The following is a 72,089-nucleotide window of genomic DNA, read 5'->3' on the forward strand; positions in this document are numbered from 1 at the left end:
AGACACACATCATTAAAGTGCCAAAAGATGCGGAATTGAGCCAGGCATCGGCAGCTGTTGAAAAATTGCAAATTTCCCTGGTTTCCATGGAGTAAGAGCCGTTGCTGGACACGTGATTATGACAAAAATGATCATTCAATTGTCACTACAGCCAAAAGTATTGGTCGGAGAGCAACGCGGTTTGCACCATTCGATTTCTCGTCACAAAATACGTCGGATTAGCCTCTTACCAGCAGCACTGGAACAATTTTTCCAATTTTGCATTTTTGCCTGGTCTTTTTGTTAATTGAAATCGGCTACACTGTACTCTGTACAATCGCGACTGGTCATTACTATATTCAACTTTTGACTATAAGTTATGTGCCCTTCGGTAGCCCAGAAGACCTGAAATCTTTGGGCTAAGCCCATTTAACTCACCCAGCAATTGCCTTACTTCTAAGTGCAAGACAATCTCAATGTCTTTATCTACGTGTAGAAAAACCACACCATTTTTACGTGAAAAACACAAGGTACTTGATACAGTCTGCTGTAAAAAGTACAACTGACCACAGACACACATCATTAAGGTGCCAAAAGATGCGGAATTGAGCCAGGCATCGGCAGCTGTTGAAAAATTGCAAATTTTCCTGGTTTCCATGGACTAAGAGCCGTTGCTACGAACGTGATTATGACATAAATGATCATTCAATTGTCACTACAGCCAAAAGTATTGGTCGGAGAGCAACGCGGTTTGCACCATTCGATTTGTCGTCACAAAATACGTCGGATTAGCCTCTTACCAGCAGGAACTGGAACAGTTTTTCCACTTTTGCATTTTTACCTGGTCTTTATGTTAATTGAAATCGGCTACACTGTACTCTGTTCAATCGCGACTGGTCATTACTATATTCAACGTTTGACTATAAGTTATGTGCCCTTTGGTAGCCCAGAAGACCTGAAATCTTTGGGCTAAGCCCATTTAACTCACCCAGCAATTGCCTTACTTCTAAGTGCAAGACAATCTCAATGTCTTTATCTACGTGTAGAAAAACCACACCATTTGTACGTGAAAAACACAAGGTACTTGATACAGTCGGCTGTAAAAAGTACAACTGAACACTGACCCACTTCAGTAAGGTGCCAAAAGATGCGGAATTGAGCCAGGCATCGGCAGCTGTTGAAAAATTGCAAATTTCCCTGGTTTCCATGGAGTAAGAGCCGTTGCTGGGCACGTGATTATGACAAAAATGATCATTCAATTGTCACTACAGCCAAAAGTATTGGTCGGAGAGCAACGCGGTTTGCACCATTCGATTTGTCGTCACAAAATACGTCGGATTAGCCTCTTACTAGTAGCACTAGAACAGTTTTTCCACTTTTGCATTTTTGCCTGGTCTTTTTGTTAATTGAAATCGGCTACACTGTACTCTGTACAATCGCGACTGGTCATTACTATATTCAACTTTTGACTATAAGTTATGTGCCCTTCGGTAGCCCAGAAGACGTCAAATCTTTGGGCCAAGCCCATTTAACTCACCCAGCAATTGCCTTACTTCTAATTGCAAGACAATCTCAATGTCTTTATCTACGTGTAGAAAAACCACACCATTTGTACGTGAAAAACACAAGGTACTTGATACAGTCTGCTGTAAAAAGTACAACTAAACACTGACCCACATTTATAAGGTGCCAAAAGATGCGGAGTTCGGCCAGGCATCGGCAGCTGTTAAAAAATTGCAAATATCCCTGGTTTCCATGGAGTAAGAGCCGTTGCAGGGCACGTAATTATGACATAAATGATCATTTAATTGCCACTACAGCCAAAAGTATTGGTCGGAGAGCAACGCGGTTTGCACCATTCGATTTCTCGTCCCAAAATACGTCGGATTAGCCTCTTACCAGCAGCACTGGAATAGTTTTTTTAATTTTGCATTTTTGCCTGGTCTTTTTGTTAATTGAAATCGGCTACACTGTACTCTGTACAATCGCGACTGGTCATTACTATATTCAACTTTTGACTATAAGTTATGTGCCCTTCGGTAGCCCAGAAGACGTCAAATCTTTGTGCTAAGCCCATTTAACTCACCCAGCAATTGTCTTACTTCTAAGTCCAAGACAATCTCAATGTCTTTATCTACGTGTAGAAAAACCACACCATTTGTACATAAAAAACACAAGGTACTTGATACAGTCTGCAGTAAAAAGTACAACTGAACACTGACCCACTTCAGTAAGGTGCCAAAAGATGCGGAATTGGGCCAGGTATTGGCAGCTGTTGAAAAATTGCAAATTTCCCTGGATTCCATGGAGTAAGAGCCGTTGCTGGGCACGTGATTATGACATAAATGATCATTCAATTGTCACTACAGCCAAAAGTATTGGTCGGAAATCAACGCGGTTTGCACCATTCGATTTCTCGTCCCAAAATACGTCGGATTAGCCTCTTACCAGCAGCACTGGAACAATTTTTCCAATTTTGCATTTTTGCCTGGTCTTTTTGTTAATTGAAATCGGCTACACTGTACTCTGTACAATCGCGACTGGTCATTACTATATTCAACTTTTGACTATAAGTTATGTGCCCTTCGGTAGCCCAGAAGACCTGAAATCTTTGGGCTAAGCCCATTTAACTCACCCAGCAATTGCCTTACTTCTAAGTGCAAGACAATCTCAATGTCTTTATCTACGTGTAGAAAAACCACACCATTTTTACGTAAAAAACACAAGGTACTTGATACAGTCTGCTGTAAAAAGTACAACTGACCACAGACCCACATGAATAAGGTGCCAAAAGATGCGGAATTGAGCCAGGTATCGGCAGCTGTTGAAAAATTACAAATTTCCCTGGTTTCCATGGAGTAAGAGCCGTTGCTGGGCACGTGATTATGACATAAATGATCATTGAATTGTCGCTACAGCCAAAAGTATTGGTCGGAGAGCAACGCGGTTTGCACCATTCGATTTCTCGTCACAAAATACGTCGGATTAGCCTCTTACCAGCAGCACTGAAACAGTTTTTCCACTTTTGCATTTTTGCCTGGTCTTTTTGTTAATTGAAATCGGCTACACTGTACTCTGTTCAATCGCGACTGGTCATTACTATATTCAACATTTGACTATAAGTTATGTGCCCTTCGGTAGCCCAGAAGACCTGAAATCTTTGGGCTAAGCCCATTTAACTCACCCAGCAATTGCCTTACTTCTAAGTGCAAGACAATCTCAATGTCTTTATCTACGTGTAGAAAAACCACACCATTTGTACGTGAAAAACACAAGGTACTTGATACAGTCGGCTGTAAAAAGTACAACTGAACACTGACCCACTTCAGTAAGGTGCCAAAAGATGCGGAATTGAGCCAGGCATCGGCAGCTGTTGAAAAATTGCAAATTTCCCTGGTTTCCATGGAGTAAGAGCCGTTGCTGGGCACGTGATTATGATATAAATGATCATTCAATTGTCACTACAGCCAAAAGTATTGGTCGGAGAGCAACGCGGTTTGCACCATTCGATTTGTCGTCACAAAATACGTCGGATTAGCCTCTTACTAGTAGCACTAGAACAGTTTTTCCACTTTTGCATTTTTGCCTGGTCTTTTTGTTAATTGAAATCGGCTACACTGTACTCTGTACAATCGCGACTGGTCATTACTATATTCAACTTTTGACTATAAGTTATGTGCCCTTCGGTAGCCCAGAAGACGTCAAATCTTTGGGCCAAGCCCATTTAACTCACCCAGCAATTGCCTTACTTCTAATTGCAAGACAATCTCAATGTCTTTATCTACGTGTAGAAAAACCACACCATTTGTACGTGAAAAACACAAGGTACTTGATACAGTCTGCTGTAAAAAGTACAACTAAACACTGACCCACATTTATAAGGTGCCAAAAGATGCGGAGTTCGGCCAGGCATCGGCAGCTGTTAAAAAATTGCAAATATCCCTGGTTTCCATGGAGTAAGAGCCGTTGCAGGGCACGTAATTATGACATAAATGATCATTTAATTGCCACTACAGCCAAAAGTATTGGTCGGAGAGCAACGCGGTTTGCACCATTCGATTTCTCGTCCCAAAATACGTCGGATTAGCCTCTTACCAGCAGCACTGGAACAGTTTTTTTAATTTTGCATTTTTGCCTGGTCTTTTTGTTAATTGAAATCGGCTACACTGTACTCTGTACAATCGCGACTGGTCATTACTATATTCAACTTTTGACTATAAGTTATGTGCCCTTCGGTAGCCCAGAAGACGTCAAATCTTTGTGCTAAGCCCATTTAACTCACCCAGCAATTGTCTTACTTCTAAGTCCAAGACAATCTCAATGTCTTTATCTACGTGTAGAAAAACCACACCATTTGTACGTGAAAAACACAAGGTACTTGATACAGTCTGCTGTAAAAAGTACAACTGAACACTGACCCACTTCAGTAAGGTGCCAAAAGATGCGGAATTGGGCCAGGTATTGGCAGCTGTTGAAAAATTGCAAATTTCCCTGGATTCCATGGAGTAAGAGCCGTTGCTGGGCACGTGATTATGACATAAATGATCATTCAATTGTCACTACAGCCAAAAGTATTGGTCGGAAATCAACGCGGTTTGCACCATTCGATTTCTCGTCACAAAATACGTCGGATTAGTCTCTTACCAGCAGCAACTAGAACAGTTTTTCCACTTTTGCATTTTTACGTAGTCTTCTTGTTAATTGAAATCGGCTACACTGTAGTATGTACAATCGCGATTGGTCATTACTATATTCAACTTTTGACTATAAGTTATGTGCCCTTCGGTAGCCCAGAAGACGTCAAATCTTTGGGCTAAGCCCATTTAACTAACCCAGCAATTGTCTTATTTCTAAGTGGAAGACAATCTCAATGTCTTTATCTACGTGTAGAAAAACCAGACCATTTGTACATAAAAAACACAAGGTACTTGATACAGTCTGCAGTAAAAAGTACAACTAAACACTGACCCACATTTATAAGGTGCCAAAAGATGCGGAATTGGGCCAGGCATCGGCAGCTGTTAAAAATTGCAAATATCCCTGGTTTCCATGGAGTAAGAGCCGTTGCTGGGCACGTGATTATGACATCAATGATCATTCAATTGTCGCTACAGCCAAAAGTGTTGGTTGGAGAGCATCGCGGTTTGCACCATTCGATTTCTCGTCACAAAATACGTCGGATAAGCCTCTTACCAGCAGCACTGGAACATTTTTTCCACTTTTGCATTTTTGCCTGGTCTTTTTGTTAATTGAAATCGGCTACACTGTACTCTGTACAATCGCGACTGGTCATTACTATATTCAACTTTTGACTATAAGTTATGTGCCCTTCGGTAGCCCAGAAGACCTGAAATCTTTGGGCTCAGGCCATTTAACTCACCCAGCAATTGCCTTACTTCTAAGTGGAAGACAATCTCAATGTCTTTATCTACGTGTAGAAAAACCACACCATTTGTACGTGAAAAACACAAGGTACTTGATACAGTCTGCTGTAAAAAGTACAACTGAACACTGACCCACTTCAGTAAGGTGCCAAAAGATGCGGAATTGGGCCAGGTATTGGCAGCTGTTGAAAAATTGCAAATTTCCCTGGATTCCATGGAGTAAGAGCCGTTGCTGGGCACGTGATTATGACATAAATGATCATTCAATTGTCACTACAGCCAAAAGTATTGGTCGGAAATCAACGCGGTTTGCACCATTCGATTTCTCGTCACAAAATACGTCGGATTAGTCTCTTACCAGCAGCAACTAGAACAGTTTTTCCACTTTTGCATTTTTACCTAGTCTTCTTGTTAATTGAAATCGGCTACACTGTAGTATGTTCAATCGCGATTGGTCATTACTATATTCAACTTTTGACTATAAGTTATGTGCCCTTCGGTAGCCCAGAAGACGTCAAATCTTTGGGCTAAGCCCATTTAACTAACCCAGCAATTGTCTTATTTCTAAGTGGAAGACAATCTCAATGTCTTTATCTACGTGTAGAAAAACCAGACCATTTGTACATAAAAAACACAAGGTACTTGATACAGTCTGCTGTAAAAAGTACAACTGACCACAGACCCACATGAATAAGGTGCCAAAAAGATGCGGAATTGAGCCAGGTATCGGCAGCTGTTAAAAAATTGCAAATTTCCCTGGTTTCCATGGAGTAAGAGCGTTGCTGGGCACGTGATTATGGACATAAATGATCATTTAATTGTCGCTACAGCCAAAACTATTGGTCGGAGAGCAACGCGGTTTGCACCATTCGATTTGTCGTTACAAAATACGTCGGATTAGCTTCTTACCAGCAGCACTGGAACAATTTTTCCAATTTTGCATTTTTGCCTGCTCTTTTTGTAAATTGAAATCGGCTACACTGTACTCTGTACAATCGCGACTGGTCATTACTAATATTCAACTTTTGACTATAAGTTATGTGCCCTTCGGTAGCCCAGAAGACCTGAAATCTTTGGGCTAAGCCCATTTAACTCACCCAGCAATTGCCTTACTTCTAAGTGCAAGACAATCTCAATGCCTTTATCTACGTGTAGAAAAACCACACCATTTGTACATAAAAAACACAAGGTACTTTATACAGTCTGCTGTAAAAAGTACAACTGACCACAGACCCACATGAATAAGGTGCCAAAAGATGCGGAATTGAGCCAGGTATCGGCAGCTGTTGAAAAATTGGAAATTACCCTGGTTTTCCATGGAGTAAGAGCCGTTGCTGGGCACGTGATTATGACATAAATGATCATTTAATTGTCGCTACAGCCAAAAGTATTGGTCGGAAAGCAACGCGGTTTGCACCATTCGATTTTGTCGTCCAAAATACGTCGGATTAGCTTCTTACCAGCAGCACTGGAACAATTTTTCCACTTTTGCATTTTTGCCTGGTCTTTTTGTAAATTGAAATCGGCTACACTGTACTCTGTACAATCGCGACTGGTTATTACTATATTCAACTTTTGACTATAAGTTATGTGCCCCTTCGGTAGCCCAGAAGACCTGAAATCTTTGGGCTAAGCCAATTTAACTCACCCAGCAATTGCCCTTACTTCTAAGTGCAAGACAATCTCAATGTCTTTATCTACGTGTAGAAAAACCACACCATTTGTACATGAAAAACACAAGGTACTTGATACAGTCTGCTGTAAAAAGTACAACTGACACAGACACACATCATTAAGTGCCAAAAGATGCGGAATTGAGCCAGGCATCGGCAGCTGTTGAAAAATTGCAAATTTCCCTGGTTTCCATGGAGTAAGAGCCGTTGCTGGACACGTGATTATGACAAAAATGATCATTCAATTGTCACTACAGCCAAAAGTATTGGTCGGAGAGCAACGCGGTTTGCACCATTCGATTTCTCGTCACAAAATACGTCGGATTAGCCTCTTACCAGCAGCACTGGAACAATTTTTCCAATTTTGCATTTTTGCCTGGTCTTTTTGTTAATTGAAATCGGCTACACTGTACTCTGTACAATCGCGACTGGTCATTACTATATTCAACTTTTGACTATAAGTTATGTGCCCTTCGGTAGCCCAGAAGACCTGAAATCTTTGGGCTAAGCCCATTTAACTCACCCAGCAATTGCCTTACTTCTAAGTGCAAGACAATCTCAATGTCTTTATCTACGTGTAGAAAAACCACACCATTTTTACGTGAAAAACACAAGGTACTTGATACAGTCTGCTGTAAAAAGTACAACTGACCACAGACACACATCATTAAGGTGCCAAAAGATGCGGAATTGAGCCAGGCATCGGCAGCTGTTGAAAAATTGCAAATTTTCCTGGTTTCATGGACTAAGAGCCGTTGCTACGAACGTGATTATGACATAAATGATCATTCAATTGTCACTACAGCCAAAAGTATTGGTCGGAGAGCAACGCGGTTTGCACCATTCGATTTGTCGTCACAAAATACGTCGGATTAGTCTCTTACCAGCAGGAACTGGAACAGTTTTTCCACTTTTGCATTTTTACCTGGTCTTTATGTTAATTGAAATCGGCTACACTGTACTCTGTTCAATCGCGACTGGTCATTACTATATTCAACTTTTGACTATAAGTTATGTGCCCTTTGGTAGCCCAGAAGACCTGAAATCTTTGGGCTAAGCCCATTTAACTCACCAGCAATTGCCTTACTTCTAAGTGCAAGACAATCTCAATGTCTTTATCTACGTGTAGAAAAACCACACCATTTGTACGTGAAAAACACAAGGTACTTGATACAGTCGGCTGTAAAAAAGTACAACTGAACACTGACCCACTTCAGTAAGGTGCCAAAAGATGCGGAATTGAGCCAGGCATCGGCAGCTGTTGAAAAATTGCAAAATTTCCCTGGTTTCCATGGAGTAAGAGCCGTTGCTGGGCACGTGATTATGACAAAAATGATCATTCAATTGTCACTACAGCCAAAAGTATTGGTCGGAGAGCAACGCGGTTTGCACCATTCGATTTGTCGTCACAAAATACGTCGGATTAGCCTCTTACTAGTAGCACTAGAACAGTTTTTCCACTTTTGCATTTTTGCCTGGTCTTTTTGTTAATTGAAATCGGCTACACTGTACTCTGTACAATCGCGACTGGTCATTACTATATTCAACTTTTGACTATAAGTTATGTGCCCTTCGGTAGCCCAGAAGACGTCAAATCTTTGGGCCAAGCCCATTTAACTCACCCAGCAATTGCCTTACTTCTAATTGCAAGACAATCTCAATGTCTTTATCTACGTGTAGAAAAACCACACCATTTGTACGTGAAAAACACAAGGTACTTGATACAGTCTGCTGTAAAAAGTACAACTAAACACTGACCCACATTTATAAGGTGCCAAAAGATGCGGAGTTCGGCCAGGCATCGGCAGCTGTTAAAAAATTGCAAATATCCCTGGTTTCCATGGAGTAAGAGCCGTTGCAGGGCACGTAATTATGACATAAATGATCATTTAATTGCCACTACAGCCAAAAGTATTGGTCGGAGAGCAACGCGGTTTGCACCATTCGATTTCTCGTCCCAAAATACGTCGGATTAGCCTCTTACAAGCAGCACTGGAACAGTTTTTTTAATTTTGCATTTTTGCCTGGTCTTTTTGTTAATTGAAATCGGCTACACTGTACTCTGTACAATCGCGACTGGTCATTACTATATTCAACTTTTGACTATAAGTTATGTGCCCTTCGGTAGCCCAGAAGACGTCAAATCTTTGTGCTAAGCCCATTTAACTCACCCAGCAATTGTCTTACTTCTAAGTCCAAGACAATCTCAATGTCTTTATCTACGTGTAGAAAAACCACACCATTTGTACATAAAAAACACAAGGTACTTGATACAGTCTGCAGTAAAAAGTACAACTAAACACTGACCCACATTTATAAGGTGCCAAAAGATGCGGAATTGGGCCAGGCATCGGCAGCTGTTAAAAAATTGCAAATATCCCTGGTTTCCATGGAGTAAGAGCCGTTGCTGGGCACGTGATTATGACATCAATGATCATTCAATTGTCGCTACAGCCAAAAGTGTTGGTTGGAGAGCATCGCGGTTTGCACCATTCGATTTCTCGTCACAAAATACGTCGGATAAGCCTCTTACCAGCAGCACTGGAACATTTTTTCCACTTTTGCATTTTTGCCTGGTCTTTTTGTTAATTGAAATCGGCTACACTGTACTCTGTACAATCGCGACTGGTCATTACTATATTCAACTTTTGACTATAAGTTATGTGCCCTTCGGTAGCCCAGAAGACCTGAAATCTTTGGGCTAAGGCCATTTAACTCACCCAGCAATTGCCTTACTTCTAAGTGGAAGACAATCTCAATGTCTTTATCTACGTGTAGAAAAACCACACCAATTGTACGTGAAAAACACAAGGTACTTGATACAGTCTGCTGTAAAAAGTACAACTGAACACTGACCCACTTCAGTAAGGTGCCAAAAGATGCGGAATTGGGCCAGGTATTGGCAGCTGTTGAAAAATTGCAAATTTCCCTGGATTCCATGGAGTAAGAGCCGTTGCTGGGCACGTGATTATGACATAAATGATCATTCAATTGTCACTACAGCCAAAAGTATTGGTCGGAAATCAACGCGGTTTGCACCATTCGATTTGTCGTCACAAAATACGTCGGATTAGCCTCTTACCAGAAGCACTGGAACAGTTTTTCCACTTTTGCATTTTTGCCTGGTCTTTTTGTTAATTGAAATCGGCTACACTGTACTATGTACCATCGCGACTGGTCATTACTATATTCAACTTTTGACTATATGTTATGTGCCCTTCGGTAGCCCAGAAGACGTCAAATTTTTGGGCTAAGCCCATTTAACTCACCCAGCAATTGCCTTACTTCTAAGTCGAAGACAATCTCAATGTCTTTATCTACGTGTAGAAAAACCACACCATTCGTACATGAAAAAGACAAGGTACTTGATACAGTCTGCTGTAAAAAGTACAACTGAACACTGACCCACTTCAGTAAGGTGCCAAAAGATGCGGAATTGAGCCAGGGATCGGCAGCTGTTGAAAAATTGCAAATATCCCTGGTTTCCATGGAGTAAGAGCCGTTGCTGTGCACGTAATTATGACATAAATGATCATTCAATTGTCACTACAGCCAAAAGTATTGGTCGGAGAGCAACGCGTATTGCACCATTCGATTTGTCGTCACAAAATACGTCGGATTAGCCTCTTACCAGCAGCACTGGAACAATTTTTCCACTTTTGCATTTTTGCCTGGTCTTTTTGGTAATTTAAATCGGCTACACTGTACTATGTACCATCGCGACTGGTCAATACTATATTCAACTTTTGACTATATGTTATGTGCCCTTCGGTAGCCCAGAAGACGTCAAATCTTTGGGCTAAGCCCATTCAACTCACCCAGCAATTGCCTTACTTCTAAGTCGAAGACAATCTCAATGTCTTTATCTACGTGTAGAAAAACCAGACCATTTGTACATAAAAAACACAAGGTACTTGATACAGTCTGCTGTAAAAAGTACAACTGAACACTGACCCACTTCAGTAAGGTGCCAAAAGATGCGGAATTGAGCCAGGCATCGGCAGCCGATGAAAAATTGCAAATTTGCCTGGTTTCCATGGAGTAAGAGCCGTTGCTGGGCACGTGATTATGACATAAATGATCATTCAATTGTCGCTACAGCCAAAAGTATTGGTCGGAGAACAACGCAGATTGCACCATTCGATTTCTCCTCACAAAATACGTCGGATTAGCCTCTTACTAGTAGCACTGGAACAGTTTTTCCACTTTTGCATATTTGCCTGGTCTTTTTGTTAATTGAAACCGGCTACACTGTACTCTGTACAATCGCGACTGGTCATTACTATATTCAACTTTTGACTATAAGTTATGTGCCCTTCGGTAGCCCAGAAGACCTGAAATCTTTGGGCCAGGCCCATTTAACTCACCCAGCAATTGTCTTACTTCTAAGTCCAAGACAATCTCAATGTCTTTATCCACGTGTAGAAAAACCACACCATTTGTACATAAAAAACACAAGGTACTTGATACAGTCTGCTGTAAAAAGTACAACTAAACACTGACCCACATTTATAAGGTGCCAAAAGATGAGGAATTGGGCCAGGCATCGGCAGCTGTTAAAAAATTGCAAATATCAATGGTTTCCATGGAGTAAGAGCCGTTGCTGGGCACGTGATTATGATATCAATGATCATTGAATTGTCGCTACAGCCAAAAGTATTGGTCGGAGAGCAACGCGGTTTGCACCATTCGATTTGTCGTCACAAAATACGTCGGATTAGCCTCTTACCAGCAGCACTGGAACAGTTTTTCCACTTTTGCATTTTTGCCTGGTCTTTTTGTTAATTGAAATCGGCTACACTGTACTCTGTACAATCGCGACTGGTCATTACTATATTCAACTTTTGACTATAAGTTATGTGCCATTCGGTAGCCCAGAGGATCTGAAATCTTTGGACTCAGCCCATTTAACTCACCCAGCAACTGCCTTACTTCTAAGTGCAAGACAATCTCAATGTCTTTATCTACGTGTAGAAAAACCACACCATTTGTACGTGAAAAACACAAGGTACTTGATACAGTCTGCTGTAAAAAGTACAACTAAACACTGACCCACATTTATAAGGTGCCAAAAGATGCGGAATTGGGCCAGGCATCGGCAGCTGTTAAAAAATTGTAAATATCCCTGGTTTCCATGGAGTAAGAGCCGTTGCTGGGCACGTGATTATGACAAAAATAATCAATGAATTGTCGCTACAGCCAAAAGTATTGGTCGGAGAGCAACGCGGTTTGCACCATTCGATTTCTCCTAACAAAATACGTCGGATTAGCCTCTTACCAGCAGCACTGGAACAGTTTTTCCACTTTTGCATTTTTGCCTGGTCTTTTTGTTGATTGAAATCGGCTACACTGTACTCTGTACAATCGCGACTGGTCATTACTATATTCAACTTTTGACTATAAGTTATGTTGCCCTTCGGTAGCCCAGAAGACGTCAAATCTTTGGCCTTAGGCCATTTAACTCACCCAGCAATTGTCTTACTTCTAAGTCCAAGACAATCTCAATGTCTTTATCTACGTGTAGAAAAACCAGACCATTTGTACATAAAAAACACAAGGTACTTGATACAGTCTGCAGTAAAAAGTACAACTAAACACTGACCCACATTTATAAGGTGCCAAAAGATGTGGATTTGGGCCAGGCATCGGCAGCTGTTAAAAAATTGCAAATATCCCTGGTTTCCATGGAGTAAGAGCCGTTGCTGGGCACGTGATTATGACATCAATGATCATTCAATTGTCACTACAGCCAAAAGTATTGGTCGGAGAGCATCGCGGTTTGCACCATTCGATTTCTCGTCACAAAATACGTCGGATTAGCCTCTTACCAGCAGCACTGGAACATTTTTTCCACTTTTGCATTTTTGCCTGGTCTTTTTGTTAATTGAAATCGGCTACACTGTACTCTGTACAATCGCGACTGGTCATTACTATATTCAACTTTTGACTATAAGTTATGTGCCCTTCGGTAGCCCAGAAGACCTGAAATCTTTGGGCTAAGCCCATTTAACTCACCCAGCAATTGCCTTACTTCTAAGTCGAAGACAATCTCAATGTCTTTATCTACGTGTAGAAAAACCACACCATTTGTATGTGAAAAACACAAGGTACTTGATGCAGTCTGCTGTAAAAAGTACAACTGAACACTGACCCACTTCAGTAAGGTGCCAAAAGATGCGGAATTGAGCCAGGTATCGGCAGCTGTTGAAAAATTGCAAATATCCCTGGTTTCCATGGAGTAAGAGCCGTTGCTGGGCACGTGAATATGACAAAAATGATCATTCAATTGTCACTACAGCCAAAAGTATTGGTCGGAGAGCAACGCGGTTTGCACCATTCGATTTGTCGTCACAAAATACGTCGGATTAGCCTCTTACCAGCAGCACTGGAACAATTTTTCCACTTTTGCATTTTTGCCTGGTCTTTTTGTTAATTGAAATCGGCTACATTGTACTATGTACCATCGCGACTGGTCATTACTATATTCAACTTTTGAGTATAAGTTATGTGCCCTTCGGTAGCCCAGAAGACGTCAAATCTTTCGGCTAAGCCCATTTAACTCACCCAGCAATTGTCTTACTTCTAAGTGCAAAACAATCTCAATGTCTTTATCTACGTGTAGAAAAACCACACCAATTGTACGTGAAAAACACAAGGTACTTGATACAGTCTGCTGTAAAAAGTACAACTGAACACTGACCCACTTCAGTAAGGTGCCAAAAGATTCGGAATTGAGCCAGGCATCGGCAGCTGTTGACAAATTGCAAATTTCCCTGGTTTCCATGGAGTAAGAGCCGTTGCTATGCACGTAATTATGACATAAATGATCATTCAATTGTCACTACAGCCAAAAGTATTGGTCGGAGAGCAACGCGGATTGCACCATTCGATTTGTCGTCACAAAATACGTCGGATTAGCCTCTTACCAGCAGCACTGGAACAGTTTTTCCACTTTTGCATTTTTGCTTGGTCTTTTTGTTAATTGAAATCGGCTACACTGTACTCTGTACAATCGCGACTGGTCATTACTATATTCAACTTTTGACTATAAGTTATGTGCCCTTCGGTAGCCCAGAAGACGTCAAATCTTTGTGCTAAGCCCATTTAACTCACCCAGCAATTGTCTTACTTCTAAGTCCAAGACAATCTCAATGTCTTTATCTACGTGTAGAAAAACCACACCATTTGTACATAAAAAACACAAGGTACTTGATACAGTCTGCTGTAAAAAGTACAACTAAACACTGACCCACATTTATAAGGTGCCAAAAGACGCGGAATTGGGCCAGGCATCGGCAGCTGTTAAAAAATTGCAAATATCCCTGGTTTCCATGGAGTAAGAGCCGTTGCTGGGCACGTGATTATGACATAAATGATCATTCAATTGTCGCTACAGCCAAAAGTATTGGTTGGAGAGCATCGCGGTTTGCACCATTCGATTTCTCGTCACAAAATACGTCGGATAAGCCTCTTACCAGCAGCACTGGAACATTTTTTCCACTTTTGCATTTTTGCCTGGTCTTTTTGTTAATTGAAATCGGCTACACTGTACTCTGTACAATCGCGACTGGTCATTACTATATTCAACTTTTGACAATAAGTTATGTGCCCTTCGGTAGCCCAGAAGACCTGAAGTCTTTGGGCTAAGCCCATTTAACTCACTCAGCAATTGTCTTACTTCTAAGTCCAAGACAATCTCAATGTCTTTATCTACGTGTAGAAAAACCAGACCATTTGTACATAAAAAACACAAGGTACTTCATACAGTCTGCAGTAAAAAGTACAACTAAACACTTACCCACATTTATAAGGTGCCTAAAGATGCGGAATTGGGCCAGGCATCGGCAGCTGTTAAAAAATTGTAAATATCCCTGGTTTCCATGGAGTAAGAGCCGTTGCTGGGCACGTGATTATGACAAAAATAATCATTGAATTGTCGCTACAGCCAAAAGTATTGGTCGGAGAGCAACGCGGTTTGCACCATTCGATTTCTCCTAACAAAATACGTCGGATTAGCCTCTTACCAGCAGCACTGGAACAGTTTTTCCACTTTTGCATTTTTGCCTGGTCTTTTTGTTAATTGAAATCGGCTACACTGTACTCTGTACAATCGCGACTGGTCATTACTATATTCAACTTTTGACTATAAGTTATGTGCCCTTCGGTAGCCCAGAAGACCTGAAATCTTTGGGCTAAGGCCATTTAACTCACCCAGCAATTGCCTTACTTCTAAGTGGAAGACAATCTCAATGTCTTTATCTACGTGTAGAAAAACCACACCAATTGTACGTGAAAAACACAAGGTACTTGATACAGTCTGCTGTAAAAAGTACAACTGAACACTGACCCACTTCAGTAAGGTGCCAAAAGATGCGGAATTGGGCCAGGTATTGGCAGCTGTTGAAAAATTGCAAATTTCCCTGGATTCCATGGAGTAAGAGCCGTTGCTGGGCACGTGATTATGACATAAATGATCATTCAATTGTCACTACAGCCAAAAGTATTGGTCGGAAATCAACGCGGTTTGCACCATTCGATTTGTCGTCACAAAATACGTCGGATTAGCCTCTTACCAGAAGCACTGGAACAGTTTTTCCACTTTTGCATTTTTGCCTGGTCTTTTTGTTAATTGAAATCGGCTACACTGTACTATGTACCATCGCGACTGGTCATTACTATATTCAACTTTTGACTATATGTTATGTGCCCTTCGGTAGCCCAGAAGACGTCAAATTTTTGGGCTAAGCCCATTTAACTCACCCAGCAATTGCCTTACTTCTAAGTCGAAGACAATCTCAATGTCTTTATCTACGTGTAGAAAAACCACACCATTCGTACATGAAAAAGACAAGGTACTTGATACAGTCTGCTGTAAAAAGTACAACTGAACACTGACCCACTTCAGTAAGGTGCCAAAAGATGCGGAATTGAGCCAGGGATCGGCAGCTGTTGAAAAATTGCAAATATCCCTGGTTTCCATGGAGTAAGAGCCGTTGCTGTGCACGTAATTATGACATAAATGATCATTCAATTGTCACTACAGCCAAAAGTATTGGTCGGAGAGCAACGCGTATTGCACCATTCGATTTGTCGTCACAAAATACGTCGGATTAGCCTCTTACCAGCAGCACTGGAACAATTTTTCCACTTTTGCATTTTTGCCTGGTCTTTTTGGTAATTTAAATCGGCTACACTGTACTATGTACCATCGCGACTGGTCAATACTATATTCAACTTTTGACTATATGTTATGTGCCCTTCGGTAGCCCAGAAGACGTCAAATCTTTGGGCTAAGCCCATTCAACTCACCCAGCAATTGCCTTACTTCTAAGTCGAAGACAATCTCAATGTCTTTATCTACGTGTAGAAAAACCAGACCATTTGTACATAAAAAACACAAGGTACTTGATACAGTCTGCTGTAAAAAGTACAACTGAACACTGACCCACTTCAGTAAGGTGCCAAAAGATGCGGAATTGAGCCAGGCATCGGCAGCCGATGAAAAATTGCAAATTTGCCTGGTTTCCATGGAGTAAGAGCCGTTGCTGGGCACGTGATTATGACATAAATGATCATTCAATTGTCGCTACAGCCAAAAGTATTGGTCGGAGAACAACGCAGATTGCACCATTCGATTTCTCCTCACAAAATACGTCGGATTAGCCTCTTACTAGTAGCACTGGAACAGTTTTTCCACTTTTGCATATTTGCCTGGTCTTTTTGTTAATTGAAACCGGCTACACTGTACTCTGTACAATCGCGACTGGTCATTACTATATTCAACTTTTGACTATAAGTTATGTGCCCTTCGGTAGCCCAGAAGACCTGAAATCTTTGGGCCAGGCCCATTTAACTCACCCAGCAATTGTCTTACTTCTAAGTCCAAGACAATCTCAATGTCTTTATCCACGTGTAGAAAAACCACACCATTTGTACATAAAAAACACAAGGTACTTGATACAGTCTGCTGTAAAAAGTACAACTAAACACTGACCCACATTTATAAGGTGCCAAAAGATGAGGAATTGGGCCAGGCATCGGCAGCTGTTAAAAAATTGCAAATATCAATGGTTTCCATGGAGTAAGAGCCGTTGCTGGGCACGTGATTATGATATCAATGATCATTGAATTGTCGCTACAGCCAAAAGTATTGGTCGGAGAGCAACGCGGTTTGCACCATTCGATTTGTCGTCACAAAATACGTCGGATTAGCCTCTTACCAGCAGCACTGGAACAGTTTTTCCACTTTTGCATTTTTGCCTGGTCTTTTTGTTAATTGAAATCGGCTACACTGTACTCTGTACAATCGCGACTGGTCATTACTATATTCAACTTTTGACTATAAGTTATGTGCCCTTCGGTAGCCCAGAGGATCTGAAATCTTTGGACTCAGCCCATTTAACTCACCCAGCAACTGCCTTACTTCTAAGTGCAAGACAATCTCAATGTCTTTATCTACGTGTAGAAAAACCACACCATTTGTACGTGAAAAACACAAGGTACTTGATACAGTCTGCTGTAAAAAGTACAACTAAACACTGACCCACATTTATAAGGTGCCAAAAGATGCGGAATTGGGCCAGGCATCGGCAGCTGTTAAAAAATTGTAAATATCCCTGGTTTCCATGGAGTAAGAGCCGTTGCTGGGCACGTGATTATGACAAAAATAATCAATGAATTGTCGCTACAGCCAAAAGTATTGGTCGGAGAGCAACGCGGTTTGCACCATTCGATTTCTCCTAACAAAATACGTCGGATTAGCCTCTTACCAGCAGCACTGGAACAGTTTTTCCACTTTTGCATTTTTGCCTGGTCTTTTTGTTGATTGAAATCGGCTACACTGTACTCTGTACAATCGCGACTGGTCATTACTATATTCAACTTTTGACTATAAGTTATGTGCCCTTCGGTAGCCCAGAAGACGTCAAATCTTTGGCCTTAGGCCATTTAACTCACCCAGCAATTGTCTTACTTCTAAGTCCAAGACAATCTCAATGTCTTTATCTACGTGTAGAAAAACCAGACCATTTGTACATAAAAAACACAAGGTACTTGATACAGTCTGCAGTAAAAAGTACAACTAAACACTGACCCACATTTATAAGGTGCCAAAAGATGTGGATTTGGGCCAGGCATCGGCAGCTGTTAAAAAATTGCAAATATCCCTGGTTTCCATGGAGTAAGAGCCGTTGCTGGGCACGTGATTATGACATCAATGATCATTCAATTGTCACTACAGCCAAAAGTATTGGTCGGAGAGCATCGCGGTTTGCACCATTCGATTTCTCGTCACAAAATACGTCGGATTAGCCTCTTACCAGCAGCACTGGAACATTTTTTCCACTTTTGCATTTTTGCCTGGTCTTTTTGTTAATTGAAATCGGCTACACTGTACTCTGTACAATCGCGACTGGTCATTACTATATTCAACTTTTGACTATAAGTTATGTGCCCTTCGGTAGCCCAGAAGACCTGAAATCTTTGGGCTAAGCCCATTTAACTCACCCAGCAATTGCCTTACTTCTAAGTCGAAGACAATCTCAATGTCTTTATCTACGTGTAGAAAAACCACACCATTTGTATGTGAAAAACACAAGGTACTTGATACAGTCTGCTGTAAAAAGTACAACTGAACACTGACCCACTTCAGTAAGGTGCCAAAAGATGCGGAATTGAGCCAGGTATCGGCAGCTGTTGAAAAATTGCAAATATCCCTGGTTTCCATGGAGAAAGAGCCGTTGCTGGGCACGTGAATATGACATAAATGATCATTCAATTGTCACTACAGCCAAAAGTATTAGTCGGAGAGCAACGCGGTTTGCACCATTCGATTTCTCGTCACAAAATACGTCGGATTAGCCTCTTACCAGCAGCACTGGAACAGTTTTTCCACTTTTGCATTTTTACCTGGTCTTTTTGTTAATTAAAATCGGCTACACTGTACTCTGTACAATCGCGACTGGTCATTACTATATTCAACTTTTGACTATAAGTTATGTGCCCTTCGGTAGCCCAGAAGACGTCAAATCTTTGGGCTAAGCCCATTTAACTCACCCAGCAATTGTCTTACTTCTAAGTCCAAGACAATCTCAATGTCTTTATCCACGTGTAGAAAACCCACACCATTTGTACATAAAAAACACAAGGTACTTGATACAGTCTGCTGTAAAAAGTACAACTGACCACAGACCTACATGAATAAGGTGCCAAAAGATGCGGAATTGAGCCAGGTATCGGCAGCTGTTGAAAAATTGCAAATTTCCCTGGTTTCCATGGAGTAAGAGCCGTTGCTGGGCACGTGATTATGACAAAAATGATCATTCAATTGTCACTACAGCCAAAAGTATTGGTCGGAGAGCAACGCGGTTTGCACCATTCGATTTGTCGTCACAAAATACGTCGGATTAGCCTCTTACCAGCAGCACTGGAACAATTTTTCCACTTTTGCATTTTTGCCTGGTCTTTTTGTTAATTGAAATCGGCTACATTGTACTATGTACCATCGCGACTGGTCATTACTATATTCAACTTTTGAGTATAAGTTATGTGCCCTTCGGTAGCCCAGAAGACGTCAAATCTTTCGGCTAAGCCCATTTAACTCACCCAGCAATTGTCTTACTTCTAAGTGCAAAACAATCTCAATGTCTTTATCTACGTGTAGAAAAACCACACCAATTGTACGTGAAAAACACAAGGTACTTGATACAGTCTGCTGTAAAAAGTACAACTGAACACTGACCCACTTCAGTAAGGTGCCAAAAGATTCGGAATTGAGCCAGGCATCGGCAGCTGTTGACAAATTGCAAATTTCCCTGGTTTCCATGGAGTAAGAGCCGTTGCTATGCACGTAATTATGACATAAATGATCATTCAATTGTCACTACAGCCAAAAGTATTGGTCGGAGAGCAACGCGGATTGCACCATTCGATTTGTCGTCACAAAATACGTCGGATTAGCCTCTTACCAGCAGCACTGGAACAGTTTTTCCACTTTTGCATTTTTGCTTGGTCTTTTTGTTAATTGAAATCGGCTACACTGTACTCTGTACAATCGCGACTGGTCATTACTATATTCAACTTTTGACTATAAGTTATGTGCCCTTCGGTAGCCCAGAAGACGTCAAATCTTTGTGCTAAGCCCATTTAACTCACCCAGCAATTGTCTTACTTCTAAGTCCAAGACAATCTCAATGTCTTTATCTACGTGTAGAAAAACCACACCATTTGTACATAAAAAACACAAGGTACTTGATACAGTCTGCTGTAAAAAGTACAACTAAACACTGACCCACATTTATAAGGTGCCAAAAGACGCGGAATTGGGCCAGGCATCGGCAGCTGTTAAAAAATTGCAAATATCCCTGGTTTCCATGGAGTAAGAGCCGTTGCTGGGCACGTGATTATGACATAAATGATCATTCAATTGTCGCTACAGCCAAAAGTATTGGTTGGAGAGCATCGCGGTTTGCACCATTCGATTTCTCGTCACAAAATACGTCGGATAAGCCTCTTACCAGCAGCACTGGAACATTTTTTCCACTTTTGCATTTTTGCCTGGTCTTTTTGTTAATTGAAATCGGCTACACTGTACTCTGTACAATCGCGACTGGTCATTACTATATTCAACTTTTGACAATAAGTTATGTGCCCTTCGGTAGCCCAGAAGACCTGAAGTCTTTGGGCTAAGGCCATTTAACTCACCCAGCAATTGCCTTACTTCTAAGTGGAAGACAATCTCAATGTCTTTATCTACGTGTAGAAAAACCACACCATTTGTACGTGAAAAACACAAGGTACTTGATACAGTCTGCTGTAAAAAGTACAACTGAACACTGACCCACTTCAGTAAGGTGCCAAAAGATGCGGAATTGAGCCAGGCATCGGCAGCTGTTGAGAAATTGCAAATTTTCCTGGTTTCCATGGAGTAAGAGCCGTTGCTGGGCACGTGAATATGACATAAATGATCATTCAATTGTCACTACAGCCAAAATTATTGGTCGGAGAGCAACGCGGTTTGCACCATTCGATTTGTCGTCACAAAATACGTCGGATTAGCCTCTTACCAGCAGCACTGGAACAGTTTTTCCACTTTTGCATTTTTGCCTGGTCTGTTTGTTAATTGAAATCGGCTACACTGTACTCTGTACAATCGCGACTGGTCATTACTATATTCAACTTTTGACTATAAGTTATGTGCCCTTCGGTAGCCCAGAAGACGTCAAATCTTTGGGCTAAGCCCATTTAACTCACTCAGCAATTGTCTTACTTCTAAGTCCAAGACAATCTCAATGTCTTTATCTACGTGTAGAAAAATCAGACCATTTGTACATAAAAAACACAAGGTACTTGATACAGTCTGCAGTAAAAAGTACAACTAAACACTTACCCACATTTATAAGGTGCCTAAAGATGCGGAATTGGGCCAGGCATCGGCAGCTGTTAAAAAATTGTAAATATCCCTGGTTTCCATGGAGTAAGAGCCGTTGCTGGGCACGTGATTATGACAAAAATAATCATTGAATTGTCGCTACAGCCAAAAGTATTGGTCGGAGAGCAACGCGGTTTGCACCATTCGATTTCTCCTAACAAAATACGTCGGATTAGCCTCTTACCAGCAGCACTGGAACAGTTTTTCCACTTTTGCATTTTTGCCTGGTCTTTTTGTTAATTGAAATCGGCTACACTGTACTCTGTACAATCTCGACTGGTCATTACTATATTCAACTTTTGACTATAAGTTATGTGCCCTTCGGTAGCCCAGAAAACGTCAAATCTTTGGGCTAAGCCCATTTAACTCACCCAGCAATTGCCTTACTTCTAAGTCCAAGACAATCTCAATGTCTTTATCTACGTGTAGAAAAACCACACCATTTGTACATGAAAAACACAAGGTACTTGATACAGTCTGCTGTAAAAAGTACAACTGAACACTGACCCACTTCAGTAAGGTGCCAAAAGATGCGGAATTGAGCCAGGCATCGGCAGCTGTTGAAAAATTGCAAATATCCCTGGTTTCCATGGAGTAAGAGCCGTTGCTACGCACGTGATTATGACATAAATGATCATTCAATTGTCACTACAGCCAAAAGTATTGGTCGGAGAGCAACGCGGATTGCACCATTCGATTTGTCGTCACAAAATACGTCGGATTAGCCTCTTACTAGTAGCACTGGAACAGTTTTTCCACTTTTGCATTTTTGCCTGGTCTTTTTGTTAATTGAAATCGGCTACACTGTACTCTGTACAATCGCGACTGGTTATTACTATATTCAACTTTTGACTATAAGTTATGTGCCCTTCGGTAGCCCAGAAGACCTGAAATCTTTGGGCCAAGCTCATTTAACTCACCCAGCAGTTGTCTTACTTCTAAGTGCAAGACAATCTCAAAGTCTTTATCTACGTGTAGAAAAACCACACCATTTGTACATAAAAAACACAAGGCACTTGATACAGTCTGCTGTAAAAAGTACAACTAAACACTGACCCACATTTATAAGGTGCCAAAAGATGCGGAGTTGGGCCAGGCATCGGCAGCTGTTAAAAAATTGCAAATATCCCTGGTTTCCATGGAGTAAGAGCCGTTGCTGGGCACGTGATTATGACATAAATGATCATTCAATTGTCACTACAGCCAAAAGTATTGGTCGGAGAGCAACGCGGTTTGCACCATTCGATTTCTCGTCACAAAATACGTCGGATTAGCCTCTTACCAGCAGCACTGGAACAGTTTTTCCACTTTTGCATTTTTGCCTGGTCTTTTTGTTAATTGAAATCGGCTACACTGTACTCTGTACAATCGCGACTGGTCATTACTATATTCAACTTTTGACTATAAGTTATGTGCCCTTCGGTAGCCCAGAAGACGTCAAATCTTTGGGTACAGCCCATTTAACTCACTCAGCAATTGTCTTACTTCTAAGTCCAAGACAATCTCAATGTCTTTATCTACGTGTAGAAAAACCAGACCATTTGTACATAAAAAACACAAGGTACTTGATACAGTCTGCTGTAAAAAGTACTACTAAACACTGACCCACATTTATAAGGTGCCAAAAGATGCGGAATTGGGCCAGGCATCGGCAGCTGTTAAAAAATTGCAAATATCCCTGGTTTCCATGGAGTAAGAGCCGTTGCTGGGCACGTGATTATGACATCAATGATCATTCAATTGTCGCTACAGCCAAAAGTATTGGTCGGAGAGCATCGCGGTTTGCACCATTCGATTTCTCGTCACAAAATACGTCGGATTAGCCTCTTACCAGCAGCACTGGAACATTTTTTCCACTTTTGCATTTTTGCCTGGTCTGTTTGTTAATTGAAATCGGCTACACTGTACTCTGTACAATCGCGACTGGTCATTACTATATTCAACTTTTGACTATAAGTTATGTGCCCTTCGGTAGCCCAGAAGACGTCAAATCTTTCGGCTAAGCCCATTTAACTCACTCAGCAATTGTCTTACTTCTAAGTCCAAGACAATCTCAATGTCTTTATCTACGTGTAGAAAAACCAGACCATTTGTACATAAAAAACACAAGGTACTTGATACAGTCTGCAGTAAAAAGTACAACTAAACACTTACCCACATTTATAAGGTGCCTAAAGATGCGGAATTGGGCCAGGCATCGGCAGCTGTTAAAAAATTGTAAATATCCCTGGTTTCCATGGAGTAAGAGCCGTTGCTGGGCACGTGATTATGACAAAAATAATCATTGAATTGTCGCTACAGCCAAAAGTATTGGTCGGAGAGCAACGCGGTTTGCACCATTCGATTTCTCCTAACAAAATACGTCGGATTAGCCTCTTACCAGCAGCACTGGAACAGTTTTTCCACTTTTGCATTTTTGCCTGGTCTTTTTGTTAATTGAAATCGGCTACACTGTACTCTGTACAATCTCGACTGGTCATTACTATATTCAACTTTTGACTATAAGTTATGTGCCCTTCGGTAGCCCAGAAAACGTCAAATCTTTGGGCTAAGCCCATTTAACTCACCCAGCAATTGCCTTACTTCTAAGTCCAAGACAATCTCAATGTCTTTATCTACGTGTAGAAAAACCACACCATTTGTACATGAAAAACACAAGGTACTTGATACAGTCTGCTGTAAAAAGTACAACTGAACACTGACCCACTTCAGTAAGGTGCCAAAAGATGCGGAATTGAGCCAGGCATCGGCAGCTGTTGAAAAATTGCAAATATCCCTGGTTTCCATGGAGTAAGAGCCGTTGCTACGCACGTGATTATGACATAAATGATCATTCAATTGTCACTACAGCCAAAAGTATTGGTCGGAGAGCAACGCGGATTGCACCATTCGATTTGTCGTCACAAAATACGTCGGATTAGCCTCTTACTAGTAGCACTGGAACAGTTTTTCCACTTTTGCATTTTTGCCTGGTCTTTTTGTTAATTGAAATCGGCTACACTGTACTCTGTACAATCGCGACTGGTTATTACTATATTCAACTTTTGACTATAAGTTATGTGCCCTTCGGTAGCCCAGAAGACCTGAAATCTTTGGGCCAAGCTCATTTAACTCACCCAGCAGTTGTCTTACTTCTAAGTGCAAGACAATCTCAAAGTCTTTATCTACGTGTAGAAAAACCACACCATTTGTACATAAAAAACACAAGGTACTTGATACAGTCTGCTGTAAAAAGTACAACTAAACACTGACCCACATTTATAAGGTGCCAAAAGATGCGGAGTTGGGCCAGGCATCGGCAGCTGTTAAAAAATTGCAAATATCCCTGGTTTCCATGGAGTAAGAGCCGTTGCTGGGCACGTGATTATGACATAAATGATCATTCAATTGTCACTACAGCCAAAAGTATTGGTCGGAGAGCAACGCGGTTTGCACCATTCGATTTCTCGTCACAAAATACGTCGGATTAGCCTCTTACCAGCAGCACTGGAACAGTTTTTACACTTTTGCATTTTTGCCTGGTCTTTTTGTTAATTGAAATCGGCTACACTGTACTCTGTACAATCGCGACTGGTCATTACTATATTCAACTTTTGACTATAAGTTATGTGCCCTTCGGTAGCCCAGAAGACGTCAAATCTTTGGGTACAGCCCATTTAACTCACTCAGCAATTGTCTTACTTCTAAGTCCAAGACAATCTCAATGTCTTTATCTACGTGTAGAAAAACCAGACCATTTGTACATAAAAAACACAAGGTACTTGATACAGTCTGCTGTAAAAAGTACTACTAAACACTGACCCACATTTATAAGGTGCCAAAAGATGCGGAATTGGGCCAGGCATCGGCAGCTGTTAAAAAATTGCAAATATCCCTGGTTTCCATGGAGTAAGAGCCGTTGCTGGGCACGTGATTATGACATCAATGATCATTCAATTGTCGCTACAGCCAAAAGTATTGGTCGGAGAGCATCGCGGTTTGCACCATTCGATTTCTCGTCACAAAATACGTCGGATTAGCCTCTTACCAGCAGCACTGGAACATTTTTTCCACTTTTGCATTTTTGCCTGGTCTTTTTGTTAATTGAAATCGGCTACACTGTACTCTGTACAATCGCGACTGGTCATTACTATATTCAACTTTTGACTATAAGTTATGTGCCCTTCGGTAGCCCAGAAGACCTGAAATCTTTGGGCTAAGCCCATTTAACTCACCCAGCAATTGCCTTACTTCTAAGTCGAAGACAATCTCAATGTCTTTATCTACGTGTAGAAAAACCACACCATTTGTATGTGAAAAACACAAGGTACTTGATACAGTCTGCTGTAAAAAGTACAACTGACCACAGACCTACATGAATAAGGTGCCAAAAGATGCGGAATTGAGCCAGGTATCGGCAGCTGTTGAAAAATTGCAAATTTCCCTGGTTTCCATGGAGTAAGAGCGTTGCTGGTGATTATGACAAAAATGATCATTGAATTGTCACCACAGCCAAAAGTATTGGTCGGAGAGCAACGCGGTTTGCACCATTCGATTTGTCGTCACAAAATACGTCGGATTAGCCTCTTACCAGCAGCACTGGAACAATTTTTCCACTTTTTGCATTTTTGCCTGGTCTTTTTGTTAATTGAAATCGGCTACATTGTACTATGTACCATCGCGACTGGTCATATACTATATTCAACTTTTTGACTATAAGTTATGTGCCCTTCGGTAGCCCAGAAGACGTTCAAATCTTTCGGCTAAGCCATTTAACTCACCCAGCAATTGTCTTACTTCTAAGTGCAAAACAATCTCAATGTCTTTATCTACGTGTAGAAAAACCACACCAATTGTACGTTGAAAAACACAAGGTACTTGATACAGTCTGCTGTAAAAAGTACAACTGAACACTGACCCACTTCAGTAAGGTGCCAAAAGGATCGGAATTAAGCCAGGCATCGGCAGCTGTTGACAAAATTGCAAATTTCCCTGGTTTCCATGGAGTAAGAGCCGTTGCTACGCACGTAATATGACATAAATGATCATTCAATTGTCACTACAGCCAAAAGTATTGGTCGGAGAGCAACGCGGATTGCACCATTCGATTTGTCGTCAAAAAATACGTCGGATTAGCCTCTTACCAGCAGCACTGGAACAGTTTTTCCACTTTTGCATTTTTGCTTGGTCTTTTTGTTAATTGAAATCGGCTACACTGTACTCTGTACAATCGCGACTGGTCATTACTATATTCAACTTTTGACTATAAAGTTATGTGCCCTTCGGTAGCCCAGAAGACGTCAAATCTTTCTGCTAATCCCATTTAACTCACCCAGCAATTGTCTTACTTCTAAGTCCAAAACAATCTCAATGTCTTTATCTACGTGTAGAAAAACCACACCATTTGTACATAAAAAACACAAGGTACTTGATACAGTCTGCAGTAAAAAGTACAACTAAACACTAACCCAAATTTATAAGATGCCTAAAAGACACGAATTGGGCCATTCATCGGCAGCTGTTAAAAAATTGCAAATATCCCTGGTTTCCATGGAGTAAGAGCCGTTGCTGGGCACGTGATTATGACATCAATGATCATTCAATTGTCACTACAGCCAAAAAGTATTGGTCGGAGAGCATCGCGGTTTGCACCATTCGATTTCTCGTCACAAAATACGTCGGATTAGCCTCTTACCAGCAGCACTGGAACATTTTTTCCACTTTTGCATTTTTGCCTGGTCTTTTTGTTAATTGAAATCGGCTACACTGTACTATGTACAATCGCGACTGGTCATTACTATATTCAACTTTTGACTATAAGTTATGTGCCCTTCGGTAGCCCAGAAGACCTGAAATCTTTGGGCTAAGCCCATTTAACTCACCCAGCAATTGCCTTACTTCTAAGTCGAAGACAATCTCAATGTCTTTATCTACGTGTAGAAAAAACCACACCATTTGTATGTGAAAAACACAAGGTACTTGATACAGTCTGCTGTAAAAAAGTACAACTGAACACTGACCCACTTCAGTAAGGTGCCAAAAGATGCGGGAATTGAGCCAGGCATCGGCAGCTGTTGGAAAATTGCAAATATCCCTGGTTTCCATGGAGTAAGAGCCGTTGCTGTGCACGTGAATATGACATAAATGATCATTCAATTGTCACTACAGCCAAAAGTATTAGTCGGAGAGCAACGCGGTTTGCACCATTCGATTTCTCCTCACAAAATACGTCGGATTAGCCTCTTACAGCAGCACTGGAACAGTTTTCCACTTTTGCATTTTTACCTGGTCTTTTTGTTAATTAAAATCGGCTACACTGTACTCTGTACAATCGCGACTGGTCATTACTATATTCAACTTTTGACTATAAGTTATGTGCCCTTCGGTAGCCCAGAAGACGTCAAATCTTTGGGCTCAGCCCATTTAACTCACCCAGCAATTGTCTTACTTCTAAGTGCAAGACAATCTCAATGTCCTTATCTACGTGTAGAAAAACCAGACCATTGTACATAAAAAACACAAGGTACTTGATACAGTCTGCTGTAAAAAGTACAACTGACCACAGACCTACATGAATAAGGTGCCAAAAGATGCGGAATTGAGCCAGGTATCGGCAGCTGTTGAAAAATTGCAAATTTCCCTGGTTTCCATGGAGTAAGAGCCGTTGCTGGGCACGTGATTATGACAAAAAAATGCATCATTCAATTGTCACTACAGCCGAAAGTATTGGTCGGAGAGCAACGCGGTTTGCACCATTCGATTTGTCGTCACAAAATACGTCGGATTAGCCTCTTACCAGCAGCACTGGAACAATTTTTCCACTTTTGCATTTTTGCCTGGTCTTTTTGTTAATTGAAATCGGCTACATTGTACTATGTACCATCGCGACTGGTCATTACTATATTCAACTTTTGACTATAAGTTATGTGCCCTTCGGTAGCCCAGAAGACGTCAAATCTTTCGGCTAAGCCCATTTAACTCACCCAGCAATTGTCTTACTTCTAAGTGCAAAACAATCTCATGTCTTTATCTACGTGTAGAAAAACCACACCAATTGTACGTGAAAAACACAAGGTAATTGATACAGTCTGCTGTAAAAAGTACAAACTGAAACACTGACCCCACTTCAGTAAGGTGCCAAAAGATTCGAATTGAGCCAGGCATCGGCAGCTTTTGACAAATTGCAAATTTCCCTGTTTCCATGGAGTAAGAGCCGTTGCTACGCACGTAATTATGACATAAATGATCATTCAATTGTCACTACAGCCAAAAGTATTGGTCGGAGAGCAACGCGGATTGCACCATTCGATTTGTCGTCACAAAATACGTCGGATTAGCCTCTTACCAGCAGCACTGGAACAGTTTTTCCACTTTTGCATTTTTGCCTGGTCTTTTTGTTAATTGAAATCGGCTACACTGTACTCTGTACAATCGCGACTGGTCATTACTATATTCAACTTTTGACTATAAGTTATGTGCCCTTCGGTAGCCCAGAAGACGTCAAATCTTTGTGCTAAGCCCATTTAAACTCACCCAGCAATTGTCTTACTTCTAAGTCCAAGACAATCTCAATGTCTTTATCTACGTGTAGAAAAACCACACCATTTGTACATAAAAAACACAAGGTACTTGATACAGTCTGCTGTAAAAAGTACAACTAAACACTGACCCCACATTTATAAGGTGCCAAAAGACGCGGAATTGGGCAAGGCATCGGCAGCTGTTAAAAAATTGCAAATATCCCTGGTTTCCATGGAGTAAGAGCCGTTGCTGGGCACGTGATTATGACATAAATGATCATTCAATTGTCGCTACAGCCAAAAGCATTGGTTGGAGAGCATCGCGGTTTGCACCATTCGATTTCTCGTCACAAAATACGTCGGATAAGCTCTTACCAGCAGCACTGGAACATTTTTTCCACTTTTGCATTTTTGCCTGGTCTTTTTGTTAATTGAAATCGGCTACACTGTACTCTGTACAATCGCGACTGGTCATTACTATATTCAACTTTTGACAATAAGTTATGTGCCCTTCGGTAGCCCAGAAGACCTGAAGTCTTTGGGCTAAGGCCATTTAACTCACCCAGCAATTGCCTTACTTCTAAGTGGAAGACAATCTCAATGTCTTTATCTACGTGTAGAAAAACCACACCATTTGTACGTGAAAAACACAAGGTACTTGATACAGTCTGCTGTAAAAAGTACAACTGAACACTGACCCACTTCAGTAAGGTGCCAAAGATGCGGAATTGAGCCAGGCATCGCAGCTGTTGAGAAATTGCAAATTTTCCTGGTTTCCATGGAGTAAGAGCCGTTGCTGGGCACGTGAATATGACATAAATGATCATTCAATTGTCACTACAGCCAAAAGTATTGGTCGGAGAGCAACGCGTTTGCACCATTCGATTTGTCGTCACAAAATACGTCGGATTAGCCTCTTACCAGCAGCACTGGAACAGTTTTTCCACTTTGCATTTTTACCTGGTCTGTTTGTTAATTGAAATCGGCTACACTGTACTCTGTACAATCGCGACTGGTCATTACTATATTCAACTTTGACTATAAGTTATGTGCCCTTCGGTAGCCCAGAAGACGTCAAATCTTTGGGCTAAGCCAATTTAACTCACTCAGCAATTGTCTTACTTCTAAGTCCAAGACAATCTCAATGTCTTTATCTACGTGTAGAAAAACCACACCATTTGTACATAAAAAACACAAGGTACTTGATACAGTCTGCAGTAAAAAGTAACAACTAAACACTTACCCACATTTATAAGGTGCCTAAAGATGCGGAATTGGGCCAGGCATCGGCAGCTGTGAAAAATTGTAAATATCCCTGGTTTCCATGGAGTAAGAGCCGTTGCTGGGCACGTAATTATGACAAAAATAATCATTGAATTGTCGCTACAGCCAAAAGTATTGGTCGGAGAGCAACGCGGTTTGCACCATTCGATTTCTCCTAACAAAATACGTCGGATTAGCCTCTTACCAGCAGCACTGGAACAGTTTTTTCCACTTTTGCATTTTTGCCTGGTCTTTTTGTTTATGAAATCGGCTACACTGTACTCTGTACAATCGCGACTGGTCATTACTATATTCAACTTTTGACTATAAGTTATGTGCCCTTCGGTAGCCCAGAAAACGTCAAATCTTTGGGCTAAGCCCATTTAACTCACCCAGCAATTGCCTTACTTCTAAGTCCAACACAATCTCAATGTCTTTATCTACGTGTAGAAAAACCACACCATTTGTACATGAAAAACACAAGGTACTTGATACAGTCTGCTGTAAAAAGTACAACTGAACACTGACCCACTTCAGTAAGGTGCCAAAAGATGCGGAATTGAGCCAGGCATCGGCAGCTGTTGAAAAATTGCAAATATCCCTGGTTTCCATGGAGTAAGAGCCGTTGCTACGCACGTGATTATGACATAAATGATCATTGAATTGTCACTACAGCCAAAAGTATTGGTCGGAGAGCAACGCGGATTGCACCATTCGATTTGTCGTCACAAAATACGTCGGATTAGCCTCTTACTAGTAGCACTGGAACAGTTTTTCCACTTTTGCATTTTTGCCTGGTCTTTTTGTTAATTGAAATCGGCTACACTGTACTCTGTACAATCGCGACTGGTTATTACTATATTCAACTTTTGACTATAAGTTATGTGCCCTTCGGTAGCCCAGAAGACCTGAAATCTTTGGGCCAAGCTCATTTAACTCACCCAGCAGTTGTCTTACTTCTAAGTGCAAGACAATCTCAAAGTCTTTATCTACGTGTAGAAAAACCACACCATTTGTACATAAAAAACACAAGGTACTTGATACAGTCTGCTGTAAAAAGTACAACTAAACACTGACCCACATTTATAAGGTGCCAAAAGATGCGGAGTTGGGCCAGGCATCGGCAGCTGTTAAAAAATTGCAAATATCCCTGGTTTCCATGGAGTAAGAGCCGTTGCTGGGCACGTGATTATGACATAAATGATCATTCAATTGTCACTACAGCCAAAAGTATTGGTCGGAGAGCAACGCGGTTTGCACCATTCGATTTTTCCTCACAAAATACGTCGGATTAGCCTCTTACCAGCAGCACTGGAACAGTTTTTCCACTTTTGCATTTTTGCCTGGTCTTTTTGTTAATTGAAATCGGCTACACTGTACTCTGTACAATCGCGACTGGTCATTACTATATTCAACTTTTGACTATAAGTTATGTGCCCTTCGGTAGCCCAGAAGACGTCAAATCTTTGGGCTCAGCCCATTTAACTCACTCAGCAATTGTCTTACTTCTAAGTGCAAGACAATCTCAATGTCTTTATCTACGTGTAGAAAAACCAGACCATTTGTACATAAAAAACACAAGGTACTTGATACAGTCTGCTGTAAAAAGTACTACTAAACACTGACCCACATTTATAAGGTGCCAAAAGATGCGGAATTGGGCCAGGCATCGGCAGCTGTTAAAAAATTGCAAATATCCCTGGTTTCCATGGAGTAAGAGCCGTTGCTGGGCACGTGATTATGACATCAATGATCATTCAATTGTCGCTACAGCCAAAAGTATTGGTCGGAGAGCATCGCGGTTTGCACCATTCGATTTCTCGTCACAAAATACGTCGGATTAGCCTCTTACCAGCAGCACTGGAACATTTTTTCCACTTTTGCATTTTTGCCTGGTCTTTTTGTTAATTGAAATCGGCTACACTGTACTCTGTACAATCGCGACTGGTCATTACTATATTCAACTTTTGACTATAAGTTATGTGCCCTTCGGTAGCCCAGAAGACCTGAAATCTTTGGGCTAAGCCCATTTAACTCACCCAGCAATTGCCTTACTTCTAAGTGCAAGACAATCTCAATGTCTTTATCTACGTGTAGAAAAACCACACCATTTGTACGTGAAAAACACAAGGTACTTGATACAGTCTGCTGTAAAAAGTACAACTGAACACTGACCCACTTCAGTAAGGTGCCAAAAGATGCGGAATTGAGCCAGGCATCGGCAGCTGTTGAGAAATTGCAAATTTTCCTGGTTTCCATTGAGTAAGAGCCGTTGCTGGGCACGCGAATATGACATAAATGATCATTCAATTGTCACTACAGCCAAAATTATTGGTCGGAGAGCAACGCGGTTTGCACCATTCGATTTGTCGTCACAAAATACGTCGGATTAGCCTCTTACCAGCAGCACTGGAACAGTTTTTCCACTTTTGCATTTTTGCCTGGTCTGTTTGTTAATTGAAATCGGCTACACTGTACTCTGTACAATCGCGACTGGTCATTACTATATTCAACTTTTGACTATAAGTTATGTGCCCTTCGGTAGCCCAGAAAACGTCAAATCTTTGGGCTAAGCCCATTTAACTCACCCAGCAATTGCCTTACTTCTAAGTCCAAGACAATCTCAATGTCTTTATCTACGTGTAGAAAAACCACACCATTTGTACATAAAAAACACAAGGTACTTGATACAGTCTGCAGTAAAAAGTACAACTAAACACTTACCCACATTTATAAACTGCCTAAAGATGCGGAATTGGGCCAGGCATCGGCAGCTGTTAAAAAATTGTAAATATCCCTGGTTTCCATGGAGTAAGAGCCGTTGCTGGGCACGTGATTATGACAAAAATAATTATTTAATTGTCGCTACAGCCAAAAGTATTGGTCGGAGAGCAACGCGGTTTGCACCATTCGATTTCTCGTCACAAAATACGTCGGATAAGCCTCTTACCAGCAGCACTGGAACAGTTTTTCCACTTTTGCATTTTTGCCTGGTCTTTTTGTTAATTGAAATCGGCTACACTGTACTCTGTACAATCGCGACTGGTCATTACTATATTCAACTTTTGACTATAAGTTATGTGCCCTTCGGTAGCCCAGAAGACGTCAAATCTTTGGGCTAAGCCCATTTAACTCACCCAGCAATTGCCTTACTTCTAAGTCCAAGACAATCTCAATGTCTTTATCTACGTGTAGAAAAACCACACCATTTGTACATGAAAAACACAAGGTACTTGATACAGTCTGCTGTAAAAAGTACAACTGAACACTGACCCACTTCAGTAAGGTGCCAAAAGATGCGGAATTGAGCCAGGCATCGGCAGCTGTTGAAAAATTGCAAATATCCCTGGTTTCCATGGAGTAAGAGCCGTTGCTACGCACGTGATTATGACATAAATGATCATTCAATTGTCACTACAGCCAAAAGTATTGGTCGGAGAGCAACGCGGATTGCACCATTCGATTTCTCGTCACAAAATACGTCGGATTAGTCTCTTACCAGCAGCACTGGAACATTTTTTCCACTTTTGCATTTTTACCTGGTCTTTTTGTTAATTGAAATCGGCTACACTGTACTCTGTACAATCGCGACTGGTCATTACTATATTCAACTTTTGACTATAAGTTATGTGCCCTTCGGTAGCCCAGAAGACCTGGAATCTTTGGGCTAAGCCCATTTAACTCACCCAGCAATTGCCTTACTTCTAAGTGGAAGATAATCTCAATGTCTTTATCTACGTGTAGAAAAACCACACCATTTGTACATGAAAAACACAAGGTACTTGATACAGTCTGCTGTAAAAAGTACAACTGAACACTGACCCACTTCAGTAAGGTGCCAAAAGATGCGGAATTGAGCCAGGCATCGGCAGCTGTTGAAAAATTGCAAATTTCCCTGGTTTCCATGGAGTAAGAGCCGTTGCTGGGCACGTGATTATGACATAAATGATCATTCAATTGTCACTACAGCCAAAAGCATTAGTCGGAGAGCAACGCGGTTTGCACCATTCGATTTCTCGTCACAAAATACGTCGGATTAGCCTCTTACCAGCAGCACTGGAACAGTTTTTCCACTTTTGCATTTTTACCTGGTCTTTTTGTTAATTAAAATCGGCTACACTGTACTCTGTACAATCGCGACTGGTCATTACTATATTCAACTTTTGACTATAAGTTATGTGCCCTTCGGTAGCCCAGAAGACCTGAAATCTTTGGGCCAAGCCCATTTAACTCACCCAGCAATTGCCTTACTTCTAACTGCAAGACAATCTCAATGTCTTTATCTACGTGTAGAAAAACCACACCATTTGTACGTGAAAAACACAAGGTACTTGATACAGTCTGCTGTAAAAAGTACAACTGAACACTGACCCACATTTATAAGGTTCCAAAAGATGCGGAGTTGGGCCAGGCATCGGCAGCTGTTAAAAAATTGCAAATATCCCTGGTTTCCATGGAGTAAGAGCCGTTGCAGGGCACCTGATTATGACATAAATGATCATTCAATTGCCACTACAGCCAAAATTATTGCTCGGAGAGCATCGCGGTTTGCACCATTCGATTTCTCGTCACAAAATACGTCGGATTAGCCTCTTACCAGCAGCACTGGAACAGTTTTTGCACTTTTGCATTTTTGCCTGGTCTTTTTGTTAATTGAAATCGGCTACACTGTACTCTGTACAATCGCGACTGGTCATTACTATATTCAACTTTTGACTATAAGTTATGTGCCCTTCGGTAGCCCAGAAGACGTCAAATCTTTGTGCTAAGCCCATTTAACTCACCCAGCAATTGTCTTACTTCTAAGTCCAAGACAATCTCAATGTCTTTATCTACGTGTAGAAAAACCACACCATTTGTACATAAAAAACACAAGGTACTTGATACAGTCTGCAGTAAAAAGTACAACTAAACACTGACCCACATTTATAAGGTGCCAAAAGATGCGGAATTGGGCCAGGCATCGGCAGCTGTTAAAAAATTGCAAATATCCCTGGTTTCCATGGAGTAAGAGCCGTTGCTGGGCACGTGATTATGACATCAATGATCATTCAATTGTCGCTACAGCCAAAAGTATTGGTTGGAGAGCATCGCGGTTTGCACCATTCGATTTCTCGTCACAAAATACGTCGGATAAGCCTCTTACTAGCAGCACTGGAACATTTTTTCCACTTTTGCATTTTTGCCTGGTCTTTTTGTTAATTGAAATCGGCTACACTGTACTCTGTACAATCGCGACTGGTCATTACTATATTCAACTTTTGACTATAAGTTATGTGCCCTTCGGTAGCCCAGAAGACCTGAAATCTTTGGGCTAAGGCCATTTAACTCACCCAGCAATTGCCTTACTTCTAAGTGGAAGACAATCTCAATGTCTTTATCTACGTGTAGAAAAACCACACCATTTGTACGTGAAAAACACAAGGTACTTGATACAGTCTGCTGTAAAAAGTACAACTGAACACTGACCCACTTCAGTAAGGTGCCAAAAGATGCGAATTGAGCCAGGCATCGGCAGCTGTTGAGAAATTGCAAATTTTCCTGGTTTCCATGGAGTAAGAGCCGTTGCTGTGCACGTGATTATGACAAAAATGATCATTCAATTGTCACTACAGCCAAAAGTATTGGTCGGAGAGCAACGCGGTTTGCACCATTCGATTTGTCTTCACAAAATACGTCGGATTAGCCTCTTACCAGCAGCACTGGAACAGTTTTTCCACTTTTGCATTTTTGCCTGGTCTTTTTGTTAATTGAAATCGGCTACACATTACTATGTACCATCGCGACTGGTCATTACTATATTTAACTTTTGACTATAAGTTATGTGCCGTTCGGTATCTACGTGTGTAGAAAAACCACACCAATTGTACGTGGAAAACACAAGGTACTTGATACAGTCTGCTGTAAAAAGTACAACTAAACACTGACCCACATTTATAAGGTGCCAAAAGATGCGGAATTGAGCCAGGCATCAGCAGCTGTTAAAAAATTGCAAATATCCCTGGTTTCCATGGAGTAAGAGCCGTTGTTGGGCACGTGATTATGACATCAATGATCATTCAATTGTCGCTACAGCCAAATATATTGGTCGGAGAGCAACGCGGTTTGCACCATTCGATTTCTCGTCACAAAATACGTCGGATTAGCCTCTTACTAGTAGCACTGGAACAGTTTTTCCACTTTTGCATTTTTGCCTGGTCTTTTTGTTAATTGAAACCGGCTACACTGTACTCTGTACAATCGCGACTGGTCATTACTATATTCAACTTTTTACTATAAGTTATGTGCCCTTCGGTAGCCCAGAAGACCTGAAATCTTTGGGCCAAGCCCATTTAACTCACCCAGCAATTGTCTTACTTCTAAGTCCAAGACAATCTCAATGTCTTTATCTACGTGTAGAAAAACCACACCATTTGTACATAAAAAACGCAAGGTACTTGATACAGTCTGCTGTAAAAAGTACAACTAAACACTGACCCACATTTATAAGGTGCCAAAGGATGCGTAATTGGGCCAGGCATCGGCAGCTGTTGAAAAATTGCAAATTTCCCTGGTTTCCATGGAGTAAGAGCCGTTGCTGGGCACGTGATTATAACATAAATGATCATTCAATTGTCGCTACAGCCAAAAGTATTGGTCGGAGAGCAACGCGGATTGCACCATTCGATTTCTCGTCACAAAATACGTCGGATTAGCCTCTTACTAGTAGCACTGGAACAGTTTTTCCACTTTTGCATTTTTGCCTGGTCTTTTTGTTAATTGAAATCGGCTACACTGTACTATGTACAATCGCGACTGGTCATTACTATATTCAACTTTTTACTATAAGTTATGTGCCCTTCGGTAGGCCCATTTAACTCACCCAGCAATTGCCTTACTTCTAACTGCAAGACAATCTCAATGTCTTTATCTACGTGTAGAAAAACCACACCATTTGTACATAAAAAACACAAGGTACTTGATACAGTCTGCTGTAAAAAGTACAACTAAACACTGACCCACATTTATAAGGTGCCAAAGGATGCGGAATTGGGCCAGGCATCGGCAGCTGTTGAAAAATTGCAAATTTCCCTGGTTTCCATGGAGTAAGAGCCGTTGCTGGGCACGTGATTATGACATAAATGATCATTCAATTGTCGCTACAGCCAAAAGTATTGGTCGGAGAGCAACGCGGATTGCACCATTCGATTTCTCGTCACAAAATACGTCGGATTAGCCTCTTACTAGTAGCACTGGAACAGTTTTTCCACTTTTGCATTTTTGCCTGGTCTTTTTGTTAATTGAAATCGGCTACACTGTACTATGTACAATCGCGACTGGTCATTACTATATTCAACTTTTTACTATAAGTTATGTGCCCTTCGGTAGCCCAGAAGACGTCAAATCTTTCGACTAAGCCCATTTAACTCACCCAGCAATTGCCTTACTTCTAATTCGAAAACAATCTCAATGTCTTTATCTACGTGTAGAAAAACCAGACCATTTGTACATAAAAAACACAAGGTACTTGATACAGTCTGCTGCAAAAAGTACAACTAAACACTGACCCACATTTATAAGGTGCCAAAGGATGCGGAATTGGGCCAGGCATCGGCAGCTGTTGAAAAATTGCAAATTTCCCTGGTTTCCATGGAGTAAGAGCCGTTGCTGGGCACGTGATTATGACATAAATGATCATTCAATTGTCGCTACAGCCAAAAGTATTGGTCGGAGAGCAACGCGGATTGCACCATTCGATTTCTCGTCACAAAATACGTCGGATTAGCCTCTTACTAGTAGCACTGGAACAGTTTTTCCACTTTTGCATTTTTACCTGGTCTTTTTGTTAATTGAAATCGGCTACACTGTACTATGTACAATCGCGACTGGTCATTACTATATTCAACTTTTTACTATAAGTTATGTGCCCTTCGGTAGCCCAGAAGACGTCAAATCTTTCGGCTAAGCCCATTTAACTCACCCAGCAATTGCCTTACTTCTAATTCAAAAACAATCTCAATGTCTTTATCTACGTGTAGAAAAACCACACCATTTGTACATAAAAAACACAAGGTACTTGATACAGTCTGCTGTAAAAAGTACAACTAAACACTGACCCACATTTAAAAAGTGCCAAAGGATGCGGAATTGGGCCAGGCATCGGCAGCTGTTGAAAAATTGCAAATTTCCCTGGTTTCCATGGAGTAAGAGCCGTTGCTGGGCACGTGATTATGACATAAATGATCATTCAATTGTCGCTACAGCCAAAAGTATTGGTCGGAGAGCAACGCGGATTGCACCATTCGATTTCTCGTCACAAAATACGTCGGATTAGCCTCTTACCAGCAGCACTGGAACAGTTTTTCCACTTTTGCATTTTTGCCTGGTCTTTTTGTTAATTGAAATCGGCTACACTGTACTCTGTACAATCGCGACTGGTCATTACTATATTCAACTTTTGACTATAAGTTATGTGCCCTTCGGTAGCCCAGAAGACCTGAAATCTTTGGGCTAAGCCCATTTAACTCACCCAGCAATTGTCTTACTTCTAAGTGCAAGACAATCTCAATGTCTTTATCTACGTGTAAAAAAACCACACCATTTGTACATGAAAAACACAAGGTACTTGATACAGTCTGCTGTAAAAAGAACAACTGAACACTGACCCACTTCAGTAAGGTGCCAAAAGATGCGGAATTGAGCCAGGCATCGGCAGCTGTTGAAAAATTGCAAATTTCCCTGGTTTCCATGGAGTAAGAGCCGTTGCTGGGCACGTGATTATGACATAAATGATCATTCAATTGTCACTACAGCCAAAAGTATTGGTCGGAGAGCAACGCGGATTGCACCATTCGATTTCTCGTCACAAAATACGTCGGATTAGCCTCTTACCAGCAGCACTGGAACAATTTTTCCACTTTTGCATTTTTCCCTGGTCTTTTTGTTAATTGAAATCGGCTACACTGTACTATGTACCATCGCGACTGGTCATTACTATATTCAACTTTTGACTATAAGTTATGTGCCCTTCGGTAGCCCAGAAGACGTCAAATCTTTGGCTAAGCCCATTTAACTCACCCAGCAATTGCCTTACTTCTAATTCGAAGACAATCTCAATGTCTTTATCTACGTGTAGAAAAACCACACCATTTGTACGTGAAAAACACAAGGTACTTGATACAGTCTGCTGTAAAAAGTACAACTGAACACTGACCCACATTTATAAGGTGCCAAAAGATGCGGAATTGAGCCAGGCATCAGCAGCTGTTAAAAAATTGCAAATTTCCCTGGTTTCCATGGAGTAAGAGCCGTTGCTGGGCACGTGATTATGACATAAATGATCATTCAATAGTCACTACAGCCAAAAGTATTGGTCGGAGAGCAACGCCGTTTGCACCATTCGATTTCTCGTCACAAAATACGTCGGATTAGCCTCTTACCAGCAGGACTGGAACAGTTTTTCCACTTTTGCATTTTTGCCTGGTCTTTTTGTTAATTGAAATCGGCTACACTGTACTCTGTACAATCGCGACTGGTCATTATTATATTCAACTTTTGACTATAAGTTATGTGCCCTTCGGTAGCCCAGAGGATCTGAAATCTTTGGGCTAAGCCCATTTAACTCATCCAGCAACTGCCTTACTTCTAAGTGCAAGACAATCTCAATGTCTTTATCTACGTGTAGAAAAACCAGATTATTTGTACATGAAAAACACAAGGTACTTGATACAGTCTGCTGTAAAAAGTACAACTAAACACTGACCCCCATTTATAAGGTGCCAAAAGATGCGGAATTGGGCCAGGCATCGACAGCTGTTAAAAAATTGTTAATATCCCTGGTTTCCATGGAGTAAGAGCCGTTGCTGGGCACGTGATTATGACATAAATAATCATTGAATTGTCGCTACAGCCAAAAGTATTGGTCGGAGAGCAACGCGGTTTGCACCATTCGATTTCTCCTAACAAAATACGTCGGATTAGCCTCTTACCAGCAGCACTGGAACAGTTTTTCCACTTTTGCATTTTTGCCTGGTCTTTTTGTTAATTGAAATCGGCTACACTGTACTCTGTACCATCGCGACTGGTCATTACTATATTCAACTTTTGACTATATGTTATGTGCCCTTCGGTAGCCCAGAAGACGTCAAATCTTTGGGCTAAGCCCATTTAACTCACCCAGCAATTGCCTTACTTCTAAGTCCAAGACAATCTCAATGTCTTTATCTACGTGTAGAAAAACCACACCAATTGTACGTGAAAAACACAAGGTACTTGATACAGTCTGCTGTAAAAAGTACAACTGAACACTGGCCCACTTCAGTAAGGTGCCAAAAGATGCGGAATTGAGCCAGGCATCGGGAGCTGTTGACAAATTGCAAATTTCCCTGGTTTCCATGGAGTAAGAGCCGTTGCTACGCACGTGATTATGACATAAATGATCATTCAATTGTCACTATAGCCAAAAGTATTGGTCGGAGAGCAACGCGGATTGCACCATTCGATTTGTCGTCACAAAATACGTCGGATTAGCCTCTTACTAGTAGCACTGGAACAGTTTTTCCACTTTTGCATTTTTGCCTGGTCTTTTTGTTAATTGAAATCGGCTACACTGTACTATGTACAATCGCGACTGGTCATTACTATATTCAACTTTTGACTATAAGTTATGTGCCCTTCGGTAGCCCAGAAGACCTGAAATCTTTGGGCTAAGCCCATTTAACTCACCCAGCAATTGCCTTACTTCTAACTGCAAGACAATCTCAATGTCTTTATCTACGTGTAGAAAAACCAGACCATTTGTACATAATAAACACAAGGTACTTGATACAGTCTGCTGTAAAAAGTACAACTAAACACTGACCCACATTTATAAGGTGCCAAAAGATGCGGAATTGGGCCAGGCATCGGCAGCTGTTAAAAAATTGCAAATATCCCTGGTTTCCATGGAGTAAGAGCCGTTGCTGGGCACGTGATTATGACATCAATGATCATTCAATTGTCGCTATAGCCAAAAGTATTGGTCGGAGAGCAACGCGGTTTGCACCATTGGATTTGTCGTCACAAAATACGTCGAATTAGCCTCTTACCAGCAGCACTGGAACAGTTTTTCCACTTTTGCATTTTTACCTGGTCTTTTTGTTAATTGAAATCGGCTACACTGTACTCTGTACAATCGCGACTGGTCATTACTATATTCAACTTTTGACTATAAGTTATGTGCCCTTTGGTAGCCCAGAAGACGTCAAATCTTTGGGCTAAGCCCATTTAACTCACCCAGCAATTGTCTTACTTCTAAGTCCAAGACAATCTCAATGTCTTTATCTACGTGTAGAAAAACCACACCATTTGTACATAAAAAACACAAGGTACTTGATACAGTCTGCTGTAAAAAGTACAACTGACCACAGACCCACATGAATAAGGTGCCAAAAGATGCGGAGTAGTATAGAATGTGGGTTTGGGGTCTCCGTGGGGATCCATTTTTTGTGGTTTTGGGGATCTGTTTTTTTGTGGTGATGTGGTGGTGACGTCACACCTGCCAGCCCGAAGGGCTGGTAGGTGTGACGTCACCCCTCAGTTGTGGGTTTTTTCCACGGCGCGGGGCGTATGTGTATAGACGAGTGTGATATAGTGTACAGTATAACCGTATAACAGTATAGGGAAAAAAGAGCGAAAAAAAAAGAGGCAAAACGTCGGCTTGTAAAGTCGAGTGGGACAGCTCGAAAAGAGCTCCCGGGCGCCAAAACGGACCAATGGGTGAGCCGGATTTGCCCCAAAACTGCCCAATGGGGGGCCCGCAAAACGGACCAATCAGCGTGCGAGAAGAGGTTACGTAAGAAAAACGAACCAATCAGCGTGTGGTGAATTTCCGCGTATCTCAGGTACAAAAAGACAGGTGCAGCAGTAGTAGATCACTTCACCCGAAGACACCGACCGACCGAGCGAGCGAGCGACCGAGTAAACAAGCAACGATGGATCAAGAGGATTTCGAGGTTATTATGGAGAAGAAGACGTTGGAGGGGAAGAAGACGGCGAAGCTATTTACCTGCGAGGTGTGCGATCGAGGATTTACCCGACGTGATAGCTGGCGACGTCATCACCAAACACAGCACGGCGATAAGGAGAAAAAGAAGAAGACGGAGAAGTATTTTTGCCGGGTGTGTGCCCAGCATTTTACCCTGCGGAATAACTGGCTCCGACACCAGCGGACGCATCACCAGCCCCAGACAAACAAAAGATTCACCTGTCCGACCTGTGACCGGACGTTTTTTCGCCGAGAACATTTGATCCGCCATCAACAGCGCCATGGCAACAAACGAGAACGTGTGTGGGATTGTGAAGACTGTGGGAAGTCTTTCTACCGGTTGTGGGATTGGCGGACCCATCAACGTGGGAAACACGGCTCGGTAAGTTCTTTTTTTATTATTTTATTTTATTTTTCTCCACCCCAAGCAGCAGGTTGAGTGACCTACTAACCCACGAAGACGCCGCTTGATTATGGAGGTTGAAAAGCCACTGTATTCCATGAATGGTCGGTTAGCTCAGTCGGCAGAGCGTTGGGCTAATGACGCGAATGTCACGGGTTCGAGCCTCATATCAGCCAGTCGAAATTTTTTCATTTTTGTTGGTGGGCATTGATTTTTTTTTCATTTTCGTTTCTTTGCATACTATTTCGTTTTAAATAACGACGAGTGTGTTGAATTTGGGGATAGTCTTTGAAGTCCAAATGTTGAATCATGTGCATGTATGAGTAGTTGCTTTCCGCGTTCAGCGTTGGTCATCTCGGTGATAAAAAGGGTCCGTTTCCAAAAAAATCATGCGCACAATAAATGTACATGATTTGTTTGTTTCAGGCTGGGGATGAATTAGGGGGAGTAATTTGCTTCTTGAAAGTTAATTTTAAGACAGTAAGAGCTATCTCATGTTACATGTTTGTAACAGTATATGAAAAAAAGTATAAAAAAAAACTTCTTTACTGGATCATATGCAATAAGACATGCTGCATTTCATTGCTGAAAATTACTATTCACAGCTGAGTTGTTTACCGTTATGTAAGCACTTGCGCTGTAGATGGTGTGTCGATAGGGTTTCCACTCCATGTAGGTGACATGTATAAGGGTGTACTCCCCAGCTCGCTGGCGCAGTGGCTGGCGCAGTGGCTGACGCAGTGGCTGGGTGACTGACTGGCAACAATGTATACAATGTATACAAGACGCAGCCGATCAAAACAAAAACCACGTGTCCAAACAAAAACCACGTGTCAAAACAAAGCACAGCTGACAGCGATATGTTCCCTGAACAATGGTGAACGGGAATACCTATCTGGATGGTTCCTATGTTTTATGTATTAAAAAAGGGACTGGGTCAAGGTGTCAGTGTGTCATGCTAGGGCTGCTATCTATCAGAATGGTTCCTATGTATTATGTATTAAAAAAAATTTTTTTTAGCGGATTGACGCTTCATTTTAATTAGTAGATTACCGTATAAAGTAGTTGTCTATCGGTCACCTTCAGACGTTGTTGTTGTTTCCAATTAATTAATATTACGCTTCGGATTCGCTAGATTTCTTATTGAAATAACAGTAGTTTTAGTTCAGTATATTTAAGGATAGTTGTGTCTTTTAATAGTTTGTAACTCCAGTAAAGCTAGATAGAAAGCCTGAGTAGCTTAGAGGATATTTCCTTATGTATTTCGTAGTAGAAATCCACGAATGTGTGTGCGGTGTCAAATGTATGTAAACAAGGGGGGCTAACTCCTGATGGAATACGCTTAGCAGGGGCGACTACTTTTGTTGGAAACGGAATCATTCAAAGAGAAGCAGACAACCGTTTTCAGTGACGTTTATCCGTGATAAGCTGTCGATAACAAAGTATGTATTTCCCTTGCGCTTTGATTGCAACTGTTAATATATTCAAATGTGCCGATCTAATTCAATATATACAACCCCTAGCCCTGGGTTGAGCGGAAGTAGACACAATGATGAAGCAAAGTGTCAGAGATTCTTGACACTCTAACCATATTTACTTAAAAGAGAATTATACTGTAACGCAGTATGGGCGGTTGTCCTGTTGCCGTAATGAGTTTGCCAAGTACAGCTCAGTAACTGACTTCAAATGGCCGAAAAATACACTTGTCAGTGTGTTTATACATGGAGGCTGGTCGTCAAGGTTTTTACTCCAATATGGTATTACTAACCTAATCAAAGCCTGGTATGACCTAACTGAGATTCAATCAGAATTTGGAAGTGATAGGATGTCAACACCAATAAACCAATGTCACTGGTCAGTTTAGAGTAACCTCCCTTGGTTGGCTCTAACTCCAGTAAAGCTAGATAGAAAGCTTGAGTAGCTTAGAGGATATTTCCTTATGTATTTCGTAGTAGAAATCCACGAATGTGTGCGATGTCACGCTTTTTTTTGTTTGTTTTGTTTTTCCCTTCATACATTCTCGTTTTGTGTTTATCTATGTGTGTTTTTTACAGGAAGATGACTAGGGTGGTGCGCGTTATAAACATTGACCAGTGTCAGGACTTTCATATTGGCGATACAATCATCATCACGAGACATTTCTCACCGTGACACCAAAATAATGGACACTTACAACATGTATTTATTCGTTCATTCGTTTGTTCACTGTTCGAGTTCGAAAAAATAAATTAAAAAAGTTTTCAGGTTGACGACCCTGGTCTTTTGTGTTGGTTATTGTCTTTACCTGTTGGTGAAGGGATAGTCTATCTATCTATCTATCTATCTATCTATCTATCTATCTATCTATCTATCTATCTATCTATCTATCGTTTGATTGATGTGGCTAGGGTTCGGTCGGTGAAGGCATTAGAATGACGACGGTGTCTTCTTTATGTCTTTTCTAGCCTGGCGAAGCTCCGTACAACGCCGCAATGGAAAGACTGGGTAGCTGTCGTCACCGACCTGCAAAGCTACACAAGTGTACTTCATAGTATGTTTGCGGATGGTAGGGTGAACGGGGGACGACTGCAGGTGCTGCAAGCGTACACTGAAGACGTCTGTCAGCATGTCGAGGATTCCCGACATTACGTACATTACTCTATTACGTAGAGATTGCTCGTCCCACGTTAACAGAGGTCTGTCAACGCTCCGTGTTACAGACCTGTACATTGCTGTAAAGAATAATACTAATACTGTTACCTTACTATGGAATCCATCCCCAGTGTTTTTGTGTTTTCTTTTTATATGGACTGGGTCAGTGTGTCAGTGTGTCAGGCTAGGGCCACTCTATACTATATATAGGCGGTCTGAGGTGGGTTCACTCATTACACACAACAGACACCAAGCAGCAAGGACGACGTGGCGGACTATGCCTCGCACGAAAAAAAAATCAATCACGCCGGGCCGTGGTTCAAACCCGATCGATACCGCTCTCCATGCTTTGTATTACAACCCGGACAGTCCAGCGGCTTACAGCGGGGTTCAACCCCTGCTCAAGGCAGCTCGACAACAGGGACTCAAAGTGAGTCGAACCCACGTGTCGGCTTGGCTGGCTCAGCAGGACACGTACACACTCCACCGACCTGCACGCCGCCATTACCCGCGTAACCGAGTGGTGGTTGGGGGTATGGACAGTCAGTGGCAGGCGGACCTGGTCGACATGACAGCGTTCACCAAAGAGAATGACAACAACCGTTACCTACTGACCTGCATCGATGTGCTCTCCAAGTATACCTGGGTGATCCCACTCCGGACCAAAACCGGGGCTCGTTTGATCGAGGCATTTCAACAGATTTTCAAGACGGGTCGCCGACCGTTGTACCTGCAAACGGACGAGGGGAAAGAGTTTCTGAACAGACCGTTTCAAGCCTTTTTAAAGGACAAAGGGGTGTTTTTCTTTCACACGTTTAACGAAACCAAAGCCTCCGTGGTAGAACGGTTCAACCGCACTTTGAAAGGTCGCATGTACAAATATTTCACCGCTCACAACACTCGGCGCTACCTGGACGCCTTACCGGCCCTGGTTCGCGGTTACAATCAAGCCTACCACCGAAGCATACGACGAGCCCCTATCGACGTCACTCCCCAGAACCAGAAGGAAGTCCGGCAAGTCTTGTACGGTCCATCCACACACAAACGCTCGGTCCACCGGTATCGGGCCGGTGATCTCGTGCGTATCAGTAAAGTGAAAGGGAAATTTGAAAAATCATACCTGCCGAATTGGAGCACGGAAATGTTCCGTATCGTCCGCTCCCACCCTCGACAGCCTGCTGTGTACACACTGGAGGATTTGAACGGGGATCAATTGCTAGGGACGTTTTACGAAACCGAACTCCAACCGGTGACAGCCGCGGTGGATAAGTTTTATCAGGTGGAGAAGATCTTAAAAAGGGAGCGGCGGCGAGGGAAACTGTGCTATTGGGTGAAGTGGGTAGGTTATCCACCCAGCTTTAATTCTTGGGTCCCGGCCACGGACGTGAAACGTATTTAAACCCGAGGCTAACGGGGTCGCTACCACTTCCGACTGACCTGCCTTAAGGGATGGATCGGTGTATACAAGGCTTGCGCGAGAATAAAGGGACCGTAGCAGCCGTACTGGGCGTTCTCTTGTACATCGGTGCTTTAGTGGGTGGATTGGCTGCAGAACTCAGCCTACAACTGCTCCAAGACCAGTCAACCCTACAATATCTACGAGGACAATTAAACAAGACGCGTTTCCGCTGGATTGGGACACCTGTATCGCCACCCCAACCACCGTCAATCGCCCGTCGGTTTGACAATACCGAGAACGCCGTCACTGCCACTAGCGCCATTACCCCGAGCTGGGATCGAACTCCCACGTCACAACCCTCCACACCCACCACTACCACACTACACCGACGGCACCCACTCTCCTCAAACTCCTCAAACTCCTCAAACTCTTCAAACTCCTCACCCCCTTCACCCACCCCTACTCACCCCACCACACCAATACCTAGCATCGTTTCCACACCTGTCTATCTACCCCCTAACACAACACAGGTAACACAGGTAACACAGGTAACACAGGTAACACAGCCAACACAGGCAACGCAGGCAACGCAGGCACCATCACCTGCCGTCACTCCCCCCACTATCCACCACCCCCACCCGTACGACGATCCAAACCGCCGACGGAGCTAGTTCTACCCATGGACACGCGATGGGAGCATCCCTTTACCTGCATTGTCAGCGGCCCGACGGGATCTGGGAAGTCTGTGTTTGTGAAACGGTTAGTGGAACACGCTCCAGCTCTCATTCATCCACCCCCACAACGCATCGTCTGGTGTTACGGGGAGTGGCAGCCATTGTACACCACGTTACCTCACGTTCAGTTTGAAGAAGGTGTGCCCAGCCCGTCCAGTTTCGACCCGGGGGAGCGGACGTTAGTCGTCGTGGATGATTTGATGGCTGAAGCCGACGATCGCGTGACAAAACTCTTCACCAAAGGCAGTCACCACCGCAATATCAGCGTGGTGTACATCGTGCAGAATTTGTTTAACAAAACCAAAGACCATCGAACCATCAGTCTGAACGCACACTACTTGGTGCTGTTCAAAAACCCGCGAGATGTATCCCAAATTACCACGATCGCTAAACAAATGGCTCCAGGGCGGACACAGTACGTGCGCGAGGCCTTTGAAGATGCCACGGCTGAACCTCACGGGTATTTGCTGGTGGATTTCAAGCAAACCACACCCGATCACCTGCGACTTCGCACCCACATTTTCCCCGGGGAGATTCAACACGCCTATCTCCCCAAGTCATAACACCAACTTTGAACCTACAATCTACCACATCAGTTTGTTTTGGCTGGCTGGCTGGTGGGTAGGCTGGTGGGTGGGCTGGCTGACGTGTCAGCTGACGGACTGGTAAAACAGTGTATTATTGCGGCGAGCGGTGACTAGGTCGGTGTGTCAGTGTGTCATCATAAAACTTTGAACACACAGTCTATCACCTCAGTTGCTCTCACGACGACGACCCGTGATGAGGTCACACCGTCTCCAACGTTACGGTCCCTTATTAACCCTACTCGCGCGAGCCACCCCCTCTATTCGTCAGGCTGTGCTGCGGGGTAACGATCCAGGATTACTCCGGGGCTTGTGTGAATGTGCTAAGAATGTGTTAAATGGAAACGTCCCACTCTCGCCGGCTCAGAAGGTGAAGTTACAGCGACACAAGACGGGTCTTCGCACTTTGGTGAAGAAAAGTGTTCCCCTGCATAAGAAAGGACGGATTGTTCAACGTGGTGGATTCCTGCCACTGCTTCTCGCTCCCCTCCTCGCCAAAGCCATTGTACCAGCCGTTCTCGGGGGTGTTGTCGGCGGTGTCGTTAAGGGTGTCACTAGTAAGGCTATAGCTGGTGGTAGGTAATGCAGCACGCCAAGAAAATGGCCTTGGTCGAGCCACGGCTCTTAGAGACGCTCACACGACCTTCACCTTCAGCCCATCCACCTCCAGCCCACCCCAACTCCCCATACCCCGTCCCCAGTACGGTGAAAGCCCTCAACACGCTTGATCAAGAGATGGCCTCGATCCTCCACGACAGGACTCTCTCGGACGAGGAGAAAATACAGCGATATCACCACACCCTTCAACGGTACCGAACGTTTCAAGATCAATACCAAATCGGGCGGCGACCGAGTTCGATCCCACCTCAGGCCAAATCCACAGCCAGTCGTTTTTTGAGCGAGGCGGATAAGGCGATGTTAGACACCCCGACCCAAACCCTCCAGCCTACCACCCCTACCATCCCTACCACCCCTAGCCCCTCACACGAGCGCTCAATACCCCGGGATCACTACCGGGCTTGGGTGCGGGAAAAAATGAGCACACCCGCCGAGCTGGGGAATCCCCCGACCGAGCTGGGGAATCCCCCGATCGCCAGAACCCCGACCAGCCAACATAAAAAAAAACCAGGCCCTCCACTACCACCTCTAGTTCCACACACACACCACACACCACACACACCACACCAAAGCGACCCAAGAAGACGCGACGAGGCCAGCGACCTGAACTCCGGCCCGCTTCATCTATCATACGCCCGCTCAGGTGGAGTCCCTATTAATTAAATACAGGCACCAGAGGACAAAACGATCAGTCCACCTGAGGGAGATCATCTCACCCACACCATGTTTTACGTGACGCTACCCAGTAACAGCTCGCTGGACTACTTCCCCAACAATGCCTTGACGCGTTTCACCACCCAATTACCCCGCCCCATCCATTTGACAGGTGACTGGGAATGTGGGCTGGTCGAAATACAGTATCCCCGGACCTGGTTTAACGTGCGGTCAGGTGAAGTGTGGTATACCATAGACTCCCCAAAAGACTCGCACCACGGTAAGCATAAGCTCATATTACCAGCCGGCTACTACCCGACACCCAAAGACCTGGCCTGGGGGTTGACCAAATTGTTAAGCGAGACAGAGATCCGCGATCTCCAGGAGCACGCCGGGGACTTAACGTTTGAGTTCGACGATATGCAGCGGAAATACAGCGCGCGGTTTGAGAAACCACTGGGGCTTGGTTTCAGCCCACGGCTAATGCAACTCAAGAATTTACCGTGCGGATGGGTCATGGGACCGGCGGACCTCATGTATGTCGGTGCCGAGGATTTAACGATCAGCACACCCACGCTGTACGTGTACACAGACATTATCGAACCGCGTGTGGTGGGGGACACGTTGGCCCCGCTGTTGCGGACGGTTACCACGGAAGGGCAGTATGGGGAGCACGTCTCCAAGACTTCTTTCCAACACGTGGAATACATCCCCGTGCAGTCCAAACATTTCTCGACGGTGGACATTGATATTAGGGACGACACGGGTCGATCCGTCGCATTTGAACGCGGTAAAGTGGTGGTGACACTTCACTTTCGACAGCGGCGTGCTTTACCCTTGCAATAATGGCATCACAGCAGGCTTACATCGACTATTACACCAAACAAGCCGGCGGAGGTGGGTTACCTGTGTTTCGGGGTGTGGCTGTCCAGCGCGGTCACGGTTTGCTGGGTGGTCTCAGCAAACTCCTCCCACAGCCCTTGCTAACCTCGCCGGCTGTGAAAGCACTGGGCAAAACGGCGTTACGAACCGGACTGCAAGTCGTGGGGGATGTGCTGAGTGGGGGCGTGTCACCACAACAGGCTTTGAAACGACGCGGTTTGGCGACTGGAAAACAGCTGCTGGTCAAAGCTAGTCGCTACGCCCGACAGCGGTTACTGGGTGAGCCTATAAAACGGAAGACACCGCGCGTCACGCCCACTCGTCACCGACACGTGGGACTTAAAAGACGTGCCGTCAAGCCCAGAAGAAGACACATCAAAACTCGAGCCACATCGAATGCCCTGAATCCACCGGATATTTTCAGCTAAACACACACGCGCACGCGCACATACACAAGCCATGGCTCTTCCCCACCCCGAATGCTGCCTGTCCGTCAGCAGTGGGTTTGATTTGTGGACCTTACCCCCGACCGACACCAGCGTTCGAGAAGGCCGCTGGGATGCTTACAGCCCCATCGCCAGCCTGAGTGATGTGGGACCTGTAGAATTTGTCATCACCAACGCTGACGCAGACACTTACTTGGACTTGGCCAACACCATGCTGTACGTGAAGGCAAAAATCCTCAACGGGGACGGACGGCTGTGGCGGCTGACAAGAAGGTGGCTCCGACTAACCTGTGGATACAATCCATGTGGCGACAGGTAGACGTCTCCCTGAACGATAAACTCATCACGCCGTCCACCAACATGTACCCATACCGGGCTTACTTGGAGACATTGTTGTCTTACGGTAAAGAGGCTAAAAAGAGCCAGCTGTCTGCTGCCTTGTGGTATGCGGACACCCCAGGAAAGTTGACACGATGACTGACACCAATGCCGGGTTTGTCGATCGGCTGAACTGCACGGCTGAAAGTCGGTCGGTTGACATGCTGGGTCGCCTGCATTGTGACATGTTCCCTGCAACACCGACACCTGCCTCAACAACGTCACGGTCCGCATCCGTCTCACCCCGGCTAAGGATTCGTTTGCTTTGATGTCCGATGAAGCCGCTCCCGGCTACAAGACTCGCTTGGAGGAGGTCTTGATCTTTGTGCGCAAAGTGAAAAATCACCAGCGGTGTGCAACTGGGGCATTTGAAAGCCTTGGCCAAAGCTCCTGCCAAGTACCCAATCCGCCGCGTGCTGACCAAGTATTTCTCTGTCCCCAGAGGTCACACCCTCATCAATGAACAAAACCCTATTTCTGGGCAGCTTACCGACACGTTTAGTGGTGGGGTGTGTGAGCAACAAGGCTTTTGACGGGGACTACACTAAAAACCCGTTTCGTTTCCGACACTACTACACAAACTTCGTCGCCTTGTACGTTGGCGGTCGTCAGATTCCAACCAAGCCCCTGACACCCGACTTTGAGAACGAGAATTTCATCCGCACGTACATGAACCTCTTTACCCACACGGGGAAAGCGTTCCACGACGAGGGAAACAATATCAAGCGCACCACATTCGCCGAAGGTCACACGCTGTTTTGTTTCGACTTGACCCCTAGCCTCCACGATGACCACCAACTGAACCTGGTACAAAAAGGGGATTTGCGCCTGGAGATGCGGTTTGCCAAACCACTGCCGGAAACCATTAACGTGGTGTGCTACGCTGAATTCAGCAATATCATAGAAATAGACCAAAGCCGAAACGTGCTCTGTGACTTCGCCAGTTGAACAGCCCAAAACAACAAACAACAACATGGACACGGTACAATTGCGACGTGTGCTACAAACAGACGTGTTTACCCGGGCTGTGGTGGGGGCAGGAGGTGGGGTCTACCCTCGGGATCATCTCCCCTCACTCTCCTCACGCCCCTCACACCCTTCACACCCCTCACGCCCCACCCCTAGGATCCCCTGGACCCCCCTGGGCCTGCATCATTAACACAGACACGTGTCTTCGCCCAGGACGACATTGGGTCGCCGTCTTCATAGACCAGTGGTCCAACCCACCCCATCTCCGGGGCGAATACTTTGATTCCTACGGACTCCCACCCCTCTACCCCGATATCACCGCTTGGCTTAACCGGGGAACACACCACTGGACGTGGAACGATCGGCGGCTGCAGAGTCTGGACACGACCGTGTGCGGTCAATATTGTGTGTATTACTTAACCCAGCGAGCTCGAGGCCGTCCCATGGATGCTATTGTACACACGTTGGACACAGCGTGCACGACCTACGATAATGACTTACGGGTGTTCGATTGGGTGGATCGTCAGTTTGGGATCCATCCCTCGTTTTTTTTCCACACCCATGGACTGTAAAACATACATCAAATAACATTTTTTCTTCCCAGTTCGATGTGTTATGCATTCCACGTTCTTGTTTTCCCTGTTCGACCTGTTACCCCATACAGTATGGAATAAAATTTAAAAAAAGAGACTATGAGACTCACATACCGTGGTGGTTTGACTTTTTTCTTTATTATGATGAGGACTACCACAACAGCATGCAGGCCAGCTATAGCACACTGACACACTGACCCAGTCACCGCCTGTTACATCGTCATACATTGTTGCGTTATACATTGTTACCAGGCCGTCTGCCGTATACCGGCAAGGCGACGCTCGGCAACAATGTATGACTATGTAGCAGGCACGGCAAGTCGGGTCAGTGTGTCAGGCTATTACGGCTGCCGGCCCGCCGCCCCCCGCTGGGCGTTTTTAACTTTTTCACGTACGTACCACTGCGAATGATAAAACACATGAAAAAAATTGTACAATTAAAAAAAAAAATGGGAAGACTGTGTCTGGTGTGGGGTTTCTTTTTTTTTTCTTTTTTTTAGTGCTTAGATTGAGAAAGTACTCTTTCGGGAAGAGTTGGTTGGCCCTGAAAAGGGCCGTGGGAAGTATCACAAGAGCACAAGACCACAGGAGCCGGGTGTGTAGAGTATCCATAGCACTGTTCTACAGATCTAAATAGGTGGTGCTCACCCCGTCGGGGAGCACTTTTCGCTTTCCGTAAAAGTATGTGAATGCGTCTTTGTGTTGGGTATACGAGTACATCGTATTGCCCCGCATCCGCATCCCCCGATTCACACCACTCGCGCTTTGGTGATTGCGCAACACAGAGAGATACACGGCCTTGTCCACACCTCGTGCGCTCACACCTTTGCAGGAGAGTTTGTCTTTGGTGTTGGATGCCCCGCCGTAACAATAATAAGTCTTGGAACACAAACTGACGATAGCATCACCGGTCCACTCGACTTTGAAAAGCCCCGGTGTGCGCTTATCGTGGTCGTAATGGTCGCGACGGGGTAACCACGCATCCCGCTCGGTCTCGTACACGGCTCGCAGCTCGGGTTTGACGAGGGATTCCCAGTCTGGGTCGGACCAAGCCATGTAAGCAGAGTCTGTGTCCATCTCACAGTACTGCCAATCCGCCTTGTCGAAAAAACGAGCCATGAAATCGTAATAAAATTCCAGCATGCGGAGTTTGGCATACTGGTAGACCATGCACCCTATTTGCAAGGGGAGATTGTAGCGAATGGTCTTCTTGCTACTCGTCACTTCAAAGGTGGTCTCGTCGATGGGGTCGACGGTTCGACACCGAACACTCGCCAGTAATTTTCGTGTTTCTGCCAGATCACAGATTTTGACATCCACGTGTCGGTCTTGATTGGTGACGGTTTTTCCATAACCTGAATTCCCCAACAGCTTCATGGTCTCCCCGATCAGGGCTTTGGTCGGGTTGACATCTCCCTCCCGTCGAGCTTGGGTGACGGCGTCTGCGAAGGCTTCGAACGCTCGCTCCGGTGTGTATTCCATCGCTTGGTAGACGTGCGTGACGATCAATCCCCGACCGAGATACCATTGGAGCAGAGGTGTGGCTAGCAGAATTTGCTTACCAAACATGCTCCCGATCAGCATACGCCTGGGTGTGGGCATGATGTCATTCACAGCCGCGAACTCTGCCATGGTGGGGCCTATATCAGCCCGACTCACCTCGGTGTTTTTAAAGATGGGTGGGCATTAGGCAAAGTCCGCTTTGAGGTGGTCCGGCACGTGGATGTCACATTCCACAAATCCAAACAACTGACCTTGAATGACAGCCTCCATGAGCTCAGCTTGTGTCTTGGGTTGTCGCTGTGACGGGGGTAAACCGTACTGTTGTAGGAAGTCCCGTAAGGCTGGGTTTGTCGCGCGTTGGCGGTGGAACTCGCACTCCCATATCGTTACCAATGGATACCCCTGGGAGCGAATGTATGCGTCGTTCGCATCCACCTCCTGCCGTAAGTCCTGGGGGGTTAATCCCCGCCGCTCGTTGTAGCACACCTTTCCCGGGCGAGGGTGATTCAGGTGACAGCCGTGATAGTGGAAATAACACCCGTGGAATTGAAACACAGTAGGCTGTCCGTCGATATAGGCGAACCCGTCTACGGGGAGTTGTCGATCACCGATCCGCTTCTCGGTGTGATTGAGTCGGTGACGGATCGATACCCCCAGCTGCTGTGCCTTCCAGTCCAGCCATTTTTCAGCCAGACGGGTGGCGGTGCCGGAGGGAACGAACTTCTCTCCCCCGTCCTGACGGCGCCAACGGACGCAGTGACCTGCCGGCATAGGTGAGGCCAGGCAGTACAGGTACAGCGCGTTGGCATCGAATCCTACGATGCGCTGACACAGCTTTCCGCCCCGTATACGGGTTACACCTCGTTCGTGGTAGCGGTGGAAAATGATGCTCGGCCCACCCACGATGTTTTTCTTGAGGCAATCGTGCATGTCTTTGTCTTTCTCACCGATGAGGGTGAACACGGAGCGTAAATCATGGAATAAGTAGCGGAGGGTAAGCCCTGGTATGCTGATGCAGTGTTTGAAGACATCCACATGCATGGTTCGGTAGAACACCGACATCTTCTCCGCAGCCTCCATTAAGGGAATGAAGTCTAGGTTATTATACCACCGCAGCAAGTCTTTGACGGTCCGCTTCCCTTTGGTCACGTGACAGTCGTAAGCTTTCACCCACTTGTCGTAACTGTAATTCGGGGCCAGGTAATTCCGAATGTCCAGAAATTTCAGCTGCGGTGTGGCGAGGGCCATGTGATTATTGTTCCGCTTAATCACATACTCCAAATCACCGCTCTGGACCAGGTGGGGGTAAAGCTGTTGTTTGATTAAGTTCAGGTCATAGTTACCCGAGTTAAAGCCGAGGACGGGGAGTTGGTCCATATAGGTCACGAATCTGTCCCGCACTCGGCGTGTGTAAGACGGTTTCTTCTCGTCGGGATCGATCCGCTCGTCTAAGGCGTCCAGGATGTAAGCATAACGCTCGTGGAGATAGGCGCTACTGATCTCGCTGATGGTGTTGAGGTAAGCCATCATATCCCCGACGAGTGCCTGGGGATCGCCGGTGGAGATGAAACACACGGGCTGGTCGTAATCCGGTACATTAGAGTTGACGCTGACACTCATGGGGATGTGTTGAGCCGTCCATTCCGTCGAGGTAGTCGCCGCATCGTCCACCGGGTTCACCGGAGCCAAGTACGCCTCAAAGTCATAACACGCTCGGTACGGGAAGATGCCGTCGTCACCGTCCTGGAGTTCGATCCCCATGTCCGCCAACGTTTCGAAAATGGTGGGCTGATTGCGGAAGACACCCCCCGGGTACTTTCGTCGAATGGCGTCGGTGCACGTTTGACCGTGCCGTCGTAACTCCCACAGTGTCCGAAAACTCTTCTGGCACACCTGGCAGGTGAAAGATCGAGCATAACGTCCCATGTCTTTGATATAGCTGAAATGCCGCTGGTACAGGTTTAACCGCAGGGTAGGTCTTGGGTGAGGAGATGCTGGGTGTGGAATCCTCGCAGGTCAGCCCGACTCGCCACGCGGTACGGTGCGTCGAGTACTCGGGTGTTGTTGGTGCTCGGGTAATAATACCGCACCTGACCCGTCTCTTTGTGGCGGAGGATATATCCAAAACTGTAATTGATAGTGAAAGCGGTCGGCTGGTCTTCGTAAATCTCATCTACATGGGCTGGGATAGCACCGAGATCACTCAGTCGGTAATTATAGCAGTCTTGAATTGGTTTGTGGCGATGGAAATACGTCCTGATCGATCGCCAATGCCGCTGGTACAACTCCCGTACGTCAATGTCACCGCTCGGCAAGACAGCCTCGTGAGGCTGTACTGGGTCGGGTTCGAACTGGCACGTTGGACTTTTTTTCTTTTGTTTTTTCTTTTCTTCTCCCAGCGAGGTATCCCCCGCTAAACTCACTTGAGCTTGACTCGTGCTGGGTCTGTTGTCGTCGGTGGTGGTGGTGGTGGTGGTGGTAGATGAAACAGGTCTCTGTAACATAGAAGGGTGTAGACGTTATAACCCAAGTAAACCCTAGACATACTTTATATACATACTATTGTACATATGTGCATATGTACATATGTTCCGCTAAAAAATTTTATAATACATATAATACATAGGAGCCATTCCGATAGATATCATATATATATAACTCTACAAAACCCCTATACAGTTTTGGAACAAAAAATAAAGAAAGTTACTATAAATTACTCTTTCCAGACACGTATTGACATTTGACATTTAGAGTTATACCCCTTATTTCCATTATTCCAACAAAAGTAGTCGCCCCTGCTAAGCGTATTCCATCAGGAGTTAGCCCCCTTGTTTACATACATTTGACACCGCACATACATTCGTGGATTTCTACTACGAAATACATAAGGAAATATCCTCTAAGCTACCCAGGCTTTCTATCTAGCTTTACTGGAGTTACAAACTATTAAAAGACACAACTATCCTTAAATATATTGAACTAAAACTACTGTTATTTCAATAAGAAATCTAACGATCTCAGCTGTGGATAGTCATTTTCAGGAATGAAACCCTTATTTCCATTATTCCAACAAAAGTAGTCGCCCCTGCTACGCGTATTCCATCAGGAGTTATCCCCCTTGTTTACATACATTTGACATCGCACACATTCGTGGATTTCTACTACGAAATACATAAGGAAATATCCTCTAAGCTACTCAAGCTTTATATCTAGCTTTACTGGAGTTAGAGCCAACCAAGGGAGGTTACTCTAAACTGACCAGTGACATTGGTTTATTGGTGTTGACATCCTATCACTTCCAAATTCTGATCGAATCTCAGTTAGGTCATACCAGGCTTTGATTAGGTTAGTAATACCATATTGGAGTAAAAACCTTGACGACCAGCCTCCATGTATAAACACACTGACAAGTGTATTTTTCGGCCATTTGAAGTCAGTTACTGAGCTGTACTTGGCAAACTGATTACGGCAACAGGACAACCGCCCATACTGCGTTACAGTATAATTCTCTTTTTAGTAAATATGGTTAGAGTGTCAAGAATCTCTGACACTTTGCTTCATCATTGTGTCTACTTCCGCTCAACCCAGGGCTAGGGGTTGTATATATTGAATTAGATCGGCACATTTGAATATATTAACAGTTGCAATCAAAGCGCAAGGGAAATACATACTTTGTTATCGACAGCTTATCACGGATAAACGTCACTGAAAACGGTTGTCTGCTTCTCTTTGAATGATTCCGTTTCCAACAAAAGTAGTCGCCCCTGCTAAGCGTATTCCATCAGGAGTTAGCCCCCCTTGTTTACATACATTTGACACCGCACACACATTCGTGGATTTCTACTACGAAATACATAAGGAAATATCCTCTAAGCTACTCAGGCTTTCTATCTAGTTTTACTGGAGTTACAAACTATTAAAAGACACAACTATCCTTAAATATACTGAACTAAAACTACTGTTATTTCAATAAGAAATCTAGCGAATCCGAAGCGTAATATTAATTAATTGGAAACAACAACAACGTCTGAAGGTGACCGATAGACAACTACTTTATACGGTAATCTACTAATTAAAATGAAGCGTCAATCCGCTAAAAAAAAATTTTTTTAATACATAATACATAGGAACCATTCCGATAGATAGCAGCCCTAGCATGACACACTGACACACTGACCCAGTCCCTTTTTTAATACATAAAACATAGGAACCATCCAGATAGGTATTCCCGTTCACCATTGTTCAGGGAACATATCGCTGTCAGCTGTGCTTTGTTTTGACACGTGGTTTTTGTTTGGACACGTGGTTTTTGTTTTGATCGGCTGCGTCTTGTATACATTGTATACATTGTTGCCAGTCAATCACCCAGCCACTGCGTCAGCCACTGCGCCAGCCACTGCGCCAGCGAGCTGGGGAGTACACCCTTATACATGTCACCTACATGGAGTGGAAACCCTATCGACACACCATCTACAGCGCAAGTGCTTACATAACGGTAAACAACTCAGCTGTGAATAGTAATTTTCAGCAATGAAATGCAGCATGTCTTATTGCATATGATCCAGTAAAGAAGTTTTTTTTATACTTTTTTTCATACACTGTTACAAACATGTAACATGAGATAGCTCTTACTGTCTTAAAATTAACTTTCAAGAAGCAAATTACTCCCCCTAATTCATCCCCAGCCTGAAACAAACAAATCATGTACATTTATTGTGCGCATGATTTTTTTGGAAACGGACCCTTTTTATCACCGAGATGACCAACGCTGAACGCGGAAAGCAACTACTCATACATGCACATGATTCAACATTTGGACTTCAAAGACTATCCCCAAATTCAACATACTCGTCGTTATTTAAAACGAAATAGTATGCAAAGAAACGAAAATGAAAAAAAAAATCAATGCCCACCAACAAAAATGAAAAAATTTCGACTGGCTGATATGAGGCTCGAACCCGTGACATTCGCGTCATTAGCCCAACGCTCTGCCGACTGAGCTAACCGACCATTCATGGAATACAGTGGCTTTTCAACCTCCATAATCAAGCGGCGTCTTCGTGGGTTAGTAGGTCACTCAACCTGCTGCTTGGGGTGGAGAAAAATAAAATAAAATAATAAAAAAAGAACTTACCGAGCCGTGTTTCCCACGTTGATGGGTCCGCCAATCCCACAACCGGTAGAAAGACTTCCCACAGTCTTCACAATCCCACACACGTTCTCGTTTGTTGCCATGGCGCTGTTGATGGCGGATCAAATGTTCTCGGCGAAAAAACGTCCGGTCACAGGTCGGACAGGTGAATCTTTTGTTTGTCTGGGGCTGGTGATGCGTCCGCTGGTGTCGGAGCCAGTTATTCCGCAGGGTAAAATGCTGGGCACACACCCGGCAAAAATACTTCTCCGTCTTCTTCTTTTTCTCCTTATCGCCGTGCTGTGTTTGGTGATGACGTCGCCAGCTATCACGTCGGGTAAATCCTCGATCGCACACCTCGCAGGTAAATAGCTTCGCCGTCTTCTTCCCCTCCAACGTCTTCTTCTCCATAATAACCTCGAAATCCTCTTGATCCATCGTTGCTTGTTTACTCGGTCGCTCGCTCGCTCGGTCGGTCGGTGTCTTCGGGTGAAGTGATCTACTACTGCTGCACCTGTCTTTTTGTACCTGAGATACGCGGAAATTCACCACACGCTGATTGGTTCGTTTTTTCTTACGTAACCTCTTCTCGCACGCTGATTGGTCCGTTTTGCGGGCCCCCCCATTGGGCAGTTTTGGGGCAAATCCGGCTCACCCATTGGTCCGTTTTGGCGCCCGGGAGCTCTTTTCGAGCTGTCCCACTCGACTTTACAAGCCGACGTTTTGCCTCTTTTTTTTTCGCTCTTTTTTCCCTATACTGTTATACGGTTATACTGTACACTATATCACACTCGTCTATACACATACGCCCCGCGCCGTGGAAAAAACCCACAACTGAGGGGTGACGTCACACCTACCAGCCCTTCGGGCTGGCAGGTGTGACGTCACCACCACATCACCACCAAAAAACAGATCCCCAAAACCACAAAAAATGGATCCCCACGGAGACCCCAAACCCACATTCTATACTACTATGCGGAATTGAGCCAGGTATCGGCAGTTGTTGAAAAATTGCAAATTTCCCTGGTTTCCATGGAGTAAGAGCCGTTGTTGTGCACGGGATTATGACATAAATGATCATTCAATTGTCACTACAGCCAAAAGTATTGGTCGGAGAGCAACGCGGATTACACCATTCGATTTGTCGTCACAAAATACGTCGGATTAGCCTCTTACCAGCAAAACTGGAACAATTTCTCCAATTTTGCATTTTTGCCTGGTCTTTTTGTTAATTGAAATCGGCTACACTGTACTATGTACCATCGCGACTGGTCATTACTATATTCAACTTTTGACTATAAGTTATGTGCCCTTCGGTAGCCCAGAAGACCTGAAATCTTTGGGCTAAGCCCATTTAACTCACCCAGCAATTGTCTTACTTCTAAGTCCAAGACAATCTCAATGTCTTTATCTACGTGTAGAAAAACCACACCATTTGTATATAAAAAACACAAGGTACTTGATACAGTCTGCTGTAAAAGTACAACTGACCACAGACCCACATGAATAAGGTGCCAAAAGATGCGGAATTGAGCCAGGTATCGGCAGCTGTTAAAAAATTGCAAATATCCCTGGTTTCCATGGAGTAAGAGCCGTTGCTGGGCACGTGATTATGACATCAATGATCATTGAATTGTCGCTACAGCCAAAAGTATTGGTCGGAGAGCAACGCGGTTTGCACCATTCGATTTCTCGTCACATTTTTCCAATTTTGCATTTTTGCTTGGTCTTTTTGTTAATTGAAATCGGCTACACTGTACTATGTACCATCGCGACTGGTCATTACTATATTCAACTTTTGACTATATGTTATGTGCCCTTCGGTAGCCCAGAAGACCTGAAATCTTTGGGCCAAGCCCATTTAACTCACCCAGCAATTGTCTTACTTCTAAGTCCAAGACAATCTCAATGTCTTTATCTACGTGTAGAAAAACCACACCATTTGTACATAAAAAACACAAGGTACTTGATACAGTCTGCTGTAAAAAGTACAACTGAACACTGACCCACATTTAAAAGGTGCCAAAAAATGCGGAATTGGGCCAGGCATCGGCAGCTGTTAAAAAATTGCAAATATCCCTGGTTTCCATGGAGTAAGAGCCGTTGCTGGGCACGTGAATATGACATAAATGATCATTGAATTGTCGCTACAGCCAAAAGTATTGGTCGGAGAGCATCGCGGATTGCACCATTCGATTTCTCGTCACAAAATACGTCGGATTAGCCTCTTACCAGCAGCACTGGAACAGTTTTTCCACTTTTGCATTTTTGCCTGGTCTTTTTGTTAATTGAAATCGGCTACACTGTACTCTGTACAATCGCGACTGGTCATTACTATATTCAACTTTTGACTATAAGTTATGTGCCCTTCGGTAGCCCAGAAGACCTGAAATCTTTGGGCTAAGCCCATTTAAATCACCCAGCAATTGCCTTACTTCTAAGTGCAAGACAATCTCAATGTCTTTATCTACGTGTAAAAAAACCACACCATTTGTACATGAAAAACACAAGGTACTTGATACAGTCTGCTGTAAAAAGAACAACTGAACACTGACCCACTTCAGTAAGGTGCCAAAAGATGCGGAATTGAGCCAGGCATCGGCAGCTGTTGAAAAATTGCAAATATCCCTGGTTTCCATGGAGTAAGAGCCGTTGCTGGGCACGTGATTATGACACAAATGATCATTCAATTGTCACTACAGCCAAAAGTATTGGTCGGAGAGCAACGCGGTTTGCACCATTCGATTTCTCGTCACAAAATACGTCGAATTAGCCTCTTACCAGCAGCACTGGAACAGTTTTTCCACTTTTGCATTTTTACCAGGTCTTTTTGTTAATTGAAATCGGCTACACTGTACTCTGTACAATCGCGACTGGTCATTACTATATTCAACTTTTGACTATATGTTATGTGCCCTTCGGTAGCCCAGAAGACGTCAAATGTTTGGGCCAAGCCCATTTAACTCACCCAGCAATTGTCTTACTTCTAAGTGCAAGTCAATCTCAATGTCCTTATCTACGTGTAGAAAAACCACACCATTTGTACATAAAAAACAAAAGGTACTTGATACAGTCTGCTGTAAAAAGTACAACTGAACATTAACCCACATTTATAAGGTGCCAAAAAATGCGGAATTGGGCCAGGCATCGGCAGCTGTTAAAAAATTGCAAATATCCCTGGTTTCCATGGAGTAAGAGCCGTTGCTGGGCACGTGATTATGATATAAATATTCATTGAATTGTCGCTACAGCCAAAAGTTTTGGTCGGAGAGAAACGCGGTTTGCACCATTCGATTTCTCGTCACAAAATACGTCGGATTAGCCTCTTACCAGGAGCACTGGAACAGTTTTTCCACTTTTGTATTTTTACCTGGTTTTTTTTTGTTTATTGAAATCGGCTACACTGTACTCTGTACAATCGCGACTGGTCATTACTATATTCAACTTTTAACTATAAGTTATGTGCCCTTCGGTAGCCCAGAAGACGTCAAATCTTTGGGCTAAGCCCATTTAACTCACCCAGCAATTGTCTTACTTCTAAGTCCAAGACAATCTCAATGTCTTTATCTACGTGTAGAAAAACCACACCATTTGTACATAAAAAACACAAGGTACTTGATACAGTATGCTGTAAAAAGTACAACTGACCACAGACCCACATGAATAAGGTGCCAAAAGATGCGGAATTGAGCCAGGTATCGGCAGTTGTTGAAAAATTGCAAATTTCCCTGGTTTCCATGGAGTAAGAGCCGTTGCTGTGCACGTGATTATGACATAAATGATCATTCAATTGTCACTACAGCCAAAAGTATTGGTCGGAGAGCAACGCGGATTGCACCATTCGATTTGTCGTCACAAAATACGTCGGATTAGCCTCTTACCAGCAAAACTGGAATAATTTCTCCAATTTTGCATTTTTGCCTGGTCTTTTTGTTAATTGAAATCGGCTACACTGTACTATGTACCATCGCGACTGGTCATTACTATATTCAACTTTTGACTATAAGTTATGTGCCCTTCGGTAGCCCAGAAGACGTCAAATCTTTGGGCTAAGCCCATTTAACTCACCCAGCAATTGTCTTACTTCTAAGTCCAAGACAATCTTAATGTCTTTATCTACCTGTAGAAAAACCACACCATTTGTACATGAAAAACACAAGGTACTTGATACAGTCTGCTGTAAAAAGTACAACTAAACACTGACCCACATTTATAAGGTGCCAAAAGATGCGGAATTGGGCCAGGCATCGGCAGCTGTTGAAAAATTGCAAATATCCCTGGTTTCCATGGAGTAAGAGCCGTTGCTGGGCACGTGATTATGAAATCAATGATCATTGAATTGTCGCTACAGCCAAAAGTATTGGTCGGAGAGCATCGCGGATTGCACCATTCGATTTCTCGTCACAAAATACGTCGGATTAGCCTCTTACCAGCAGCACTGGAACAGTTTTTCCAATTTTGCATTTTTGCCTGGTCTTTTTGTTAATTGAAATCGGCTACACTGTACTCTGTACAATCGCGACTGGTCATTACTATATTCAACTTTTGACTATAAGTTATGTGCCCTTCGGTAGCCCAGAAGACGTCAAATCTTTGGGCTAAGCCCATTTAACTCACCCAGCAATTGCCTTACTTCTAAGTGCAAGACAATCTCAAAGTCTTTATCTACGTGCAGAAAAACCACACCATTTGTACATAAAAAACACAAGGTACTTGATACAGTCTGCTGTAAAAAGTACAACTGAACACTGACCCACTTCAGTAAGGTGCCAAAAGATGCGGAATTGAGCCAGGCATCGGCAGCTGTTGAAAAATTGCAAATTTCCCTGGTTTCCATGGAGCAAGGGCCGTTGCTGGGCACGTGATTATGACATCAATGATCATTGAATTGTCGCCACAGCCAAAAGTATTGGTCGGAGAGAAACGCGGTTTGCACCATTCGATTTCTCGTCACAAAATACGTCGGATTAGCCTCTTACCAGCAGCAGTGGATCAGTTTTTCCACTTTTGCATTTTTGCCTGGTCTTTTTGTTAATTGAAACCGGCTACACTGTACTATGTACCATCGCGACTGGTCATTACTATATTCAACTTTTGACTATAAGTTATGTGCCCTTCGGTAGCCCAGAAGACGTCAAATCTTTGCGCTAAGCCCATTTAACTCACCCACCAATTGTCTTACTTCTAATTCAAAGACAATCTCAATGTCTTTATCTACGTGTAGAAAAACCACACCATTTGTACGAGAAAAACACAAGGTACTTGATAGAGTCTGCTGTAAAAAGTACAACTGAACACTGACCCACTTCAGTAAGGTGCCAAAAGATGCGGAATTGAGCCAGGCATCGGCAGCTGTTGAAAAATTGCAAATTTCCCTGGTTTTCATGGAGTAAGAGCCGTTGCTGTGCACGTGATTATGACATCAATGATCAATCAATTGTCACTACAGCCAAAAGTATTGGTCGGAGAGCAACGCGGATTGCACCATTCGATTTCTCGTCCCAAAACACGTCGGATTGGCCTCTTACCAGGAGCACTGGAACAGTTTTTCCACTTTTGTATTTTTACCTTTTTGTTTTTGTTTATTGAAATCGGCTACACTGTACTCTGTACAATCGCGACTGGTCATTACTATATTCAACTTTTAACTATAAGTTATGTGCCCTTCGGTAGCCCAGAAGACGTCAAATCTTTGGGCTAAGCCCATTTAACTCACCCAGCAATTGTCTTACTTCTAAGTCCAAGACAATCTCAATGTCTTTATCTACGTGTAGAAAAACCACACCATTTGTACATAAAAAACACAAGGTACTTGATACAGTCTGCAGTAAAAAGTACAACTGACCACAGACCCACATGAATAAGGTGCCAAAAGATGCGGAATTGAGCCAGGTATCGGCAGCTGTTGAAAAATTGCAAATTTCCCTGGTTTCCATGGAGTAAGAGCCGTTGCTGTGCACGTGATTATGACATAAATGATCATTCAATTGTCACTACAGCCAAAAGTATTGGTCGGAGAGCAACGCGGATTGCACCATTCGATTTGTCGTCACAAAATACGTCGGATTAGCCTCTTACCAGCAAAACTGGAACAATTTCTCCAATTTTGCATTTTTGCCTGGTCTTTTTGTTAATTGAAATCGGCTACACTGTACTATGTACCATCGCGACTGGTCATTACTATATTCAACTTTTGACTATAAGTTATGTGCCCTTCGGTAGCCCAGAAGACCTGAAATCTTTGGGCTAAGCCCATTTAACTCACCCAGCAATTGTCTTACTTCTAAGTCCAAGACAATCTCAATGTCTTTATCTACGTGTAGAAAAACCACACCATTTGTACATGAAAAACACAAGGTACTTGATACAGTCTGCTGTAAAAAGTACAACTAAACACTGACCGACATTTATAAGGTGCCAAAAGATGCGGAATTGGGCCAGGCATCGGCAGCTGTTGAAAAATTGCAAATATCCCTGGTTTCCATGGAGTAAGAGCCGTTGCTGGGCACGTGATTATGAAATCAATGATCATTGAATTGTCGCTACAGCCAAAAGTATTGGTCGGAGAGCAACGCGGTTTGCACCATTGGAATTCTCGTCACAAAATACGTCGGATTAGCCTCTTACTGGTAGCACTGGAACAGTTTTTCCACTTTTGCATTTTTACCTGGTCTTTTTGTTAATTGAAACCGGCTACACTGTACTCTGTACCATCGCGACTGGTCATTACTATATTCAACTTTTGACTATAAGTTATGTGCCCTTCGGTAGCCCAGAAGACCTGAAATCTTTGGGCTAAGCCCATTTAACTCACCCAGCAATTGTCTTACTTCTAAGTCCAAGACAATCTCAATGTGTTTATCTACGTGTGGAAAAACCACACCATTTGTATATAAAAAAACACAAGGTACTTGATACAGTCTGGTGTAAAAGTACAACTGACCACAGACCCACATGAATAAGGTGCCAAAAGATGCGGAATTGAGCCAGGTATCGGCAGCTGTTAAAAATTGCAAATATCCCTGGTTTCCATGGAGTAAGAGCCGTTGCTGGGCACGTGATTATGACATCAATGATCATTGAATTGTCGCTACAGCCAAAAGTATTGGTCGGAGAGCAACGCGGTTTGCACCATTCGATTTCTCGTCACATTTTTCCAATTTTGCATTTTTGCTTGGTCTTTTTGTTAATTGAAATCGGCTACACTGTACTATGTACCATCGCGACTGGTCATTACTATATTCAACTTTTGACTATATGTTATGTGCCCTTCGGTAGCCCAGAAGACCTGAAATCTTTGGGCCAAGCCCATTTAACTCACCCAGCAATTGTCTTACTTCTAAGTCCAAGACAATCTCAATGTCTTTATCTACGTGTAGAAAAACCACACCATTTGTACATAAAAAACACAAGGTACTTGATACAGTCTGCTGTAAAAAGTACAACTAAACACTGACCCACTTCAGTAAAGTGCCAAAAGATGCGGAATTGAGCCAGGCATCGGCAGCTGTTGAAAAATTGCAAATTTCCCTGGTTTCCATGGAGCAAGAGCCGTTGCTGGGCACGTGATTATGACATCAATGATCATTGAATTGTCGCTACAGCCAAAAGTGTTGGTCGGAGAGCAATGCGGTTTGCACCATTCGATTTCTCGTCACAAAATACGTCGGATTAGCCTCTTACCAGCAGCACTGGAACAGTTTTTCCACTTTTGCATTTTTGCCTGGTCTTTTTGTTAATTGAAATCGGCTACACTGTACTCTGTTCAATCGCGACTGGTCATTACTATATTCAACTTTTGACTATAAGTTATGTGCCCTTCGGTAGCCCAGAAGACCTGAAATCTTTGGGCTAAGCCCATTTAACTCACCCAGCAATTGCCTTACTTCTAAGTGCAAGACAATCTCAATGTCTTTATCTACGTGTAGAAAAACCACACCATTTGTACGTGAAAAACACAAGGTACTTGATACAGTCTGCTGTAAAAAGTACAACTGAACACTGACCCACTTCAGTAAGTTGCCAAAAGATGCGGAATTGAGCCAGGCATCGGCAGCTGTTGAAAAATTGCAAATTTCCCTGGTTTCCATGGAGTAAGAGCCGTTGCTGTGCACGTGATTATGACATAAATGATCATTGAATTGTCGCTACAGCCAAAAGTATTGGTCGGAGAGCAACACGGATTGCACCATTCGATTTGCCGTCACAAAATACGTCGGATTAGCCTCTTACTAGCAGCACTGGAACAGTTTTTCCAATTTTGCATTTTTGCCTGGTCTTTTTGTTAATTGAAATCGGCTACACTGTACTCTGTACAATCGCGACTGGTCATTACTATATTCAACTTTTAACTATAAGTTATGTGCCCTTCGGTAGCCCAGAGGATCTGAAATCTTTGGGCTAAGCCCATTTAACTCACCCAGGAATTGCCTTACTTCTAAGTGCAAGACAATCTCAATGTCTTTATCTACGTGTAGAAAAACCACACCATTTGTACGTGAAAAACACAAGGTACTTGATACAGTCTGCTGTAAAAAGTACAACTGACCACAGACACACATCATTAAGGTGCCAAAAGATGCGGAATTGAGCCAGGCATCGGCAGCTGTTGAAAAATTGCAAATTTTCCTGGTTTCCATGGAGTAAGAGCCGTTGCTGTGCACGTGATTATGACATCAATGATCATTCAATTGTCACTACAGCCAAAAGTATTGGTCGGAGAGCAACGCGGTTTGCACCATTCGATTTCTCGTCACAAAATACGTCGGATTAGCCTCTTACCAGCAGCAACTGGAACAGTTTTTCCACTTTTGCATTTTTGCCTGGTCTTTTTGTTAATTGAAATCGGCTACACTGTAGTATGTACAATCGCGACTGGTCATTAGTATATTCAACTTTTGACTATAAGTTATGTGCCCTTCGGTAGCCCAGTAGACGTCAAATCTTTGTGTTAAGCCCATTTAACTCACCCAGCAATTGTCTTACTTCTAAGTCGAAGACAATCTCAATGTCTTTATCTACGTGTAGAAAAACCACACCATTTGTACATAAAAAACACAAGGTACTTGATACAGTCTGCTGTAAAAAGTACAACTGACCACAGACCCACATCAGTAAGGTGCCAAAAGATGCAGAATTGAGCCAGGTATCGGCAGCTGTTGAAAAATTGCAAATTTCCTTGGTTTCCATGGAGTAAGAGCCGTTGCTGGGCACGTGATTATGACATAAATGATCATTTAATTGTCGCTACAGCCAAAAGTATTGGTCGGAGAGCAACGCGGTTTGCACCATTCGATTTGTCGTTACAAAATACGTCGGATTAGCCTCTTACCAGCAGCACTGGAACAATTTTTCCAATTTTGCATTTTTGCCTGCTCTTTCTGTAAATTGAAATCGGCTACACTGTACTCTGTACAATCGCGACTGGTCATTACTATATTCAACTTTTGACTATAAGTTATGTGCCCTTCGGTAGCCCAGAAGACCTGAAATCTTTGGGCTAAGCCCATTTAACTCACCCAGCAATTGCCTTACTTCTAAGTGCAAGACAATCTCAATGCCTTTATCTACGTGTAGAAAAACCACACCATTTGTACGTGAAAAACACAAGGTACTTGATACAGTCTGCTGTAAAAAGTACAACTGACCACAGACACACATCATTAAGGTGCCAAAAGATGCGGAATTGAGCCAGGCATCGGCAGCTGTTGACAAATTGCAAATTTCCCTGGTTTCCATGGAGTAAGAGCCGTTGCTACGCACGTGATTATGACATCAATGATCATTCAATTGTCACTACAGCCAAAAGTATTGGTCGGAGAGCAACGCGGTTTGCACCATTCGATTTCTCGTCACAAAATACGTCGGATTAGCCTCTTACCAGCAGCACTGGAACAGTTTTTCCACTTTTGCATTTTTACCTGGTCTTTTTGTTAATTGAAATCGGATACACTGTACTCTGTACCATCGCGACTGGTCATTACTATATTCAACTTTTGACTATAAGTTATGTGCCCTTTGGTAGCCCAGAAGACGTCAAATCTTTGGGCTCAGCCCATTTAACCCACCCAACAACTGTCTTACTTCTAAGTCCAAGACAATCTCAATGTCTTTATCTATGTGTAGAAAAACCACACCATTTGTACATGAAAAACACAAGGTACTTGATACAGTCTGCTGTAAAAAGTACAACTGAACACTGACCCACTTCAGTAAGGTGCCAAAAGATGCGGAATTGAGCCAGGCATCGGCAGCTGTTGAAAAATTGCAAATATCCCTGGTTTCCATGGAGTAAGAGCCGTTGCTGGGCACGTGATTATGACATCAATGATCATTCAATTGTCACTACAGCCAAAAGTATTGGTCGGAGAGCAACGCGGTTTGCACCATTCGATTTCTCGTCACAAAATACGTCGGATTAGCCTCTTACCAGCAGCAGTGGATCAGTTTTTCCACTTTTGCATTTTTGCCTGGTCTTTTTGTTAATTGAAATCGGCTACACTGTACTATGTACCATCGCGACTGGTCATTACTATATTCAACTTTTGACCATAAGTTATGTGCCCTTCGGTAGCCCAGAAGACGTCAAATCTTTGGGCTAAGCCCATTTAACTCACCCACCAATTGCCTTACTTCTAATTCAAAGACAATCTCAATGTCTTTATCTACGTGTAGAAAAACCACACCATTTGTACATGAAAAACACAAGGTACTTGATACAGTCTGCTGTAAAAAGTACAACTGAACACTGACCCACTTCAGTAAGGTGCCAAAAGATGCGGAATTGAGCCAGGCATCGGCAGCTGTCAAAAAATGGCAAATTTCCCTGGTTTCCAAGGAGTAAGAGCCGTTGCTACGCACGGGATTATGACATCAATGATCATTCAATTGTCGCTACAGCCAAAAGTATTGGTCGGAGAGCAACGCGGATTGCACCATTCGATTTCTCGTCACAAAATACGTCGGATTAGCCTCTTACTAGTAGCACTGGAACAGTTTTTCCACTTTTACATTTTTGCCTGGTCTTTTTGTTAATTAAAACGTGCTACACTGTACTCTGTACAATCGCGACTGGTCATTACTATATTCAACTTTTGACTATAAGTTATGTGCCCTTCGGTAGCCCAGAAGACCTGAAATCTTTGGGCTAAGCCCATTTAACTCACCCAGCAATTGTCTTACTTCTAAGTACAAGACAATCTCAATGTCTTTATCTACGTGTAGAAAAAACACACCTTTTGTACATAAAAAACACAAGGTACTTGATACAGTCTGCTGTAAAAAGTACAACTGAACACTGATCCACATTAATAAGGTGCCAAAAGATGCGGAATTGAGCCAGGCATCGGCAGCTGTTGAAAAATTGCAAATTTCCCTGGTTTCCATGGAGTAAGAGCCGTTGCTGGGCACGTGATTATGATATCAATGATCATTGAATTGTCGCTACAGCCAAAAGTGTTGGTCGGAGAGCAATGCGGTTTGCACCATTCGATTTCTCGTCACAAAATACGTCGGATTAGCCTCTTACCAGCAGCACTGGAACAGTTTTTCCACTTTTGCATTTTTGCCTGGTCTTTTTGTTAATTGAAATCGGCTACACTGTACTCTGTTCAATCGCGACTGGTCATTACTATATTCAACTTTTGACTATAAGTTATGTGCCCTTCGGTAGCCCAGAAGACCTGAAATCTTTGGGCTAAGCCCATTTAACTCACCCAGCAATTGCCTTACTTCTAAGTGCAAGACAATCTCAATGTCTTTATCTACGTGTAGAAAAACCACACCATTTGTACGTGAAAAACACAAGGTACTTGATACAGTCTGCTGTAAAAAGTACAACTGAACACTGACCCACTTCAGTAAGTTGCCAAAAGATGCGGAATTGAGCCAGGCATCGGCAGCTGTTGAAAAATTGCAAATTTCCCTGGTTTCCATGGAGTAAGAGCCGTTGCTGTGCACGTGATTATGACATAAATGATCATTGAATTGTCGCTACAGCCAAAAGTATTGGTCGGAGAGCAACACGGATTGCACCATTCGATTTGCCGTCACAAAATACGTCGGATTAGCCTCTTACTAGCAGCACTGGAACAGTTTTTCCAATTTTGCATTTTTGCCTGGTCTTTTTGTTAATTGAAATCGGCTACACTGTACTCTGTACAATCGCGACTGGTCATTACTATATTCAACTTTTAACTATAAGTTATGTGCCCTTCGGTAGCCCAGAGGATCTGAAATCTTTGGGCTAAGCCCATTTAACTCACCCAGGAATTGCCTTACTTCTAAGTGCAAGAGAATCTCAATGTCTTTATCTACGTGTAGAAAAACCACACCATTTGTACGTGAAAAACACAAGGTACTTGATACAGTCTGCTGTAAAAAGTACAACTGACCACAGACACACATCATTAAGGTGCCAAAAGATGCGGAATTGAGCCAGGCATCGGCAGCTGTTGAAAAATTGCAAATTTTCCTGGTTTCCATGGAGTAAGAGCCGTTGCTACGCACGTGATTATGACATAAATGATCATTCAATTGTCACTACAGCCAAAAGTATTGGTCGGAGAGCAACGCGGTTTGCACCATTCGATTTCTCGTCACAAAATACGTCGGATTAGCCTCTTACCAGCAGCAACTGGAACAGTTTTTCCACTTTTGCATTTTTACCTGGTCTTTTTGTTAATTGAAATTGGCTACACTGTAGTATGTACAATCGCGACTGGTCATTAGTATATTCAACTTTTGACTATAAGTTATGTGCCCTTCGGTAGCCCAGTAGACGTCAAATCTTTGTGCTAAGCCCATTTAACTCACCCAGCAATTGTCTTACTTCTAAGTCGAAGACAATCTCAATGTCTTTATCTACGTGTAGAAAAACCACACCATTTGTACATAAAAAACACAAGGTACTTGATACAGTCTGCTGTAAAAAGTA

The 72,089-nt window shown here is 43.3% G+C and overlaps 4 protein-coding genes across 4 annotated transcripts; 3 read left to right on the forward strand and 1 right to left on the reverse strand.

The window, feature by feature from the left end:
- The first annotated feature begins 42,177 nt into the window (after positions 1 to 42,177).
- LOC135481422 (oocyte zinc finger protein XlCOF26-like) lies at positions 42,178 to 44,699 on the forward strand. The gene is made up of 3 exons (XM_064761246.1): positions 42,178 to 42,612; positions 43,060 to 43,113; positions 44,688 to 44,699. The coding sequence occupies exons 1-3, from the start codon at positions 42,178 to 42,180 to the stop codon at positions 44,697 to 44,699; spliced, it is 501 nt and encodes a 166-aa protein (XP_064617316.1).
- An 842-nt stretch (positions 44,700 to 45,541) lies between these two features.
- LOC135481424 (uncharacterized) lies at positions 45,542 to 46,663 on the forward strand. Its single transcript, XM_064761248.1, has one exon. The coding sequence runs from the start codon at positions 45,542 to 45,544 to the stop codon at positions 46,661 to 46,663; it is 1,122 nt and encodes a 373-aa protein (XP_064617318.1).
- Positions 46,664 to 46,713: 50 nt separating this feature from the next.
- LOC135481425 (anti-sigma-I factor RsgI2-like) lies at positions 46,714 to 47,334 on the forward strand. The gene has a single exon (XM_064761249.1). The coding sequence runs from the start codon at positions 46,714 to 46,716 to the stop codon at positions 47,332 to 47,334; it is 621 nt and encodes a 206-aa protein (XP_064617319.1).
- Positions 47,335 to 55,985: 8,651 nt separating this feature from the next.
- Positions 55,986 to 59,593, reverse strand: LOC135481426 (zinc finger protein 41-like). The gene is made up of 3 exons (XM_064761250.1): positions 59,159 to 59,593; positions 58,657 to 58,710; positions 55,986 to 56,519 (listed from the first exon to the last, which is right to left on the reverse strand). Exons 1-3 carry the CDS (start codon positions 59,591 to 59,593, stop codon positions 55,986 to 55,988), a joined length of 1,023 nt encoding a protein of 340 aa, XP_064617320.1.
- Between the last annotated feature and the right edge of the window lie 12,496 nt (positions 59,594 to 72,089).

This window comes from Liolophura sinensis, unplaced genomic scaffold (assembly GCF_032854445.1).
Source record: "Liolophura sinensis isolate JHLJ2023 unplaced genomic scaffold, CUHK_Ljap_v2 scaffold_80, whole genome shotgun sequence".
Lineage (NCBI taxonomy): Eukaryota > Metazoa > Mollusca > Polyplacophora > Chitonida > Chitonidae > Liolophura > Liolophura sinensis.

Bases quoted from the DNA above. Each gene is read 5' to 3' on its own strand.
- LOC135481422 (XM_064761246.1), top strand. From the start codon at position 42,178: ATGGATCAAGAGGATTTCGAGGTTATTATGGAGAAGAAGACGTTGGAG. The intron at 42,613-43,059 runs GTAAGTTCTTTT...TGTTTGTTTCAG, and splicing joins AACGTGGGAAACACGGCTCG to GCTGGGGATGAATTAGGGGG.
- LOC135481424 (XM_064761248.1), top strand. From the start codon at position 45,542: ATGCCTCGCACGAAAAAAAAATCAATCACGCCGGGCCGTGGTTCAAAC.
- LOC135481425 (XM_064761249.1), top strand. From the start codon at position 46,714: ATGGATCGGTGTATACAAGGCTTGCGCGAGAATAAAGGGACCGTAGCA.
- LOC135481426 (XM_064761250.1), bottom strand. From the start codon at position 59,593: ATGGATCAAGAGGATTTCGAGGTTATTATGGAGAAGAAGACGTTGGAG. The intron at 58,711-59,158 runs GTAAGTTCTTTT...TGTTTGTTTCAG, and splicing joins AACGTGGGAAACACGGCTCG to GCTGGGGATGAATTAGGGGG. The intron at 56,520-58,656 runs GTAAGAGCTATC...TCTATGTTACAG, and splicing joins TGAAAGTTAATTTTAAGACA to AGACCTGTTTCATCTACCAC.